The sequence below is a fragment of the Mytilus edulis genome, chromosome 13, assembly GCF_963676685.1.
Source record: "Mytilus edulis chromosome 13, xbMytEdul2.2, whole genome shotgun sequence".
In the NCBI taxonomy this organism is placed as follows: Eukaryota; Metazoa; Mollusca; class Bivalvia; order Mytilida; family Mytilidae; genus Mytilus; species Mytilus edulis.
Window position 1 is genome coordinate 4154550 of NC_092356.1, and position 72089 is coordinate 4226638.

The 72089-nt window shown below is 32.0% G+C and overlaps 4 protein-coding genes and 1 long non-coding RNA gene across 5 annotated transcripts; 4 read left to right on the forward strand and 1 right to left on the reverse strand.

The window, feature by feature from the left end:
* The first annotated feature begins 6619 nt into the window (after nt 1-6619).
* On the forward strand, nt 6620-8992 carry LOC139501966 (toll-like receptor 4). The gene has a single exon (XM_071291276.1). The coding sequence runs from the start codon at nt 6620-6622 to the stop codon at nt 8990-8992; it is 2373 nt and encodes a 790-aa protein (XP_071147377.1).
* Nucleotides 8993-13158: 4166 nt separating this feature from the next.
* On the forward strand, nt 13159-14031 carry LOC139501967 (repetin-like). Its single transcript, XM_071291277.1, has one exon. It carries the CDS (start codon nt 13159-13161, stop codon nt 14029-14031), a length of 873 nt encoding a protein of 290 aa, XP_071147378.1.
* A 2895-nt stretch (nt 14032-16926) lies between these two features.
* Nucleotides 16927-18906, reverse strand: LOC139501969 (uncharacterized). Its single transcript, XM_071291278.1, has one exon. It carries the CDS (start codon nt 18904-18906, stop codon nt 16927-16929), a length of 1980 nt encoding a protein of 659 aa, XP_071147379.1.
* Nucleotides 18907-61636: 42730 nt separating this feature from the next.
* Nucleotides 61637-63373, forward strand: LOC139500933 (uncharacterized). The gene is made up of 2 exons (XR_011658409.1): nt 61637-61726; nt 63264-63373. It is a non-coding gene; the product is annotated as an uncharacterized lncRNA (long non-coding RNA).
* A 5348-nt stretch (nt 63374-68721) lies between these two features.
* On the forward strand, nt 68722-71917 carry LOC139500771 (uncharacterized). Its single transcript, XM_071289610.1, has 3 exons — nt 68722-68811; nt 69125-69234; nt 71039-71917. Exons 1-3 carry the CDS (start codon nt 68745-68747, stop codon nt 71354-71356), a joined length of 495 nt encoding a protein of 164 aa, XP_071145711.1. The 5' UTR covers nt 68722-68744; the 3' UTR covers nt 71357-71917.
* Nucleotides 71918-72089: the final 172 nt, after the last annotated feature.

Genomic DNA, 72089 nt, shown 5'->3' on the forward strand with positions numbered 1-72089 from the left:
CAACTCTTCAACTACAGTTCTGTTATTCCTTAAACATAAGCCTAACGAATCTTAATGTTAGTGTTCCAAAATATTCACACAAATGCAAAACAATGCAGCATCAAGTAAATTTTCAAATAAACACACTTAAAGGTTTCAAAATATACATGATGAACACAAAATAGAACATGTAAACATTCCGTCTCATGTTTGTGGTATATGTGTCATGTCAAACACCATTACACAATTATAGGTAGCAGTACATGTATAAGGTCTACTGGAATTCAATAGCATTTGGTTTTATATGTCCACTGATTATGGATATTACTCTTACAAAAATCAAACACAATGTGTTCAATAAAATGACTATCATCTTCAGATGTCTGTACTTATATTATTTTCAATACAATGAAAATCATAATGTGTATATACTGTTTTTTATGAGTTATACTATCTGACGATTACCAAATATGTTTTAGCAATAAGGTTTATATTTGAATATGCGTGTTATTAAATTGAATCACTTCCTCTGCATACTCTAATACAGGTTAGTAACAATACTCTGTAGTTTCGAGCTGTTTGAAAAGCCATTAGTAGTACCGAAGCAAAATGAAGAATTTTGCAAACTTGGATCATTGATGACTTCCGTAATCATAAAAACACGATTGACATCTTATCGTCAATGTGGTTCATTATGTGTCATACTGTCTTGAATCAAAACGCTGCAAGTCAGTTTCGAAACCGGAAAGGCAGAAGAACCCGATTAGTTCGTAACCATTTTAAAACGTATTGAAACTCATAATTCGAAAAAAAAACCACACCTAGGCCAAACAAATAAATGCAAAAACACTGACCAACCGAGCATATCAAAAACAGAAATCTCAGGTGATGCTTCAGTATTTATGTGATTTTATTTTTTACACCGTCAATTTATCGTTGTTCACTATTTTGACGAAAGAACATATTTTAAACGAATATGAATAACATCACTCTTTTTTATAGCATTCTTATAACATGTTTCTATACCACATTTTACCTTGAATTTATCAAACCTTTAATAAAGTTTATAATTAATGCAATATATTCAGATCGTATTCTGCCTTGTTTTCTTTTTAAATTTGATGATTGTTTGAGTATTTAGATTTAATTAGTTATCAAAAGTACCAGGATTATAATTTTATACGCCAGACGCGCGTTTCGTCTACATAAGACTCATCAGTGACGCTCAGATCAAAATAGTTAAAAACTATAGTTAAGCAAGTCTGTCAACCCAGATTGTTCTACATAACAATAGCGATTAATTTGTTTTTGTTATGCTTTATATGGAATTTGCGGATGAACGTTATAACAAGACTGTCGTTCGTCCTCTAGAGTTTGTGTTTCTCAACCGATCGTCACGTCACTTGTTGTAACCATTACATTTTTGGAGGGGTAAAATCCAAATAGTTTTAAGGTAAAGAGCAAAGGTCACATCGGTAATGTATTTATGAGGGAATAATCCGATTTAAGATAGCATGTTTAAATTGATATGCATCCTTAATGAACTAGAAACATTAACGGCACCATTTTTGTTCTGCGCCGCATGCGTATTTTTTTTAATTTTTCCTCGCATTTTTATATTTTCCATGCATAATGGTTTATAATTTCATCTCTAACTATAAAAAGTAGAGGTTTTAGATCCAATTATACTTGTAAAACCCCGACGTATGTTTTGTGCGCCTGAAGCAATTCCTACACAAGTTGGTCATTGCAATTCGTATGTTTCTGTCCAAATATGACTTTTAGTTTACTTGTTAATATTTGACACTATGATTCGCTCTCTCAATTCTTACCTTTTTATTCGATGAAAAACAGTACATTTATTTCCTTTTATTTCCTTTTTTAGGGTTTGATATTGTGGTCTTCAACCAGAATGAGACCATGCAATGACCCTGAATGTCTGTTTTATATATTGCATTTTGTTATATTATTTAGCAACAACATGAAAAACAAAACAGCAACATAAGATTCAATCAATCTATATCTGAATCAGAAGAGACACCAAGTGCCTTTCAAATTTTGTATTTACCTGTTTGCACTAATTTGCTTCGAGTTTGTTTTGGCATTGCAACAAATAGGGCGAGGACATTCACCAGCTTCTTCATCTTTCTGGTAAGATAAGACATCGTGTTTTCAGATTCTGTCCAGCGATGGTTTAATAAACCGGACATTTAATAAAAAATAGCAGAATTTAAATTAAATTGTCGCTGAATAGATGATCAAATTGGCGAATTAAACAGAAATAAAGTAATGCGTATTACCATTGAGACATCCGAAGTTAAAATTAACAGACATTGTAGAAATATGTCTCATTGGCAATCAAAATATTCATATGCGATCAATACTATATTTTCTATTCTATTTTTTTCTCACCTGTTGTATTCCTTCTGAACGTTAAGTGTACACTATTGTTGTAAAAGAGGGACGAAAGATACCAAAGGGACAGTCAAACTCATAAATCTAAAACAAACTGACAACGCCATGGCTAAAAATGAAAAAGACAAACAAACAACAGCACACACGACACAACATAGAAAACTAAAGAATAAACAACACGAACCCCACCAAAAAAACTAGGGGTGATCTCAGGTGCTCAGGAAGGGTAAGCAGATCCTGCTCCACATGCGGCACCCGTCGTTTTGCTTATGTGATAACAAATCCGGTAAATAGTCTTAATTTGGTAGGTCACATTCAGTAAAGGGAAGGGGATTGTAGTTACGACGTAAGGAACATATCCGATATCACTAACGGTTAAAACGAAGTCATTTGTCGTTATGTTATCAAGTCTCGTATGGACAGGAAGTATTCCATGCTTGTTTTTCGTATTCTTAAATTTTGTGAAATGTAAATAGAACAAGTAGCTCGGGAAATTGTAATTGTTATCTTTACCTTGTTTCTTTTAAGTGTATTACTTTTTTGTACAGCAGTTGTTTTATTGTTTTCTTCATCAATAAGAAACTTGAGTACAACGGATATGTTAAAGGAATCTATTTGTTTTGTAATGTTTTGTATGACTCGTTATTTTTGTGTTCGCATATATACAACTTTAAACTTTTGAAAAAAACATTATAATTTTTATAATCTAACAGTGATATTCAGCATTTTCCATCAAAGATTTTTGCGAAATGATTTTCTATCAATTTTCAGTGTTTTATAGTTGTTAGTGATTACGTGTTATCAAATCATGATATTACAATAACAAAAGAGGACGTAAGATGTGACTGCAGCTCAAAGAACCTAACACATATACCAACATATTGTCCATCAAACACAATAGATTTATATGTGTATAATAATATTATAGAAATTATATCTATGAAAGCTTTCATTAAATATACACAGCTTAAATATATAGATATCAGTGATTGTCATGTGACAGCAATTGTCCAATCAGCGTTTGATAATTTACCACATTTAAAATAACTGAGTCTATTTGATAATCCAGTGAAAACTTTTCAAGGGAATAATTTCGCACCACTAGATGAACTACAAGTACTTCATATATCACATGATTTGCTGTCAACGTATCCAAGAGAGTCATGGTTGGATGTTTTACATTTAAAAAAGGTGTTTACTTATGGTGGACTGTCAAATGGATCATTCGCGGAGATATTTTCTGTGATGAATGATCTAAAATATTTACATAATGATATACAAATTCATGTTCAAGCCATTAAAATATCTAGAGATAAAAGGTAAATTATTGAAGATAGAAAAAGATACTTTTTCACCATTACGATTTCTGTCCAGTCTTGTTATTCCAAATGCACGTTTCCTTAAACTATCAAATACTTTGCCAGCGTTGCACGTGTTTAATAATCGAGAAATGGATGAACTAAATTTAAACAATAATTTTAGAGTACATGGTGAATTCATAATAACTATCGGTATCATGTGTTATCTTAGACCTTCAATGGCATAAACATTATAAATGCTGACGCCATTCAGAAGATGAAATACAAACATTGTCTGGAGAGCTTAAACTTAAGTAACTATGGCTTTGATTTTTAGCAGCTTTTAACAATATGGTATATTAATTTGTTTTAACATTTGAGGAGGTAAAACAAAGACCTGCAAATACTTGATTTAACATACTCTTCATTGTTCGACTGCAATTACACAATGAATGGACTTCAGAACGTGGATATACTTAATATTTCACCATTCAAATGCGGACTTTTAAATCACAACCTTCTGCAATCTGCCGTCAATTTGGAAAAGTTGATAATGGCAAGCTCTTCACTAAGTATCGGTCTCTATAATGATCACCACAGTAAATGTCTCTCTGGACTCAAACGTTTGCAGTATATAGACTTTTCAAGAAGTGCATTTGAAGACCGATTCAAAATTTCAACATTTAAAAGTCAATTAGACAGTTTACAATCTTTAATACTTGAAGGAAATTTATTCACAATTATTCCATTAAACCTAAATGCCTCTAAAGTTTTGTATTTTAAATTTGTCATTATGGACTTTCCGAATTGATTTTTACTCTAAGTTAAATAATTTTGGGATTTTACTTTTAAGCGACTTAGTCGCCTTAACCTGAGAAACAACAAGATGGCTTATTTAACTGCACAGGAAATTAACGCCATTGACGTGTTTTTTGTAAAATCAAATAGAACAATGACAGTCTTATAAGTGAAATCCTCTTGTCTGTTCTTGTGCTTCATTAAATTTTATAGAAAGGTTATTTACTACTAAAGTGAAGCAATGGTAGTTATTCGTGTGTCGAAAACGATGGAAATATTACAACAACAAATGCAATTTCAAATCAAGTGCGAATTATGATAATACGATGTATAACGACAATGTGGGTTATTTTTTCTGCAACATTATTTGGTGTGCTTCTTTTATTTATTCTAGTTGGATATCGTTACAAATTGGACCTACGATAATTTTGTTTAGTTATCTGAATGGCCAATCCACTTTTCCGGAATTCAAAAGAAGAAACACTTGAATTTGATGCATATGTTTCTAATTGCGAGGGCGACTACACATGGGTATATTAACCTTTGCGCATATTTCTTGAAGAGAGACGAAATTATAAACTTCTTTTGCCTTAAACAATTCAATTCCAAAAGGCAAAAAGATAATCTTAGTGATTTCAAAATAGTTTGTTAACAATGATTAGGCACACTATGAAGCTACTGTTGGAATTGAACATTTCCTGGGATAACAAGCAAGAATTATTGTTATAAACCTGGAAACTATAACCAAAACAGAAATACCGCAATGTGTTCTTCAAATGATGTCATTGGACGCCATCGACTACATTCGTAAAACAGACATGTTAAATGAAAATTACATTTTCTGGAAATGTCTAGATCAAGCAATGAAGCGTTAATGAAGGACAGTGTCGTCATTTGATTTCTTTCAATTGGAACACTTCAAACATTTTAAAACTAAAATTTTACATCACGCAATTGCTTTGTCAGTCAGAGCATATGCAGTTATAGTAAAATATTAAACACCTACACGGTCGTAATCTTATCATATATTCATCAAAGGAATATTCGAAACTATATTCTTTTGTAAAGCTTTCGACTGTGTTCTATTGGACAAATATTGTTATAGACCAGACTCATATAGATGTTAGTTATACTTGTAACTCACGGGTCTCTAAAGATTGATTTAAGCTCTTCTACTTTAGTCTGTGATTGTGATGGTTGTTTTCAGTCCGTTTGTCGCATGTCAAAAATAATTCATTCATTTCATCAGAATTATTGTAACATATATCTCTGTCTGTAAAAGATATAAAAAAAAAAATTTTCGAAGGCAAAAGTGGAAATAACATCATGAAAAAAAGAAGTTAAATGACCCCCCCCCCCCCCTAAAAAAAATTGTGATTGTGATGTTTTTTTCAGTCCGTTTGTCGCATGTCAAAAATAATTCATTCATTTCATCAGAATTTTTGTAACATATATCTCTGTCTGTAAAAGATATAAAAAAAATATTTTTCGAAGGCAAAAGTGGAAATAACATCATGAAAAAAAGAAGTAAAAAGACCCCCCCCCTAAAAAAAAGAAAAAAAAAGCACACAACAACATCCTTATAAAAACGGGGTTGATCTTAGGTGCTTCCGTCGTGTTGCACATGTAAGTAAAAACCCAGTGATGATTAAAAAAATTAATTTGAATCTATTTTATCTATTTCATTATATAATTAGATATTAATTAAGCAACTGACGACATCATATGGATGTATTGTTATATGTAGAGGGGATTTACATTCAATTTAAACGCAGTAGTGCGAAACTTCCTGTTTTGATTGTAAACCTTTTGTTAACAATTAAACAATTAAAATATTGGTAAAAAAAGCTCTTTAGCACAATGAACTTAAGGTATAAGTTTTACAGATTTATATTTAAATGTTTACGTATTGCCTGACTGGTTTCATTTGAAATGATAAAAAACCGATCAAAAGATATTTAAAGATACTGTGTTTTATTCATCTCGTGGTGATATATTCAGGAATCAGATTAAATTTTAAAGATCTGCACAATAATTTTACCAAAATGTTGACAATTCTATGTTTATTCTTTCTTGGTGTAAATTGTACTTTTTCGTTTTATTCTGGACATTGTAATATTTCATTAAGTATGAACGGAATGAGATGTGATTGTAGTTCGAGGAATCTAAAATTTATACCAACAGAATGTCCACGAAATACATCAGAGTTATATCTGGCTAACAATGACCTTGACCTTTTAGGTAAGGAAACATTTACTAGATATACACTACTCAGCTTTCTAGATATAAGTGACTGTAATATAACGTCAATCGACCAATCAGCTTTCAATAATTTGACACAATTAAAAAACCTGAAATTTTTAAATAATCCATTGAAAAAATTTCAAAGTAACGTTCTTGCACCATTAACTGACCTAAGAGTTCTTTCCATTTCATATATTTTGCTGTCAACTTATCCAAGAGAGTCCTGGTCTGATGTTTGCAGAATTACTGCATTGGTTTGTGATGATGGCCCATCAAATGGAACATTTTCTGAGATATTTTCTGCCATGAAAAATCTAAACTACTTCGAAGTTGATTATCAGAGTGTTGTTATGCATAACTTTACATTTCAATCATTCAAAAGGACGCCATTAAAGCAATTAAATATCAATGGTCATTTACGAGTGATAGAAATCGATGATTTTGCACCGTTAGAATTACTTTCTAGTCTTATTATTCCAAATCAAAATTTTCTTAAATTATCAAAAACATTACCAGCTTTGCACGTGTTTCAAAATCGACAAATGAATGAATTAGATTTGAGCAATAATTTTAAAAATTATGGTGAATATGTTATTTCGGCTGATCTATTTGCATATATCGGTAACATTTGCGTAAAAAGATTATCTTTGGGTTGGAATGGCATTAGGAGGATAGATGCAAATGCCTTTCAGAAAATGAAATACAAACATTGTCTTGAATCTTTGAACTTAAATCACAATGACTTTGATTATCATCAGGATCTTATGGCATTATATTTCAATTTCTTTATTAATATCAAAAGAATAGACATTTCTGAGATATCTAGTCGATCTATTGAAAACATTCGAGAACAAAACACTAATGGCACAAAAACGCTGGATCACAGAGTGATATTCAATACTCGATCAAATTGGTCTATCAGACTACCTTCTTCACTCGAATTTCTAAATGCATCATTTATATACGGACGAAATAATCTGATAAACAGTATAACATTCAAGGGTATTACAGGATTGAAAATTATTGATTTTACATACACATCATTTGACGACTGCAATTACACAATAAATGGACTTCAGAACGTGTTAATACTTAATGTTTCACATTTCAAATGTGGTGTTTTAAATCCATACCTTCTACAATCTGCCGTCAATTGTGAACAGTTGATAATGCAAAGTTCTTCACTAAGTATTGGCCTAAAAGATGATCACCACAGTAAATTCCTCCATGGACTCAAACGTTTGCAGTATATAGACTTTTCGAGAAATGCATTTGAAGACCAATTCAGAAGTTCAACATTTAAAAGTCAATTAGACAGTGTGCAATCTGTGATACTTGAAGGAAATTTATTCACAAGTGTTCCCTTGAATTTAGAAGACTTCAACCGTCTAAGTTTCCTTAACATCAGAAATAACAAGATAGCCTACTTGACAACAAAAGAAACCGACGCCATTGAAGTGCTTTTCAGAAAATCAAATAGAACAATGACAGTCTTATTAGATGGCAACCCTCTTGTTTGTACTTGTGCTTCATTAGATTTTGTAGAATGGTTATTTACTACTAAAGTGAAACTTGACAGCAATGGTAGTTATTCGTGTGTCGGAAACGATGGAAATATTACAACAACAAATGCTGTCTACAATCACTTGCGAGTTTTTAGAATAAGATGTATAACGACAGTATGGGTTATTTTTTCAGTAACATTGTTGGGTGTGCTTCTTTTCTTCATTCTAGTTGGATATCGTTACAAATTGCACCTACAATACTTTTGTTTATTTATCGGAATGGCCAATAAACTTTTCCTGAAGTCAAAAGAAGAAAAACTTGAATATGATGCATATGTAGCTTATTGCGATGGGGACTATGAATGGGTGTATGGACCTTTGCGCATATTTCTCGAAGAGAGACGAAATTTCAAACTTCTTTTGTTAGATAGAGGAGATGTCCTTGCTGGAGAACATAGACTTTTTGCTTTAAACAATTCTATTCCAAAATGCAAAAAGATAATCTTAGTGATTTCAAAAGAGTTTGTTAACAATGATTGGGCATACTACGAAGCAACTGTAGGAATTGAACATTTCCTTGGATTACAAGCGAGAATAATTGTTATAAACCTGGAAAATGTAACCAAAACAGAAATACCGCAATGTGTTCTTCAAATGATGTCATTGGACGCCAACGATCATATTCGCAAAACAGACATACTAAATGAAAATAACATTTTCTGGAAATGTTTAGATCAAGCAATGAAACGTTAATGAAGGACAGTGTCGTTATTGCTTTTTTAATTGATGCTATTCAACAATTGTTGTTTCATTGTACAAATGCATTGTCAGTCTAAAGCGTATGCAAATAAAGTAAACATTAAAAACCTGCACGGTGGTACTATAGATATTATGACCACTATATTAACGAAAGGAATAAAAGAAACCAATGACATTAAAATACGACTAGATGTGCTTACAGGTATGAGCAACAATTTAACTTAACAAAAATGTATTTAAAAATCTTATTACAGACGATCATATGACTGTGTAAAATATCATTATCGGTAAACGCTTATATATATACATGTATTTTTATAAAAAAAAAACCTATAAAATTGAAATGGCGTTTTAGGTCAAAAATATGAGTTTGTCATTTTATGAGGTGACATCCCACAAGAGTTTATGAACAAATTATCGAGATTATTTAACCTGTTTACTCAAATTAGCACAAAAGTCATAATTTTGAAATAGTTATCAAAGGTACCAGGATTATAATTTAGTATGCCATACGCGCGTTTCGTCTACATAAGACTCATCAGTGACGCACATATCAAAATATTTATAAAGCCAAACCAGTATAAAGTTGAAGAGCACTGAGGATCCAAAATTCCAAAAAGTTGTGCCAAATACGGGTAAGGTAATCTATGCCTGGGATAAGAAAATCCTTAGTTTTTCGAAAAATTCAAAGTTTTGTATACAGGAAATTTATAAAAATGACCACATCCTTGAAAACACTTACTATTTGTTCAATACAAAAGACCATTTCATTGCTCTAATCTTATGTCTTTTTTTTTTGAAATTGGTGTTTATGGTGCAGGAAAATCCAGAAAAGTGCTTCGGCCGAAACCCATTTTTGAAGTTTTACTTTCATTTATACAAATTCTAGATTACAAGTTACCACCGGTTGTTATTAAAAAACAATGTCACATCATTTTGTCAAACAGACATGCTTGATTGTATGCTAATTATGTGTTTTAAACAACCCATATCTGTTTATTTAAAGTTTCAATATTTTTATATTTTAACAGGACGAGGTTATATTGCATACAATACAAGGTCAGGAAATTATGTGAAGTAAAACGATGGTCTTTGTTTTCTTCCCATTTAAATACAATTAGAAGTAAAGGTTAAAATGAATGACACCATTTTAATACACGCATAAAAGGAAATCCATCCGTTATAAGAGCTCCTATTTTCATCTTTTCTGTATTACAAAAACGTATCTGAAATGTCTCATTTTAACAGTATAATTATTTTTGTGCAGTGCGATAGATACAACATCTCGAAAGAACGACTCGAATATCATTTTGTTTATTTAATCTTCTATAGCCAAATGTTGTTATTTCATACTTATAGATACCGACTAAAATTATATCATATGCTATAGAAGAATGAAAAACCTGATCTGACCTGAACACCACAAAAAGTCTTTCTGTTCATATTTAGCATGTATAGGCCCTCCAAATTCTTCTAACTCGCATGTTGAAAATTGTTGGAAACCTTGACAAAAAGTTTCGTCATTCAAAATTTACTCAATTATTGTTGCATTTCAACTGAGTCAACCACTTAAGATTTTAAGTGTCCTCGGTTGCATCTCACCTTTCAGTTATTGCTTTGTAATATGAATTTCGATTTTTCTTGTTCTCGTCAATAAATGTACGAAATAGTCCTAAGAACAAGACAAGTTATCAGCATGGGTTGGTCTTAGTACTAAATACATGACGAACAAGGTAAAAAAGACGTTACATTCTTATTTTAACAAAAAAAAAAGAGTATGAGTGTAAGTGAAATATCTTAATACTGTCTTAGACTAAGTTCATGTTAGTAAGTAAAGATGCCCGTATACTCCCAAGGAAAGGGGTAAAAATACAGAAGATGAAAAAAAGCAACATACAAAATGTATAAGAATATTTTAGGTTACATATAAATTGTATTTGATTTATCTCTCTCTCTCTCTCTCTCTCTCTCTCTCTGTGTGTGTGTGTGTGAATTACTCACATACAACACTAATACTTTCACTCATCTGATTTTCTACAATATGTAGCATGACTTACTTTTTAATAGAATTTTGTTTAAAGAAATAAATTTGCTCATAGTTTATTTAGTATCTCTTTTCTCTTAACTAAACATAGATAAAATGAAGAAAAAAAAAAACACTTATATAAATAATTCTTTGTAATTATGATTAGCAGATTATATAACAAACTTTCATGTTTGCAACCAAGAAACACAGTCTCTTTGTTGAGATCAAAGTTTACAAAAAAAGTTTCACAATATTGGAAAAAGACTGCCACAATTGAAATGTTATTGGGCATTCAAAAACAGGTGTTCAATGGTTTCTTCTCCAAGTTTACAAAATGTACATAACCTTGTTTTTTTTAATTTGATTTTGAACAAAAGGTATTAGTTGCTATACTCCTATGCAAAAAATTATAATTGAAAAGTTCTTAAATAAGCATCTCTACAACACTTTTTTGTTTTCATGAAATATTCTGACCATTCTGTAGTATCAATAAGTAACAGTTCTTCCCATTACAAAAATTTGATTGTTGGAAGTTGAATAACTGCATCTACTCAGTTTACATATACAAATTTAGCTTTCGCTTACACATGTTACGCATCTGGTTCAGGAAAATTGGTACCGTTAATGTTATTACACCTGATCTTTTAAAAGAAAGTATCACCAGTGTTAGACTTATCTAAATCTTGATTTAGACAGTTTTCTTTAAGGCATTTTTCATAGTGTTAGAGATTTTTGATATCAGACCATAATATTTAATAAAATTGTTGGTTTGTACTTGCTCAAATTTATAAAAAGTCATATTTTCACGAATAATAAGGTCACTTACTGACTGCACAGACCCCTGTCCCCATTGTATGTAACATGGGAAATCATCCAAAGAAGAAAAGTTCAAAATATCTAAGAATAAAATGTCATTGACAGAAATCTCAGTAACACGAAGCCTTGGCTCACACCGAACCACACGCTAAAAAATCATATTTTCACGAATAATAAGGTCACTTACTGACTGCACAGACCCCTTTTCCTATTGTATGTAATATGGGAAATCATCCAAAGAAGAAAAGTTCAAAATATCTAAGAATAAAATGTCACTGACAGAAATCTCCGTAACACGAAGCCTTGGCTCACACCGAACCACACGCTAAAAAAAGATCCCAAAAGTTACTAGATAAGTGTAAAACTATTCAAACGGGAAAACCAACGGTCTAATCTATTAAAAAAAAAACAAGAAACGAGAAACACTTATGAACCACATCAACAAACGACAACTATAACATCAGACTCATGACAGGAAAATGTAAACCAACTTATCAAAAAAGCTCGATATGCGACAATGAATGAAAAAAATAAAGAACTGCTCTAGGTGTGATAAATTGGGAAATTAAAATATATTATAACAGGTTGTGGATATCTTAACGCCAAGTTGTAATTTGATTTTGAGTAACTATAGTTCAAGTTATATCCAAATTAATTGTACTTTAAACAGGGAACACACCTCATTGCACGTGTATTCAACGAACGATCCTTTTGATAAACATATCAAACTTTCTGATGTAGAACTGTTCGCTTATTAAAACTCTCATTTGTCTTTTGAATTTTTGAAATACTAAGTCTTTTCTACCTCGGGAATAGTTTACCTTAGCTGTATTTGGCACAACTTTTAGGAATTTTGGATTTAATGCTCTGCAACAATGTTCAACTTCGTATTTTATTTGACATTTTTTTAGATTTTTGGGAATCGAGCGTCACTGATGAGTCTTTGGTAGACGAAATGTGCACCTTGCGTTAATACTAAATGTAATCCTTGAATCTATGATGAGTTTATTGTCAGAAAGATAGTCACTTAAAAATAGTATCTCAAGCATAATTTGATTTTAAACTAACCAGAGAGGCGAAAGACACCAAGAGCAATTTGAGGCTCATAAGTCAAAAACATACTGATAATCTAATGGCATAGAAAAACGACAAATCACCAAAAACAAAGAGCTGTACAACAGTACGAACCCAAATGGCCAGGCTACACACACAACGTACAACAGTACGAACCCCAATGGCCAGGCTACACACACAACGTACAACAGTACGAACCCCAATGGCCAGGCTACACACATAACGTACAACAGTACGAACCCCAATGGCCAGGCTACACACACAACGTACAACAGTACGAACCCAAATGGCCAGGCTACTCACACAACGTACAACAGTACGAACCCAAATGGCCAGGCTACACACAACGTACAACAGTACGAACCCAAATGGCCAGGCTACTCACACAACGTACAACAGTACGAACCCCAATGGCCTGGCTACACACACAACGTACAACAGTACGAACCCCAATGGCCAGGCTACACACACAACGTACAACAGTACGAACCCCAATGGCCTGGCTACACACACAACGTACAACAGTACGAACCCCAATGGCCAGGCTACACACACAACGTACAACAGTACGAACCCCAATGGCCAGGCTATACACACAACGTACAACAGTACGAACCCAAATGGCCAGGCTACTCACACAACGTACAACAGTACGAACCCCAATGGCCTGGCTACACACACAACGTACAACAGTACGAACCCCAATGGCCTGGCTACACACACAACGTACAACAGTACGAACCCCAATGGCCAGGCTACACACACAACGAACAACAGTACGAACCCCAATGGCCAGGCTACACACACAACGTACAACAGTACGAACCCAAATGGCCAGGCTACTCACACAACGTACAACAGTACGAACCCCAATGGCCAGGCTACACACACAACGTACAACAGTACGAACCCCAATGGCCAGGCTACACACACAACGTACAACAGTACGAACCCAAATGGCCAGGCTACTCACACAACGTACAACAGTACGAACCCCAATGGCCAGGCTACACACACAACGTACAACAGTACGAACCCAAATGGCCAGGCTACACACACAACATCAATTAAAGTGGGAGATAGTTATCAAGTAGAAAATTTCACGAATAACCAATAACGTTTAAACAGTAGGACAACAAAACTACACTCAAGTATTTCACAAACGTAACCATGTATATAATATGTGTTAATGTAATGCAATCTGTAACTGTATAGGATAGCTTAGTTTTGGAACATTAAAAAAGATCTTAAAATACCACTAAACAGATAGTCATTATATATTAGAAAAACGAAAATTATGTGTATTTCATTTCTTGGTGAAAACTGTCTCATTGATGTATACTCCTTATTATACAATTACTAAATCTTGTATAAGTATCAAGCAAACTGATTTAATTTTTTTTCTACATATACATGTCATAAATCACAGTAACAGAATTCGGGTCTTGGTTTTAATGGTTTACTTTTTACAAAAACCAAAAACTGAAAACAACATGTTTAATTATTTAATGAGTCCTAAGCGCATTTCTAGATTAACTTTTATAAGTGACGTTCAGAGCCGAATATTTGAAAGCCGATGATGTATAAATACCAAAACAGTTGAAGAAGTATATAACAAAAAATACCTAAATAAAGCCAAATCAATCTAAGGTAAACTTTGCCGGAGAGAGTTGAAACCTTAGTTTCTTTATTATTTCAAAATTAATCAACGGCCAATTTTAGAAAGGTTTGTTATAAAAATGTCAGTACCGTACGTAGCACTGCCTACTGATCTGATGCTACCCTCGGTGACTGATTGTCCACCAGCAGAGGTATCGACCCTGTGCTGTAATTTTTTTTTTAAAACAACACGTTTAATAATTTAGTACGTCCGAGGCGATTTTCTGGGTTTTCTTTCATTGTAAACTGGATAAAGAGTAGTTTCATTAGCACTCATACAACATTTTCTTATCTGTGTCTTTTATAGAAATAAAGTCAATAACCGATCTCTTTAAAATTTGTTCAATTTTGTATTCAAGATATTAATTTCAAATATTAACGAAAACTTTAGAAACAGTTCACTTTCTTCTTATATCATCTCTGTTTTTACTTTTGTATACTCTTGTAACTAAAGATAAGCGCAATGCAAGTGCATACGGGCATCTTTGGTTACTTATACGCATTTCATATGGTCTCTAGTGGTCTTTTTGTTTTAATGACAATCATACTTCCTTCTGTTTAATTGTTAGTGCATATAATTTTTAAAGATGCGGCTCATTGATCGCCAAAAAGTAGGTTCTTCTATAATAATTATGTTTATCATGTGTATTGAACTTAGGCCATGCTAAAATATTTATTTATACTCGATGTACATAAATTGGAGCGAGTACGCAAAACGTTATTTTAATACTTATTTTTCGGAATGAAAAAAATAGTATGCACACAGTCATGTCTTTATTTTTTTTTTCCAAACCTAGTTTTCAAGAGGGAGAAATTATCTTTAACAGCGAACACAATTCTAGTGTCAACATAATCCAAAATTTCGGAAACTCCATATTCTTAACGTCATTGACATATGAAGTAAATTGTACGGTAGAAAAACTCCACATTGATACATCAAAGTTAGATATTTTGTTTTTAATAAGATGCATCGGAAGACATAGCTGAGCTAGGTATATATATATATTTTGTTATTATGTCACGAGCACGTTCCTGTATGTTGTTCTCGAACATGATGTTTTATGAAATGAAGTAATGTTAACAAAGTACTCGATACAATTGACAAGACTATTGAAACGTCGTATAAAAGAAGGTATATTATTACCAGGCTTCCATACAGATAGCAGTAGTTCTTAAGATATCCAGAATATAATGTCTTTCTGGAAATAAGAACATATTTATAGCAAATCAGAATAATTTGCTAGAAAATCTAGTAATCTAAGTTTATGAGGAGGCTCGAGGGTACAAAAATGTCAGAACTTTTTTAAAATGTTTTTTTTTTTCATTGTAAATTTTATTTATAACACTATAATTAATTGTTACTTTATGATATGATACAAAGATCAACCAAAATATCGATTTATTTCGGCCCCATACGACTTTTAAAATGTTTCTTGCATTGCAAAAGCTCCAAATTATCTCTGTTTGGTGCAAGAAATCCTTTTTTTTGCATTAAAATTGAAAGATCTTTTTTAGTCATCTGTGGCCTTTATTTATTATTATCATTTTCAAATATGCTGCACTTAAACTAACCAACTGTAAAATTTAGGCGATATTTGTAATTTAAATCTTTTGTTATTTCAATATTACCTATATTTCTCCTATTAGTTCAACAGAAAAAAGGACATTAAAAAACATGCATGCTTCTTTCGAAAACAGATTGTGAGCTTAAATAAACGATGACCCCATCTTTTTATTTTATTTTTCTATAACGTATATGATACGTTCATTTATAGAAAAACATAGCGAAATCCTATATTTAAAAAACAAATCTATTTAGACCAGCGAGTCCCCTTACGGATCATAACACAGTAATTTGGTTTGAGTAAATGTATTAATAAAACACATCTCCGCCACTGAAAAAGATATTCGCTATTCTACACATTCTTAAGGCGATCCGTGAACTCCTTTCGGTACAAAATTACCCCGTGATTTATAATACTTTGTTTGACACTATGACTTAGCCATGAGTTATTTGATAGTGTTATCCAATATACTGATGTAATATCTACGTTTTACAATGTAGAGAGCAGGCAAATCAATATTTCTTTTGTCGTCAGTTATACACGGTCTACGAATTGTCGTGCGCATATCATTTACAAACAAGAATATAATGTGTTGTAAATAATACAATAGTGTTTATCATTATCATCTTCACATCATTACAAAAGTCTCTTTGCGGCAGAATTGTTAATTCATCCGAGGAAATTTCCAAATAAGGTCTACCAATTGTCATGCGCATATCATTTCCAAACAAGAATATACTTTTTTTTAATATAATGCACTCGAAAAGTATGTGTTCATCTATACAATATTACAAAAGTCTCCTTGCGGCAGAATTTAGCGATTCATCCGGGGAGATTTCCAAAGACTGTAAGAAAGCTTGTCGTGCGGATTTCTTGTCGTCAACTAATTGTAAAGCAATTCCCAATAAGGTGTAGACCTCCGATGTACACTTCACATCTGACATCAAGTATCTGTCTGCTATAACAAGTTTTAAATCCTGAATAGAATCCTGACACTGTCTAAGATTATTTAGGTGATAATGACAAAGAACAGTAAGGAAGTATGCATACGCTGTGGATGGAATGACATATTTTCCCTTCCATCCCTCCATTAAAAGTTCTTCTGGTGTTAACGTTGAATCTATATTAAATAGTATATGATCTACGAATAATATTTTCAGAAGATAAGCTATACTCGTCTTGTTGAATGACAGCAGTTTCAGTGACTGGTAATTGATTTCTGACAGATTCATTCCAAAGAACAGTTTGTCTAAAGTACATTTCGATAGAGAATACCTAATGATGTGTAAAGCCTTTCTGTATTGCTTTGTTTTGTAAAAAAATGAAGCTATCATTAGCCATCCAGAAACAGCGTCATGATAGATATTTGTTAGAAGAGTACTTAAACAGGATTTGTACTGTTTGTATTGGTATTTATTGTTGATAATTGCACTATCAACTGGTAAACGCTGAGCAAGTTTACTACACCTATGTGATATGTAGTATGCATTTAATTGCTTTAGTGAAAAATAATGAAACCATATGTTGTGTAATAATCCTGTGTTGAATATATCTAGATCAAAATTAGTTGCTAAGAAACCATTTGCAATATACAACATACTGGATTGCACTACTTTCTGAACGTCATTTACATATAATGTAAATGGTTCAATTGGAAAATTCCACATCGCTACATCAAAGTTAGATATTTGATCTGAAAATAAAATGCATCGCCAACCATAGCTGTGTAACGTGTTTAATTTGTCTAAAAGTTCATCACGAGCACGGCCCTCTATTTTGTTCTCGAACATGTTGTTATCTGGAATGAAGTAATGTAAACAAACTGAATGCTCGACACAATAGACTAACCTGCTGAAACATCGCATAAAACAGGGTATAAGATTACCAGGCGTCCATACAGATGATGGTAGTTCTTCAGAAATCCAGAAAATAATTGTTTTAAGGAAATATGAACAGAGTAAATCTTTACATTCAGAATAATTTGCTATAACATCTTTCAAAATTATTTTCAAGAGAGCATAGCACATTAATTGGGTGTGAGTAAATGTATAAATTAGAAGTTTTTCAGCCACTGAAAAAGATACTCGCCATTCCAACCCTTCTTTTGGTGATCCGTGAACTCCGATCGGTACAAAAAGTACTCCGTGTTTTATAATACTTTGTTTGACATTATGACTTGGCCATGAGCTACTGGACCTATTTATCCAATTTACAGCAGAAGATATCCACGTTTTACAATGCAAAGATAAGGCAAAATCAAAAAATCCTTTATTGTCAGTTATACACGGGCCATGAATTGTTTCGCCTTTTTCTCCAAGAAATAAAATACTTCCCTTAAATAATGCACTCGAAAAATAATTTTTACCATTATGTTCTTCACAGCATTCCAAGTTATACTGACTTCTGCTATATTCTAGCCTTAATTGAGTAAAACCAGGTTTTACATCGTCTGTATCCATGGACAGATAAGTTATACTTGGATCAAAGTCGGGTTGTTTATCCGCATTCACCTTAATAGATGTGTCTACGTACATTATATCTAAATCACTTCCTCGCATTTCAAGTCCTTCTCCATAGCTCCCACTTGTTATACATGTAAGTAACTTGCTACTTGAAAAATTATCCCTCACCGTGTTCATTAATCTGATTGTGTTAACATGTTCTTCTGTTCCTACGATGGTATGACACAGATAGCGATAAAGAGCTAGTGATATGTTGGGTGTAATAGTGTCTGTAATTAGAAATTTAAAACAAACATGGTAAAACATTGTTCAAGGTATATATCATCAAAAACTGTACATTTAGGATGCCTTCACTAATTTTGCTGACAGTTATGTTCTCCACAGTATATGTGTTTTGAACATTAAAGTTAAATCAAATTGAATATTCAGATAATGTGTTATATTACACTTATTAGTAAAGTAAAGTACAAAATAATTGAAATTGATCAGGGAAAATATTTTAAATACATAAGAGGACTAATAAATTGACATGAATTAATTAGAGACATGAATAAAACGGAATATATAAAAAAAGAAGATGTGGTATGATTTCCAATGAGAAAACTATCCACAAAAGACCAAAATGACACAGACATTGGTCACCGAACGGCCTTCAACAATGAGTAAAGCCCTTACCGCATAGTCAGCTATAAAAGGCCCCCGATAAGACAATGTTAAACAATTCAAACGAGAAAACTAACGGCCTTATTATGTTTGAAAAACGTTTTTGATTCATGCTTTTCTCTTATATTGATTTTACCATTCTTTTTTTCAAAACTCCTATAAAAATATTTATGACCCTTTTATTTTTCATACTTAAATATAAAAAGGAAGATATGATATGATAGCCAATGAGAGAACTGTCCACAAAAGACCAAAATGACACAGACATTAACAACTATATAGGTCACCGTACGACCTTCACCAATGAGCAAAGCCCATACCGCATAGTCAGCTATGAAAGACAATGTAAACAAATCAAACGAGAAAACTAACAGCCTGATTTATATAAAAAAATGAACAAAAACAAATATGTAACACATAAACAATGGACAACTACTAAATTATAGGCTCCTGATTTGGGACAGGCACATACATAAATAATGTGGCGGGGTTAAACATGTTAGCAGGATCCCAACCCTTCCCTAACCTGGGACAGTGGTATACCAGTACAACATAAAAACGAACTATTAAAATAAGTTGAAAACGGCTTAACTCATCAGATGGACAAAATTACAAGTGGACGTGACCGGGTACTTATACATTCCGACACAAAAGACACAATGAATAGACCTGAGAATACTCGCAGTTATCTGACAGCTAGTTCAAAGCCGCTAACAACTATTAAAAAAACATGCATCTAATTTATATTTTAATTTTCAGAAAATGACGTTTATAATCTTCAGATTTGTCGATACGCGGGAACAGCCTATGGTGGCAAAAAGCTGTAATTATACGAGAATATTCATACAGTGGGCTGAAGATTGAGATGGTGTCACACTTTTTGAAAATATCGTGTAATTTACTAATGGGTATTTGACCCAGTTTACATAATAATTGATGCCTACTATTGTTTTTAAATAGAGATTACCAAGTGTATAATTTATACGATGTTTAACTCGTCGATTTCGATTGATACGTTTCCCATGAGACCTATTATTTCGTTGTTTTTTATCAGCAATATTCATGATATCAATAGAAGAAGTAGTAGATATGTTCCCTTGTCCAAGTATATTGTCATTTAGACCCAGGGGATAAGCTGTTTGAAGTCGTTTAATCACAGACAGTTGGATAATTTTACGGGAATCTTCAAATTGTTTATGCGACTGCCCTTGTTGTTTTTGGATCGTTTCGAGCGGATGAAATCTAATAAATTTAATATTGTGGTTGTGTTTACCTAAATGTTGATAGATTATACTTTTGAATTTCTTAGGTTTTCGGAAGCGGTGTAGATGTTTCCATGTTCGTTTAAAAAAAAATCCCGTCCTGTTTTTCCTACATATTGTATACCATACTTTGGCTTTGTTCATGTAACCAGATAAATGAGGCTTTGGGTTTTTCATGTTATGTCACAGGAAAAGGAAAGCGAAAAAGCTCTCCCGTTCACTGTTGACCTTATAGTATTATCAGAAGAGAATCTAGAACAGGTTTGTCATTTTCTGGCATTGCACGGAAATATTTGTCGATATCCACGTGCATTTTATTGAATAATCTGGCTGCATTACCACTTTTAACCCAATTTTAAAAACTGCTAAATTTAAATGGGGAATTTCGATTGATGGCGGTTGAATTAATATTTGAAATACGGTTTTTAATATTTTGAATAAGGTTTTCTTTAAAGTCGTGCAAAATTGACCTACTTTGATTGAATTTTTTTTTATAATATTTTGTTTAAAAGTAATCTCTCCCTGTATGGCTAAGTTGGAAAGATTTTTTTTACAAAACCAAATATCTGGGTTTTTTTTAAATACAATAGTCAAAAAAAGAAACGATACACATTTTTTTTTTAAATCAAAGATGAAGTTTTCATTTCATAAGACAAATATTGAAGGTAGAAATATTTAATGACCATTGCAATACCAATCTGTTTTAAAGGTAAAGACAATGTTTGCCATCTATTCTTTTTCTTTTTCATACAGTTTATTCGTTTATGTGTAAGGCAAAGTTCGGCCCAACGAGAAATCGTTAAAATGCATACATTATCAAATGATTTACCATAGACAGTATATGTTAAGTGAAATTCACAAAACGGTAACAATCTTAAAAGTAATCCGATTGGTTCCAAATTTACAGTGTTGTTTCCATATCAAAAGCAATGATTTGAGGCGATTTTTGTTGTTGATTTTTTTAAATGTTTTGAGATTTCAAAAAAACAGGTTTTTTTTCCCAAAAGTTATAAAAAAAATATTTTAACCCATTTGTAACAACATGAACGTAACTTGAATAGCATATTGAGTGTGTTTCCTTGTTTATAAAACTGTGTCAAACATTGTTTGCCAATCTGTCAAAATATTTACAGATTTAAGCAAAGATCTAAACCTTATTATGTAATGCTATTATACAACCAAACATCGTGAATTATAGTTGATATATCTCAAAATAACATAACCTTACAATAAAAATAAGTCATTTGTAAGCTATGATGATGTAATTTCCTTTAAATTATATTTTCTATGTGAACACAGAATAGTATAAAATAAAATGTTGCTCATACTCATTTGAAAGTTTGAAAGAATAAACAAATTGAAGTTGTTGCTTAACTACAATCTCAAAAGCCTGTTTTTATTTAGTTGCAATATGTGTTTTTCTGTAAAATCTATGTTCGTTCCTATTTTAAAAAGAGGTACTAATAATTCCGAATACGCAATATACTTTAACTTTGTACTTGGAATTACTTTTACTGGTACTTATTCAATGTAAAAGTATAAAGAATCATATATTTTTAGAATCAGAGTCAAGAAAACTTTCAAATGATATTGGAAGTGACATTTCCCGACAGTAAGTACCAAATTGTATTCCTTATTTAAAAAAAAGTGTATAGAAACGAATTATGTAATTGACATACAATAAGCTAACATTTGACAGTGGAATGACGTTTTAATCTGGATTTGAATTTCGTCTTATCAAAAAATTTTGTTTCGGGTGGAAAGACCTGAGTATTTTTTTACTCGATTACTTTGGTTTGTTCATCAACAAACCTTTTGACTAAACGATACATTTTTACAAGTATACAGATAAACCGGAGCAAACATTTATTTTATACAAACTATTTCAGATATCAAGACTTCTGCTTGTACATTGTTGGACGCCGTTTCCGTTTAGTAAAACAAAAGAGGAAACGTAGGCACTCTTAATCAGCATCAATTAACGTGTAATGTTACTATCAATAAGCATGATTTATGATCTTATATACCCTAATTGATCAAACTTGAGATGTTTCAATTTAAAGGGAAGATATGGCAATTGTTAATCGATATTAGTACAACAAAGGTAAGTTGCGTAAGCTGTTTGCATTTTTTATAGTTAAACAAATATCTGTTTTGGGTTTTTAAAAAGCAGATCAAAAACTAAATCTCAATTGATTTATGAATTTCGAACAGCGGTATACTACTGATTGAAATCTGACAATGCCAACGCATACAACAAAAATCGAAGAAAAAGATCACAACCCCTACATACAAATCCAATGAGTAAACAACTAGAAACCCACAAAAACTGGGTTGATCTGTGGCTCATCTCCACCTTTAAAAACCTGTCTGTTACTCATTGTAACTACGAATTCGGTGATAAATCTCAATCGGAGATACTGCAATCGATACAAGTAGTCATGATAGTGGTTACTGTCATTTGGAAAATATTCGTAGTTATTCTTATGTTTGCAGTTATTTTATTTGGATCCCTGTTTAGCGTGCTGTTATATGTGAACCCTAGCTCTTTGTTAGAAGTCGTGCTTTAATCTATACTTTCTTACTATTTACACATTAAGACTTGAATGGAGAGTTGAAAACTCATGGACATGCATACATATCTTTTTTTTTTATATGTATCAACTTCGTTTTATTGTAAACGTGAAACAAAAACCTAACGATAATATGAAATCAAAATTTATTTTATCACATTATATTTAAGATCTCTATGTAAGTAAAAGTTAAATTAATTACCTGACATCTTCTAAATCCAGCTATAGAGTTGTTGTTAAAACATGTATTATCGTTTTATTGGCTTTCGTTTCCAATAAAATAAAACATATCCATAACACCTACGCACTGATTTGTTATTTGCATTTAAAAATCTTATTACATCATGTACATTAAATATGGTAACTATCAAAACTAAGATACCATAAATGTTGTTTACACACGGAGAGAGGTTGTAAATTGATTTAAGGTATTTTCGTTATCTTCATATTAAACTTTTTAAATCGTATTACTATCCAAACGTTCATAACTGTTTGAAGTATGATAAACTTTGAATTTTGAAAGAAAGAAAAAACAACAAAAAGAAGTGGTGCTAACGTTGTTCCTTATAAGTAAAAGTCAAAGAAGACGTTGCCTTAAAACAAATATTAAAATGTTGAAACATTGATGACCATGTTCATTCGTTTGCAAAATATGTATGAAATATAATCTCATTGATAATGTCAAACGAAGTGGGATAAATCGAACTTTGTGAAATATGACATCGTGAAAATTCTTTAAAATAAGATTATCGATTCAAATTTTTCTGAACCAGATCTACATTTCAACAAGGAATGTCCTCAAGTGAGTCCAAAATATTTGAAATTCCAAATTTTATAAAGATAAATGAAGAGCTTATACATTAAACAGAAATTAAACAAATCAATAGAAAACTGCGTAACAAAACTAAGGAGTGCCCTCCGATTTTAATGAAGTGAAACAGTACTTTTGTTGCTAATTTAGATACAAAGTCTCATTTATAATAATGCCGTAAAAGAGGACAAAAGATCCCAGAGGTACAGTCAAGCTCATAAATCGAGAAAAAAAAACTGACACCGCCATGGCTAAAAATGAAAGAGACTAACATATAAATAATAGTACACAAGAAACAACATAGACAAATAAAGACTGAGCAATACGAACCCCACCAAAACCTTGGGGTGATCTCAGAAGCTCCGGAAGGGTAGGCAGATCCTGATCCACATGGGTCACCCGTAGTGTTGCTCATATTATTGCAAACTTAAACAGCTATTTGAAAAAGAAGATATTTTGAATAGGGTATTAATCTTTACATTTTAGTCTTACATGCATGATTTTTATTATGTGTAGTTGTAACTGCGAGTATTCTCAGATTTGTACTCTGTGTCTTTTGTTTGTTTGGATATACAAGTATTCGGCCACGTCTACTCTGTTTTTTTTTAGATGTTATTATATGTGTATTCATCTGATGAATTTTACTGTATTTTGAACTATAATGGTTTACCTTTCAAAAATGTAACTTGGATGGAGAGTTTTCTCATTGGCACTCATATCACATCTTCTTATATCATTATAATGTGTATTGTTGGTTTTTATAGTGATTTTATTAACAATGCATGTAATCATTAAACCATACTACATATATAAAAATGACAAATGCACATTATTTAAAGTGTTATTTACCTTAAAATATATAATCAAATTAGTACATTCCAATCTATTTTTCATCTTTCCTATGTTATGTCTTAGTATTATACGCTGGGTGTTGTACTGATTGATATACGTGATGTTTTGCAATAGTAGTATTTGGCCATAACTGCGAAAATCCTCGGATCTGTACTTAGTGTGGTTTTTTGATTGTTTTCGGAATGTATAAGTATTCATTCGAGTCCACTCTGTGTTTTGTTTGATGTACTTTTATTTATATCCATCTTATATATGAGTTGAGCATTTTTCAACTGATTTGTATAGTTTGTTCTTATGTAGAGTTAAACCACTGGCCCATCTCAGGGGAGGGTTAATTGCTCACAAAAATGTTCAATCCCGCCACATTATTTATATTCCTGTACCTAGTCAGTAGTCGTTAGGTCAATGGTTGTCGTTGGTTCATGTCTGTCATATTTGTTTTTCGTAGAATGTTTTGTTTTAACTAAACTTATTAGTTTTCTCAACTTAATTGTATCGAAATCGATTCATGTCGAAGACTTTTATAGCAGACCATACGGTATATGGTTTTCTCATTGTTGAAGGCCGTACAGTAGCCACAATTACTTACATTCTCTACATTTGAACTTTAATCGATAATAATACCGTTGAAGAGTTATATCACGAAAAGTTAGTTTTTCTCGTTTGAATTATTTTACATTTTCATTTTGGGGTCTTTTATAGCTGACTATGGTAGAATTCAAAAGGTGAAAATTTTACGATCGTCAAACGTCAAATTTAGTACATCCGAGATGAAATCTTTCTAACATACGCCTCAACAGAAGGAAAACACCAACACCATGATATATTTTTATATTACGGATTACAAATGTGTCGAGGTTTGTGATTGGATAACAACACAGAGATGTCGGTATATATTCAGGAAACTGCCGGGTTATATACGCCGTTTTTATCCCCAATTGGAACATCAAAAACGTCATCATAACACCGGTTACTATGTTACGTAGTCAAAAGCTATACAGAACACTAAGGAATGTCAGAGGCTCACAGAAGGAAAATAATGACGTGCTTCAGTCAAAAATACATTTTTAATACAATTATCACGCAATTTACACTTTTAATATTTAAATGTTAATGTTTAATGTTAAAAGTGTTATTATAAATTATCACATACACGATAAAATCATGTTCACACTAAATTTAAAAATCCTTCACGTATGCCGAACATATCAGGTTGAGTTTTTGAATATGTGTTGTAGAAAACAAAGCCACACACATATACAAACACAAAATATGATATCTTAAAACTTTATTGAAACTATTTTTTAACAGAAAAAAAATTGTCAAAATAAAAAAGGTGCTTTTAAATGGATTACTCAAAATATTAAAGAAACAATAAATGTGTAATGCATATACATGCTGCATTGTGAATGTTCAACAAATACCTGAACTGGAAAATAACATTAAGTCAGGGGTAATCCATAATATATGTGTAATTTAGTTTTCATACACTGCATGAACGCATGCGTTTACTAACATTTAATTTTTCAATAAATTTCTTTCTACTGAAGTTTAGAAATATACTTGAAATTTAAGGCAAATTATACTACAAGTTTGTCAGAAAATACTGAATTGATTCGATTTGAAAATTAATTCACATTAAAGTAAATTTACAATACAATATATTGCAAGTTTATCAGAATTCATAAAAAGTTTTTTAGTTGGAATTGAATAACGAATAACTCGAATTTAAAATATTTTCTACTTCTAATTTATGAGAATTTAATTTGTTATGTTTTTTTGCAATTTAAAGTCTAGTTAAATTACATTTGACCCCATCCTTAATGAGAGTTATTTTTATAGTATACATATAGTTAGGAGTGGTTTAAAGCAAATTTACAAAATATAGCATTAATTTTATATTCAAGTTATTCTATTCTTTTTTCGTCTTTGCATTTGTTCACTGAATTATCGGATAACGAGGAAAGTAACTATACATTACTTTTGTGCAGACATTTGAGACAACAGTAAAAATGTAATCTGAGGTTGGATATATCGCTAATAAATCATTTATTAAAAAAGACTATGTTTGGGTCAAATTTCAAGAAGTAGATACTAATTCTTTACTCCCCTTTCCATTATCATATAACTTCTTTTACATTGCAAATTCCTATTTTCCTCGTACATAATTTAACAATTTTGGGGTTATTAAGAAATAAGGCTTTTGGTCTTCTCAATTTAATTGTTTCATAGTTTTTATGTCGGGACTTATTCTAGCCGACTATACGGTATAGGGGTTTTCTCATGGTTGAAGGACGTTCTGTACGGTTGCCTATAACTTAAATCCAATTCATCTGAATTTTGATGGATATATGTATATAGTTTAATCTTAGTTGTCTCATTGGCAAATATGCCACATCTCCTTATTTTCATAAACATCAAATATGGTGTATTATGCTATTAAACTGTTTAATCATTCGTATATTATTCGGCATTATTTATATTCCTTTGCATTATCAGTACTGTCAGGGTTTTAATATTTGCAATAAATTAGCATATGTTGTAACTGTTTAGCATACATCTAGTTTTGCTTAGTATGATCCAAAATTGTATCCCTATGTTCGTAGAGTTTACCTCCCTTTGATTGCAAAAGATGCATCAAGGGGAACTAACTGCGTTGCATTTACAACAACGTTTATTTGGTTATTCCTAAATATTAGATACATGCTAATTGGTTAATTTACCGTTTCTATCTTACTATTTACTACCACAACAACGCCAGCACATAAACGAATTTGTAATATACAATCAAGGTTAAAAAAATAGAAAAGGTAAAATACTGTAAAATGTTAAGGACATGGCTATTTCCTAAACAGATCATATATCTAGTATTTGTTTATGTAAAGAAAGCAATTGAAAGAGTCTGGCCAATCTTTGAATTAAGAAGCCGAAGAAAAATAAAAATATGAAGCAACTGTAAGATATAGTGTCCTGTGAAAATGTGTCCACCTGAACAGTTTTTCATTGAATTTTGGTATTTAATAATGTCCATTGCCATGAAATATTGTCGCTTAAGTGGACATATTTTTACTGCAAAAACCATGAAATAGTGTTAACCACAGGACAACTTTCAATTAATCTGCAATTAAATTGTGTCCTCCAAGGGAAGTAATACAAAGGTCATTAAAAAGTTTTAATATACTTGAATTTTAATAAAATCTGAACAATTGAAAATTCGGAAACTCGCATGACTGATTAATATACAAATGTTAACAACCATATTATGGTTGGAAATGAATATAGAGACATTAATTCCTTGGAAATACCCAGGTAATGCTAATGACAATGAAAGGAGGAAGTTTGTAAAGTATGAAAATCAAATTTGAGGAACTTTACTATACTTATTATGAGAAGAAGACAAAATAAAATATAGAATTTTGATATAAATAATGTCCATTGTAATAAAATGTTGTCCTGTAAGTGGACAGCAGTTAACAATAATAGTTATAATTACAGGTATGAAATATGGTCCAACTACAGGACAATAGTTAGTGTTTAAATATGTCTATGTCCTTGGAAAATAATACTGAAAAGCATTTTGAACATAAATCATTATACATGTGCATGTAATATAAATAAGAAGATAAGGATGGTATACATGTGTACTGATGAAACAACTCTTTTTTCAACGTAACAATGTATTCAAGTTCGCAATTATACATGTAGGTTACAATACGTATAGTTTACAAGGCGATGAATATCATTTAATACTTTATCATATAAAAAATTGTCCATGTGGACACATTATCCCTGGACAGAATTATAGAATTAAATAATGTCCACGTTATACCTGAGGACATATTTTACATAGGAAATCGTGTCCATGGACAGTATTTACTATGAAATAATGTCCAGTGGACACTATTTCATGAAGAACACTATAAAAATTCTACACAATTCAAACACTACGAGATGTAGAAAATCGGTCTTTTTTTTTCCAAATTCCCTTTTTTTTTATTTTCGATATCTTATACTATTTATTTCGTATCTGCTAATTCATTTACTGTAGTTGCATACAGATTCCCTTATACAAGTGTGTGTGACAATTTGTCCATGATATTAAAACAAGTATGACAATGATTATAGGGAAATCATAGTGCAATGGTTATGTTGACATGATGACTATGTTAAAGGGGCACTAGCGGTCAAATTCATGTTCACCGATTTAATTCAAAATCTCACATTTTATTCATAACAATGTTAAACATTTATCCAAACTATTAAACGTTTAAATAAATAATTTACATTAATATATTGTCTTCTATAAATTTTTATTTTCTCACAACTAAAAAAAACAATGTGTATAAGCATTAGGATTATACATAAATCCACCAGAGACCAACAGATATGGGTTCATCGCATGACCGTCACCAATGAGCTAATCTCATACACTGTATTGAAATTAAGCCATCAATTACAAGTAATTAAATATAAAACAAAAACAATTAAGCGAAATTGAAAAAGCACGGTCAGAATATACGTAAATAATAAACTAAACGAAAATAAGAAAACCCAAGGACTTGATATTGAAGTTGGACAGGAACGTCCAAGAACCGGTTTAAAATATCAACAATCCGCTTATATAACTTGGACAGTGTTGGAACAATCGCCGATGTCGGATTTAGGACAATGACTGCTCAATACTTATCTGGCATAAACATACGTCAAGTGCTTGTTTCTAATTGTTCTTACTATAAATATTATCTGAATCAATGTTCGTGATTAATGATTGTAATCATACTTGTAACATAAAATGTGTATACGTTATAATATTTGGAGTGTCCATAAAAAGAAGATATGTTGGATAAAAGTTTCTGCTTTAAAAAGCCTCAATCTAAAAAGTCACATACTTTTGATAAATCGGTTCTAACGCGTGAAAATGCGCTATGTTCAATCTATGTAGAAGTAGAATCAGAATAATTTCACTGATCTGACTTCTGACTTCACCATGCGTGATTGAGTATTTAGTACTATTTACACATTTCCTGGGCATTGCCTATTATACTCTAATAAAATTGAGAATGGAAATAGGGAATGTGTCCAAGAGACAACAACCCGACAATAGAAGAAAAGACAACAACAGAAGGTCACCAACAGGTCGATGATCTTCAATGAAGCGAAATATTCCCGCACCCGGAGCCGTCCTTCAGTTGGCCCCTAAATATTATCTAAACACGAAAGCAGTGCTTGGTTCGTCCTAGTACTATAACCTAGCCTTATCGTACTGAAATGTTAACTGCTTCGACAGTTTACCGTACCCTTTTGTGGTTTTTAAATATTTAGAACTAAATCTCATAGCCTATATATAATCTATTGAACTGAAATCTTAGGCTAGTATGCTCTCTGCAAATGTGGAAAATCGTATATATATTCGATTCCAGACTGTATCAAACCAAACTCTTGAAAATAGTGTTGCAGACGAATCACAAAGCAGTATACTATATTGTTTACTGATCAGAATATGACTTTATTTTACATCGTAATTGAAAAATGTGTAGATCCTGTCTGAACGTTTAAAACGCGTTGATTTAAAAACAAATATATGCATATATATCTCAGTAGCATGGGTTCGAATCCCGGCGAGGGAAGAACAACAAAATTCTGAAAGCAAATTTACAGATCTTACATTGTTGGGTTGATGTTTAGACGTGTTGTATATACAGAATGTACACAGCCATGTATCACCATCACTGCTGATGATCCGATGGATAAATCTGTTGTAGAGTTGTCACTGGTTCAGAAGTACTTATAATATATACATGTATATATAAAATATAGACCGCTTACTTCTCTCATAAAGCGAAGGAGACAAAAAAAAAAACAGGAATAATGATGGACTTTAGCATGCGAAGCACCCGCTTTTTTTTAATCATATGATAAAGTTGAGCTGTGACTATTTTGTTTCATAAATGAAAACTAGACAATCTTGCAGAACTATTTGAAAGTTTTAGTAGTCAGTTTATAACAACCGATGACGAAAACACAATTTCCATCCCATTACATTTTGACGTTATGCATTTCTCCGTATATTCTCTACACTCAGGTTGTCATATATCACAGAATTTCATAATCTGGCTAGAATTAGTTCAAGTTGATATTGTATGAAACTGAACTATCTTATTTTAATACTGAAATCTATCTTTGTTTTTTATTCAACGTCACACGAACATAAAGTTCGAAACCAAGAACTTTTTCTAGAGAACCAATATCATGCATACATGTAAGTACGATTGGCAAAAAAATACACCGACTCAAATCAAAAAGGTCGAATCAAAGGACTATATTCGGAAAGGTAACATCAATACGAATAATCTGACATTGATATTTTGGCATTGAGACCGAACTTAAAGGTAATATACATGTTGTACAAGTCATGATGACAAGCTCAAAATCATCGTATGTCTTAGGTCTTCTTCAAAAGAAAGTTATTTTACAAGAACTTCCACACAGGTAAAATGGCAAACACAATATGCCTACATTCTTTGAAAGGGCAGTTATAAAAGAAAGTATTTTTACTTGAATTATCCTATACAACAGTTGCATGTTGCTTTTGATTTAAGTTTCTATTTAACTCTAGATTTTTTTCTTGTATTACAATTGTACCACATCGGTAGTTTCACGGTAAAGAGTTTGTAATTGTCCTATGTACAGGCTAAGAGGTTGTGAGTTTGTTCAAAGAGCAGAGACAAAGTCTTGTAATAATATCAAGCATTGGGTTCTTTTTCGCACTATAAATGGAGTCATTATTTCAAAATGTCAACTCAGTGTATCGGTCTATATACATTGTAAATCAGAGTATCTTCTAAAACCGTTCGCATTAAAATTAGAGTGAACTGTTTGTTGATGTTACGCAGCTATTTAAAAATCTTAATCAATTTTCTCTATAAATATGTATTAAAATAATAAAGATTTTCTTTGTTTATATGAGAACGAACATTTGATATTCTTTGAGGGAGATTATAACACCTGAGTCTTCTGGTCTTGTTATACATGTCTCTGGAAAAAGACCACTTTAGTTAAATAAAAGAAAAAGCCGGCTTCGCAAAAGGGGAAAATTGATATTCTCCTCCCGAAATCGTCTACTGCCCCTCTCCAACTATAACATGGTCATCCCCTTAAACAGTACGCAGGAAGAGAAGTTGAAAGAGAACAATTTCGCAATTCCTATGAACGGTTAATAGATCGTTTCATCGTGCAGTGGCAAGTATTACAGATATATTTAGGACGAACAAATTCAACAAACCATATCCATTTCAATGAATATGATATAGAATATTTATTTGTCATAAGAAAACTGGATCTGTCGATATGTGAAGGGAACTTTATCACCGAGTTGTCTACGTATACCAAAAGAAGATGTGTTTATGATTGTTAATGAGACAACTCTCCACTAGAGTCCAAAATGACACAGAAATTAACAACTATAGATCACCGTTCGGCCTTCAACAATGAGCAAAGCCCATACAGCATAGTCAGCTATAAAAGGCCCCGAAATGACAATCTAGTACTTTAATGGCCACTAGCGTGTCAAAACTGAGGCCGTGACTGTGGTTCTTTCTTCGGTAAAGTGTGTTTAGCTTAGATCTTTAAAAATAGACACGCGTTACTTGTTTTCTTGTCGAAGGCCAGTGGGTTTCTCTGGCTTTCTCTACAAATTAATCTTGATTGTCATGGAAAGCCAAGCGTAACGATAGTGTCACTAAAACCAGCAAACAACTAATTGTTCATACGATTCTTTTCGTTTACGGGTAAAATGATTTTATTTTAGTTTGAACCATGTATTTGCAAGACATGAGTGCGCACACATTTTTCATCACTTTTTTTTACTGATTTTCGGAGAACTCTAATTGTGCGCCTATTCCTATGAACGGATATACTGTATTTTTTCCCAAAATATTGAATAAATCATTTTAATTTCGGTGATCTTGAATAATATAGTTAAAATACAAGAGTATGTATGCCATTGTATCATTCAGGTTTGTTTTTAATTTTCACCGGCAGACGACTTTGTCAACACCGACTCCAATGAAGCGAAATTTCGATTACAACTGTGAGAATATGATGAAGTGGGGAGGGGCAGGGGAACGGTCCCCCTTGTGGAATATCATATTTGTAAAGTGTTTACACTTTTTTTAAAGTAACAGTCAAAATATTTGCTTACTAGTCCCTTTTTTTAAGTGGTTTATCATTTTCAGACAAAGGGTATTAAACGGATCTATGAAATGTCGTAATATATGGGCAATCGCACCGCAATCCAATCGGTAGAAATCGAGAAATCGTTATTATGTGTCTTTGTATGTACATGTATATTTCATCTTTTAGTATCATAGAAAGGAAGATGCAAATGTGGTTCAATGGAATCTTTTGTGTAACTATTACAACTATGTTTGTTTACCAATCACAGTTTCTATGATATAAACAGATGTGGCATATACAATTTGGTATACATTGGCCTTATGTGTTAAAGCAGAGTTTAAGATTTAGATAAGCAAAACTTTAAGGATATGGAATTTTATGGAGGTTCGGTTAATTTCCCTGTATTTCTTATACTTCATGTAACGTGTCGAAATTTCGTACTTGCAAAAATCCAAATTATCCATTGGATAAAGCACATATGATTTACATAGCAATGCACAATACAAGTGTACAACATATAAAACATAAATTAATGAAAATTAACCACAAGTCTATTTTATTGGTAGGAAAAATATACATGGTCCATAATCTCATGCTTTGTTCTTTTAATGCTAGCCTAACGAATGGCTATCAAGAATACTTTTCAGATTCAAACTCTGAACCTTTCCAAATGCACTGTCTAGGCATGGAAGTAAAATTTATACTTCCATGGTTTAGGTATCTATTAAAATCTGAGATCCGAATTTCCATAAGTTTTTTTTTAAATATAAAGGTCTGTATACAACGGTCGTAACTTGAGTTTATCAATTATAATCCAAAATGGAGTTTAAAACTCCCCTGCGATTTAAATTGCGTATGGGTGTCCAACACATCGTTTAATAATAAATACTAAAATTTGCAAATACATGTACATGTATCTGTAAAATTGAGGTCGTGTGCCATCTGAACAAATTTCTATAATACAGTTATAAGATAATCACGTGTCCGAAAATATGTAAAACAAAAATCAAATATACGTGTAAATCTAAAAGTACACATTTGACACTACATGTATGGTCTTAGTAAAAAAAAATTAAAGGAAATTAGCTGCTTTCCATCTTTAAAACTATTTTTTTTCGATTTTGCCCTTTAAAAGCTATAGATGGTGAATTTCACTCCTTCTTTCATTGCGAAATAAATAAACATGTAAGAAATAATAACTTCTCTGCAAATGCTTTTCAAAATACTGACTTTGTGTGTTGCACTAACAAACAAAAACTACAATACATACTCATCATGATCAATCAATAAAAAAATTCAACACATTTTAGGCTCGTTTTTAAACTGAGGACAGGGCTTGGTTTACCGATGCATGGTTTAAAGTTTTGTGGTTAATTAATATACTGTAATTTGTATTTAGATTTTTCACTATATTATATGTATATACTTGCAACAATAGATATATACATATATATTATATGTATTTGGATATGTTAGGTTTTTTCAGTTTGTCACAAACACGTTTAATTTGTTGAAATATATATGACAAAAAAGATTATTATTATATATTTTATCAACGCCTGACTTTTAATTATTCAGATTTTTTTTACCCTAACCATGGAAGTGAAATAACTAAAGAGGTTATATGACCTCATTTCCCTAACTCGATGTAAATTAAATCTGGCAGATATTTTCACATCCGCAAGAACAAATGTTTCGTAGTAGGGTGCATTTTCTGACAAAGGATCAAAGGACGCCAATAGTACTTTATTATAAAGCTTTCATCACAATAAGATCGTGGCGTTCCTGATCAATTAACTTAATGGGACGTGTTAAACTATTATATATGATAATTTGAACTCTGACTTTATAGTCGATCGTTTATCTACAAATTTAGAAAATCGATATATAATCTAAACAATGTAAAGTTCTTTTTATATATTTACAAATGTAGACGGGTGTTTAAATAGTAAATCACAAATGTATATTCCATACAGTTTTTCTCTTTCTTTTATTTATTTTTGCACCATGCATGAATAGACTAAAAGAAAATATGTCTACTTAGCTAAAAAGCTGCTAAGAAAGGCGATGTAAAAACATTTAAATTATATTCTAAAATACATTTTATAATATCATAACGTATTCTATAGTAAACATGTTTAGACAAGGAATCTACATTTTTTTGTATTGATCCTTTATAAAATTATTAAGAAAATAATGCATAATGGATATTTTACTATTTATCAAAAGATATTTATCAGAGATATTTACTAGAATAATTAAATCCTGAATAAATCCTTGCTGAACCATTATGTATATGCGAACATAAACATTCGTCTGATAACATGTAAGAGATGTATAACGAATCAGATGTGGATACAAAATATTCCATAGACTTGTAAGAGATTTTTTTTCCTCTTGTAATCCTATAAAGATTTTATACTTATATTTGAAATTTCAAATCAAAATTATTTGTCCAATTTTGTTTTATAAAAAAGAAAGCAAAGTTTAACGTAAATACATTTATCTGGTTCCAGGGAGGAACAAATTATATTTGGTGATAGACCCCAAGGGTTAACTGGGATTTAGATATATTGTCCTCTTTGGTACTAATGGTTCCAGTAGTAAAATTCTTGTGCTATTGCGGCTTCCATTTTGGTTGTTTGGGATACATAAATATAGGTAGTCGTGCCCCTTCGGAATTAGGACAGGAACTTGATGTTCAGTGCATGGTTATCATTTGTTGGGGTGGTTATTTTTAAAAGATTAGACCGTTGGTTTTCCCGTTTAAACGGGTTTTCACTACTTATTTTTGGGGCCCTTGTTGAAGACCGTACTTTGACCTATTATGGTTTACTTTTACAAATTGTGACTTGGATGGCGAGTTGTCTCATTGGCAGTCATACTTCATCTTCTTATATCTATGTAATCCGGTGCTTTGTGTAAACGAGTGTTGCTGCTTGCACGTTAAAGAAGGAGTCTGTACGTAACATGCCCTTATTTTCCAATGACAGTCCAACATTCCCGTCCGCCTTCCCTGCAGACCAGAACCTTGCATATCCTAACGTTACTCATGGTCATCATCCTAAACACACACGAATTTGTCACTGAACATTTAGTAATGAACAATTTATCAACGTTATATAAAAAAATCTCTTTATATTCATACAGAAATTCTCTGAAGCTGCTTTTTTCAAGATGATTGGTAATTTTTATTGACTACATATCTGTTAGTTTGGGTGAAAACTTTTCGACAAGGAATCGGCATTATATGGAAATTAACTGGGTTTATGCTCGTAGACTATTTCATTATTCATACGAGTCACATTTCCTTCGGAACATTCGAATTATATTAACAGTCCGATATGTAGATGATGTCCTCTCGCTAAATAGTTCAATGATGGTGAGTCCGTCGAATGTCTCGATCTATCGTATCGAACATGAAAGGATACCACTGTATAGTTAAGTTTGTCTCTCACCTTGACTTATACATCTAGAAATTGACCATGATGGCCGATTTCAAACAAAAACTTGACATACAAGAGATGATGGCGTCTACCTAACTTTTCATTTCTTTGAAAAAGATCTTAGCAGCTCTTGTGTATAGCTTGTATAGCTCCATTTGATACAATATTCCGGAGCTTGTATGTCCTCACACAATTTCTGTGATACTATTGATGTTTGACTAAGGTCCAGGACAAATGTGTCATGCATTATCAGGATGAGACAAATTAAAAGTAAATCTATACAATAGTTAGGTCCTGCAATAGGGGTTATACCGGGATGGTCGCTGGAAAGTTGGAATGCAAATTGAAAATGTTGGTATATGGAAAAGGAACAGAATTTAGGCATTGTAACTGACCAACAACTTTCCTCTCACAGAATTATTGCAAGGGTTCATACTATAATAAATCATCGGCATCTAGTAACGTAACGTTCTCTTTCTGACCGGACGAATTTATACATCACACACAGTCCAGCGTGTCTTCTGTCGTGGAAAGATGACCAAGAAATTATCATGTTTCTAGACCCCTGCCGACAAATAGGATCTACTTGATAATAAGAAGCAAGCTATAAACCCATGGGTTTCACGTAATGTAATTATAGTTATCCTTTCGAAAAGAGGGACAAAAGATACCAAAGGGACAGTCAAACTCATAGATCGAAAATAATATGACAATCTGAGCTGCTACGAAACAATCTCGTGTTGGTTACAATTCAGTAACATTTATGTCACAGATAACCAGCAATATGTTCCTTAGAGTATTGCATATGCATGTTTTGATCGTCCTGTTTGCCTTGAACGTTACATCAAATTTGTTCATAAATGATCAACATGACGGTTGCCATATATAAAGCATGATCTGCATATCCTTTAGGAGCCTGAACAATTTTAGTTCATTTCTTGGAAGCACAATGCTTATTGTTATATACGTATTGTTATTTGAAGTTAATGTGAATTAGTGGTACAAAATCGTTTCTGTCGATAAATATTGTAAACTGTTGATAGACAATGGTAATGTTAGCTTTTCGGGCACAGGCACTTGTCTCATGAAAAAAAATCCTATGTATACCTTTTATATTAAGGTATATAGGATTTTTTTTTGAGACAAGTGCCAGTGTTGTCGGGGCGTTTTATTGCCGACTATTTATACGGTATTGGTTTTTTTTTGGTCATTGTTAAAGGCCGTGCAATTGGTTATAATTGCTTAAATCCTCCTCATGTGAACTTTGGTGGATAGCTGTCTCATTGATAGGCATACCACATATCCTTATCTTTATATTGTGTTCTTCGTTGAGTAAATACACTTTCTTCGAGAATAAGTTTTTGATGGTAATTCTTGGTGGTGTTCCCGAAACTATCTTAGGATAATTACATGTTCTTAGACTATCTTATGACATGTCTTTGTCTAACTTGATATATCGCATTGATCGTCCTAACCTTAGGACACCTATTTATATGCATTAAAATGCATTAGTATATAATTAAAAACACATATCATACTAGATTCTTTATCTCTTACATAGTTCTCATTAATCTTTTATCTTATATCATTGGTTGAAAATTATTGATGTTTATGCCCTTCAAATTAGAAAGACTAGAACACACCGGCATTCAGAGCGTAGTTTAAAGTCTGTAAAGTGTTGTTGGAAGAATTTGGTAAAATATTGAATGACTGGAGAATTTCAGCAAAAGTATCATAAGTCATAGGTTATTGGGGACAGGGAAATGTTTTTTTTTTATCCCTCCTCCTTCATTTTCAAAATTCCTATATAAATAAAGCGTATTTACTTTCAATTCTAAATTTACTTTTCGATCCATGGTGGTCAATTGATATAGTATACAGATCATATCCATTTAATAAACTCTGTGACCGTCGTTTTTTCTCGTTTTTCTCCCAAAATAACTCAATCTGAATAATCATACGAATGGATGACAAATGCGACTATGTACTGTACCTATAGGACACAGAGGCGTGTTGATTAATTTATTGTGGAAAGAAGAGAAGCGACACACAAAATGAGGTCTTCTCGTTTAATAGTATAGATAATATCATGGGACGTTTCAAGTTGACTGGACTTCAACTTCATCAAAAACTACCCGAACCAAAAACTTTAACTTAAACTTCGCACTATCATTTCTATGTTTAGTGGACCGTTATTGGGGTCAAAACTTTAATTTGGCATAAAAATTAGAACGATAATATCACAGGAAACATGAGTACTAAGTGTCATGTTCATTGAACTTCACCTTCATCAAAAACTACCTTGACCAAAAAAAATTAACCTTGACCGGTACAGACGGACGGACGAACGGACGGACGTACAGACCAGAAAATAATATGTCTCTCTTTGATCGTAGGTGGGGCATACAAACGTAGGGAAAAACAATTTCAATATACGGCAGGGAGGTCATGCTTACATTGCTTGTGTATTTTCCTGAATAAGTTAAATAATACTTATTCTGACATCAGACTCGGACTTCTCTTGAACTGAATTTTAATGTGCGTATTGTTATGCGTTTACTTTTCTACATTGATTAGAGGTATAGGGGGAGGGTTGAGATCTCACAAACATGTTTAACCCCGCCGCATTTTTGCGCCTGTCAGGAGCCTCTGGCCTTTGTTAGTCTTGTATTATTTTAATCTTAGTTTCTTGTGTACAATTTGGAAATTAGTATGGCGTTCATTATCACTGGACTAGTATATATTAGTTTAGGGGCCAGCTGAAGGACGCCTCCGGGTACGGGAATTTCTCGCTACATTGAAGACCTGTTGATGACCCTCTGCTGTTGTTTTTTATTTGGTCGGGTTGTTGTCTCTTTGACACATTCCTCATTTCCATTCTCAATTTTATTATGTCTTCATATTTCAGTCTTAACAATTCAAAATTATAAGATTGTGTTTCTTGTTTGCCTATGACATTGACTTTGATATACATGTATATATATATTATTTTTTGTATTTGTTTTGGCTCACATCGAACAGCAAGCTATACAAAAATGACGAAAGGTTTAATTTATTTAAAAAAACGAGAAACGAGAAACACTTATGAACCGTATATCAACAGAACATCAGATTCCGGACTTTGGTCATGTGCAAACAAAAGCAGGGGGTTTAAACGTTTTAATTGGTACAGACCCCTTACCTTATCTGAAACAAATGTGTAATATCACAACACAGAAAGACAGGGTCTCGAGGAAGATTAGCTTTATAGCTAACTGTGTAACCCTCTTTAAATGAAGAATTATTATTATTATTATTAGACACATAGGCAGACATATATAGCTTGCCTTACGTTTTGTGAGATTCTATCGTCATTGTTATCTTTAGATATTTATCTTTGGTCGCATGTATTTTTAGCTTACTTTTTCGTTCAATGCCTCTCTCATTTATACATTTGAGTTTCCTGCGAAAAGTAATGATGTTCGGAAGGTTCGATTTTTACCCTTCCGGAGCAACTGAGATCACCCCTATTTTTTGTTGGGGTTCGTGTTGCTTATTCATTAGATTTCTATGTTGTGTCATGTGAAGTATTGTTTTTCTGTTTGTCTTTTTCATTTTTTGCCATGGCCTCTTTTCTTATGAATCTATAGAATTCTTACATACTCAACTCAAAGGGACACTTGAGACGGAATTGGAGAAGGAAGATTTAAAAAAAAATATATTAAAACAAAAAGATCATATGTAAAACCCATCAAAGTACACATCCTTTTATTCAGTAAAAATAATGTGTTGAAGAGATTGGTAAACAATTGATAAATAAAAATTCGCTTCATGCATAAAACTAATTCACAAAGAGTTAACAAAGATATTCACTTTAAAAATCATTCCAGAGGTCTAGATGAACAAAATTTAATACAGATTTGAATTTAAACAATACACCACAACCCTGTGCAGAACACAATCGAACTATTTAAAAAGCATTTCAAAATCTGTAAGAGTGTCTAAAGGCATTTTTTTATCAGACGCTTTGTTGAAACGACCCCTGTCAAACTTCATATATATATAAGAAACACATAAACCTCGTTTTTGAAAAAGCGGAAAATTAGATATTTTTAACAGAAAATATTAATGTAATATACCAAAAATTATATGAATGATAAAGTATCTGACTTTAAATAAAATCAACGTGCAGACATCTTAAAATATCAGGGTTGAACTGCTCGAGTTTTGTTCCGAACAAACGGATTTTTCTACACGTCCTACGATAAATTAGTACTACGAATGGATATTTTAACTTCGTGTTTTTTGCATATAGGTTCAGGTATTTAGAGAGTAATTGTATCTTTAATATACATGATACGCGCGTAGAATTTTGTTTACATGAAGTGTTTGCCAATTAGAAATTATAAATTAATTAAAAATATATCATCTGCAAAATCTTGTTCCTCGCTTAAAAATTTATGACATCAAAGCTTATCAAACATTTAGTCCATTATTAAGAGGACAAACGAAGGAAACTGTCTTATTAGATATAAACCCGTCTGCCTGAACAAATCTACAGTAAAATCTTTGTACGGGTATGAAAGCTGATGGACCAAATGTGTCAATAAGTTCACTATTCCAAGCTTCGATAGGTTCTCCACAGTGGTATCGTAATGAAGCTGGTAGAGGCGTAAACCAGTTTACTTTGGCTAACAAGTGGATCTGATTATTGCCTTCGACGATCAAGTTGTGGAGGATATACTTTTGTACAATTCCTGGAGTTAAAACAACACTTTCAGCGTCTCGCATTATTCTCCCATCGAAATCGTTCCAGTATGCCATAATATATGATGATCGCCTCTGCCTTGAATCCCACGAACCTAATACCTCATTCCCAAGAAAGAGTGAGCTGCATCTTCTGCTGGACATCGGGATAATCATATCTTCTCTTCCTGGATACAATATCTTGTACATGTTTTTTAATGCAGCATGTTCGCCTGATGAAAGACTGTCAACCATTGATTTTTGTATTCTATATGGTTTGATGTTGGTCCATTGTTGATCACTGATTGGGGCATTTTTCTTTCCCATATACATAATACATGAAACGTCTTCATCGGTTTGTACATCTACCGAAACTGCAGTTGGTTCTTTTAGAAAGAACGCTTTGTCCAATGTTTCTTTGTATTCAGATGGTACTTGTAGGCAATTAACGAATGAATCTCGAAGAAAACGTCGCATGATTTGAAGTTCAATTGATCTGCTATTGTTCGGTAACGATCCAAGATGACCATTGTATCTCTCAAAGCTGAATAGCCAAAAAGAGTAAACAGGCCCATAATCTCGAATGCAATCTGCCATGTGGTAATGAAGATGCATATTTGGAGTAACTTTTGTATCCCCATAGATCCTCTCAAATCCGGAGCAAAACTCCAAAATTAGTTTTTCGTACTTAAGTATATCTACAGTGGTTATTGTTTTTGTTGTGATGCACCGACTGGCAAGAACAAATTTCCGCCACACCTCAAAGTCTTCAAATGGTATTACACCTTTTAATGCAAATATAGAAAAGACATTGGTCCAGTTTTTCCACTGATCAGCTTTGAAACCGCCAAATGATGTACCTATTTTTCTGGGAAGGCTGCCGACATTAGCTGCAACAGAAACAGAGTCAACACGCTTTTCAATAATTTTTAATTTATCACTTTCTAAAATTTTAAGTTCTGACCAAAGTTTAATCATTTTTTTTGCGGTTCCTTGGTATAAATTATGCATCGGATCAATAACAGACATACGAATCGGATCAAAGTAATCAAGTTCGCATAAAGGTGAATATCTAATGCCGAATTGACTCTCCATGTTTTCTTTGTCTGTTTTTGTTGTAGCTTCTTTAATTCTCTCAAGGTTATAAAGATGGTCAGGTAAAGAGCGAGATCTCCAATTGGGTACATCAAAGCCTCCATAATTTTTTTTTCCCGACTTCTCCAGGGAACTTCTTTGTGCATTTGGAGCACCCTAGGGTTGCACCATGCCCTAAAAAACCACATAACTTTCTCGTAGCAGGTATATCACATCCAACACAAAGGCACGCTAATTTAAAACTTGCATCTTTCTTCGGATTGTTGTGTGATCGCAAAAGAAATCCGGTACTCCAAGCAATTTTCATTTCTTCGACAAATGGTTTAATAAATGTTTGGACTGATGGTTCGCCAGACATGTCCGGAATAATGCCAACAAGAAACACATTTTTCAGTTTGAATCGTTCTTCTCGTGGCAAATTCAACACAACAGCATAGATGACGCCAACAGAATATCGAACATGCTCGAATGGTTGAAACCAGTCAAGATTTAGCATCAGACCGTAATTTCTCTCAGTTTTCAAAAAGTGTTGATTTTTGTCTTCCCCAAACTCTTTCCAAATTTTTCCGTCATACACGTCTGTCATAACTCCTGGTTCCTGTCGTCTGTGTCTCCATTCTTCACACTTATCTTCAAAATATTTCTGTTTTACCATTGTAGAGAGTGATTCTTTCACAGATTTGTAACAGTAGGTCTTATACGGATATAGTTTTATGTCTCCGCTCTTTAGTTTCACAGATTTCAGTAATGGTTCACCACATTGATTTCGTCTAGCAATTTGTCGATGGTTTGGAAACATAACTTTCGAACATTTCTTTGAAGACGTTTCCCCTTCAATTATTATTATACAGTCTTCATAGTTGTACAAAGTGAAACATTTCTTACATATCACGTATTTCGAAAAATTGTCTTTTTTCATGCCGAGATTCTTGTACAACATATACACTGAGCAGGGAAATATTGATGAAACACCTGTCAGTGCAACATTTTCAGCAGAAAGATGTTTAAATGCTGTGGATAAAAACGACAAAATGCTACTTAAGGCAGTATCTGTAATTATATAGAATGATTGCCAACAGCAAAGAAAAATGCAAATCGACTGAAATATTGCAACTGTTGACTTGATCATCTCTGTTTTTGCTGTATCAAAGTCCGTCTGCTGTTTTTTCTCTTGGATTTCGTGAATGTTTTCATTTTCAATATCCATATCAATATCGTTTAAAGTTACATTAGACCAAAATTCCTCATCCTCATTGTCAGATTCTGGGTAGGGTTCACTTCCACTGAGGCTTCGTAAGTGATCTTTGAACCTGCGTTTCACTTCTATCATTGATTGCGTATGAGCCAAAGGTTGCTGAACGCCAGAGGTGCTTGGTTCTTCACAATGGTTTCCTTGGTGCATTCCAGATATAGTGTGTTCTGGTGGAACTTCCTGATAACTGTTTTCTTCTCGTTTTGATTTGTTTGACTTGCTACACTCCCATTTGTTGTCCCAGAAATATTCAACTTTATGGTTTTCAAAATGTCTATCGACAAATTCTCCTCCACACCCTGGACACATTTTCCTTCTTTTCTTTTTCTTGAAATACTCATGACTGGTAGATAGTTTGTGCTTTGGTGGCATGTCTTGTCTGTAAAAAGAAGAAAAACATATTTAATTACTAGAACATAGAACCCGATATTTTGGACCTTTCTATTTTTCTAAGCATTGCATTTTATACTTATCATAAAGTAGATACACTTAAGTTTAAACACTGAATGACTAAATGACTGCATATGCAGACCTATTGTGTTGATTAGGGGTTTTGTTAACATATAGCATTTACGCATAATTTTATCTTCAAAAGATATCATTTTCGCAGGAACAGTTATATCTCATTTTCTGATTTATGATAGAAGTCTCATTTCATTTTTTGCCAAAATACTTGTATGCATATCTTATGTAAACTATCTACTTTAATCCGTTGTAAATTTCAGTCAAATTGATTTTCGTTCAAAATTTGCATCAAAGAACATGAAGGAAAAAGACATATTCCTTTAGGTTTAATATCAAATTATCAATCTTGCAATAAGGTATGTACAATAAATTATATATAAAAAACAGTTATAAAACAATGGAATTGATTACGGTCAGATGAAGATGCATAAACATGATAAAGGAGAAGCCCATCAAGGTTAAACTGTCAAACGCTGGCGGTCGGTCACCATAAAAATTGAGAAAGGAAATGGTGAATATGTCAAAGCGACAACCACCCGACCATAGAGCAAACAACAGCCGAAGGCAACCAATGGGTCTTCAATGTAGCGAGAATTCCCGCACCCGTAGGTGTCCTTCAGCTGGCCCCTAAAATATGCATAATAGTACAGTGATAATGGACGTCATACTAAACTCCGAATTATACACAAGAAACTAAAATTTAAAATAATACAAGACTAACAAAGGCCAGAGGCTCCTGACTTGGGACAGGCGCAAAATTGCGGCGGGGTTAAACATGTTTATGAGATCTCAACCCTCCCCCTATACCTGTAGCCAATGTAGAAAAGTAAAAGAATAACAATACGCACATTAAAATTCAGTTCAAGAGAAGTCCGAGTCTGATGTCAAAAGATGTAACAAAAGAAAATAAATAAAATGACAATAATACATAAATAACAACAGACTACTAGCAGTTAACTGACATGCCAGCTCCAGACCTCAATTAAACTGATTGAAAGATTATGTCTTCATCATATGAATATCAGGTACAATCCCTCCCGTTAGGGGTTTAGTATCATACTATCATAAAATATATGAGAAGAACATAACCCGTGTCATGCCAACAACTGTTTTTTTAGAAATAAATGTGTTTAGTTCCGATGCAAAGACCCTATCAGTGAATCAATGTTAAAGCCAAAATATGCAATCTTTAATGACCTGACAACAGTATCGTAACTATATCCCCTTTTAATAAGTCTATTTAAAGGTTTTGTTAGTTTCTGAGGAGAATACTGACATTTTTGTGCTTTATAAAGAATATTTCCATAAAAGTTTGGATGTGAAATACCTGAACGTATAAGATGTCTGCATGTTGAGTTATATTTACGAATTATTTCCTTATACCGGTGATAAAATTTAGTAAATGTTTTGACCAGTTTGTGATATCGAAAACCCTGGTGTAATAATTTTTCAGTAATACATAAATTTCTCTCGCTAAAATCTAATACATTGTTACATACACGAGCGAATCGTACAAGTTGAGATATATAAACACCATAAGATGGTGACAAGGGAACGTCACCATCTAAAAATGGATAATTAACAATAGGAAATGAAAAATCATCTCTTTTATCATAAATTTTTGTATTAAGCTTCCCGTTTATGATATAGATATCAAGATCGAGGAAAGGGCAGTGGTCATTGTTATCATTAGCTTTATTTAAAGTAAGTTCTACAGGATAAATTTCTTTAGTATACATACTGAAGTCGTCATTATTTAGAGCCAATATATCATCCAAATATCTAAAAGTATTGTTAAATTTATGTATCAAATGTTGTTTTGATGGGTCTTTGCTAATTTTAGTCATAAATTGTAACTCATAACAATACAAAAACAGGTCCGCAATAAGTGGTGCACAGTTCGTCCCCATTGGAATTCCAATAACTTGACGATATACGGAATCTCCAAAGCGAACAAAAATGTTATCAAGTAAAAATTCAAGTGCATAAATAGTATCAAAGCATGTCCAATTGACATAGTTCTTTTGTTTATTGCTACTAAAAAATTATCTAAAAGAGTTTGAACATATGTACTCGCATTCCGACTTTTTAAATGCCCAGTTAATTAGGGATGTGATTTTTTTCTTAATAAGAATATGAGGCAAAGTGGTATATAGGGTAGAAAAATCAAAACTTTGAACAGATTCAAAATCACCAATATATGCATGCAATTTATCAAGAACTTCCAACGAGTTTTTGACACTCCAAAAGTAATTAATTCCACTATTTTCAAAGGCCTTATTTGAACAATTTATTATCAGGTTTTTAATTGTACCAAGTGTACTAGTAAGTAAAACAGACAATTTAGTAGTTGAACAATGGCTGGAAGATGAAATAAATCTATATTTGTAAGGTTTTTTGTGCAGCTTCGGAAGCCAGTACATAGTTGGGACTTTCATTGTGTTTGGTTCTGCTTGTAAAGAAGTAGCTAAAAGTTTATGTTTGTTACAGATGTCGTTTTCTGAAAATGAAGTCAGATGGAATGTTGGTGAATTCGTGATTTCCTTTTGCAGAACCTCTATATACAATTTACGTCAAACAATAATGATATTATTAGCAGCTTTATCAGCCGGGACAAAAACAAATTCCTTGGCTAGTTCTGTTAGTTTATTTTTGATACGCGAAATAGGGTTTTTAAATGATAATTTGATACTTCCATGCTGGGACAAACCCTAGATTTCATCCTAAAATTTAGGCGATATCAGATCACACAATCTATTCTTGTGAATTAATTCATTCAATATATTACAATCTATGTTAGATATAAGAAAGTTGAAACATTTATCTGTTACCGTGGTAATTGGACTATTGACGATAGATTAAAAGTAAATTAAAGCAGACACGTGAATCATTCAAATTTGTCGAAGAGCACTTTTTCGGACATCTAGCTAGATCTATAATGAGTGAAATGTGTGCCAGGAAACCATTATGTATGTTTTGAATGTAATTATGATTCAGATGTCTGATTTGAAGAACTTATTTCAAATAAGTAGTTAAAGAAACGAATGATTGAAAGTGACACAAAAATATGATTCATTCTGTGAAATGTTAGATATAAGAAGATTATTTTCTTATCTTAGTTATAAGAATAAATATAAAACAAATTTTAGCAGTGCACTATGTCATGTCTGGGTAATTACTACCCACATCCTTTTTCTTTCTGGTTTTATTTTCTCGGAATTTGTAGAAACGTCTTGAAATAAGGATTCTTTTAAACATTAGTAGTGTGTTTTGAATAAGCTTGAACTGCCGATTGATCAAATATTATTTAATTTGTTATAGAATCAGAAACGGTCCCCTGAAAACCATATTATTAAAAAAATATATAGCATTAAAATAGTGAGTATATGAATCTCCAAAGATCTCCCGTTACTAAACATTTAACCCACGTTTTGCGGTTAAAAATTTCGGAAAAAACAATGAAAAATAATGTTATGCATTTTAGAACGGAGAAATGAAGCCAGTATTATAAATTCCAAATAAAAAAGAAAATATTCTACGCTTTCAATGATATTTTTTTCGACTAGTATCAAATATCGATGCATTGCAAGGTTGTGTTCCTATATATCACAATGTTTGTGTCCTCATTTTTTTTATACTAATTTATACTAGTACAAAATGTATTGCCAGTGTTAGTTTCCTGACGAACGTCTGTTGCTTTCTCTGTGCACTTTAGTGCCTAGAATAATGTGTTATTTCGTAATGTGCTCTTTGTGAGCCGTTTTATGGAAATAGACGTCTTCTTCTCCTTCTATAACACAGAGTGCTGAAAGTGGCGTTAAACAATCAGTTGTCAAAGAATTTCGTTAAAGCGTGTGTCACAGCACAAGAACATATACTTGTATATTGTTACTATTTAGGATATCAGAACAGAGGTCCATTTCTAGGGCTCTCTGATAATATTTATTAGTTTAATTAAAATACCATACAATAACTTTATTGAAAAGCACTTTACGCTCTAATCAACACAAGATTTGTTCATCATTTTACACATCCATTTACTATTTAAGTAACCAATAAAACAATCATGACTGTTTTGTGTTGATCTTTATATCGAAATGTAAAGATTGCAATTTCAAGATATACTACGTAGTATTTTGTTTTATTAAAAAAGTACGCTTAAAACAGTCCTTATACTACCAAAATGGCATGTTTCATACTGGTGACGTCGTCCTGGTCATATAAATCCCGTGATCTATATACATTGCTTTTCGGCCCGGTCCAATATTTCCAATACGGACTGGCAATGAATCCTTAATTACATGTAAACATACATGTATATTGTGCATGTAATTCAAGATTCATTGCCAGTCCGTATTGGAAATATTTGCCCTATATTCACATCATTGCCAGTCCGTATCGGAAATATTTGCCCTATATTCACATCATTGCCAGTCCGTATTGGAAATATTTGCCCTATATTCACATCATTGCCAGTCCGTATTGGAAATATTTGCCCTACATTCACATCATTGCCAGTCCGTATCGGAAATATTTGCCCTATACTCACATCATTGCCAGTCCGTATTGGAAATATTTGCCCTATATTCACATCATTGCCAGTCCGTATTGGAAATATTGGCTCTATATTCACATCATTGCCAGTCCGTATTGGAAATATCGGCCCTACATTCACATTTAATGTATGTAATACAGCATTCAGAACAAGTCTGTGTTGAAAAAGTTGGATTATTGCGTAAACCCCTGAGGGTTTACGCAGTATATATTGGACGAGTGATGTAGTCTTTCGGAACACCGGATGTTAGTCGGAACACTTCTGGTCTTTCTATGACCACCTTTCAAATACATGCCCAATAGCTATGACCACCTTTCAAATGCATGCGCAATATATTATAGCTTACAAATCTGTTGAATATGCATTAGCATCTTAAGTTGCTATAGAGATATTTTACGTATGATCTGAAATTTATTATGATATAATATTTTCTTGCACACGATTACAAGCTGCTAATATTAACCTACATGTGTAGTACTTAAATTAGTCAAACGATGTAACCAGCTGTGTTTAGATATGAAATAAGATTTCATGTAAACAATGCGCTTTATATTCTGAACGAGAATAATTAAAAATAAAATCTTTAGAAAGAGTTTTAGTAGCATTTTATTTTAGATTTTACGTTTAGTGAAGATGTACATGTTGTAAAAAGCAAGCTATTCATTTTTTTATACTGAAATTAAAGGGAAGTCTTTCTTGCATATGATTAAATTACAGTTATTTTTTTTGGTTAAATATTGCAACTTTAATAAAAAAAAAATGGTTATTAAAAATAAAATTAAATAGATATTGAATATGAAAAAATAAAATATTTTGAACGAGAACAATAAAAAATAATATCTTTAAAAAAAGTATTAGCACTTTTTGAAATTTTACGTCTAGGATAGACCAAGGACATGGAAATATAATCATAAATACGTGCCTCAAATAGGTGTAAAAACGAGGATTTAAAAAAAATCGTTTATTGAAAATAACGTTAAAATTAATTATGAAAGTTATGTCCGTATTTATTTTCATTAATATTGCAAATTTAAAGTTATTTTATTTGTTTAAATATTGCAACATTATTTACTTTTTTTAATAACCTCTGAATCCTTTTCGTCATTAAAATGCGACTGATAAGTATAGATATTCAATATGAAGGGGGAAAAAATAACCGTGACTGAAATCTAAATCTAAAATTTATTTTAAAAAAATACACATTTGACCATGCAGATGTAAGAAATGATACTTCAAGCAATGAAACAACGAATTAAATGTGCCACTTTAATTACGACTGATAACCTAAAAATGAATCATGCATGCATTTTTAGCAGACTTAACCAGGTCGGCGATAAGATATCGAATATAAAAAAAGAAGATATCGGGTTTGGTGTCAATGAGACAACTATCTGCAAAAAACCAAAATAACACAGAAATACAAACTATGGGTCACCGTACGGCCTTCAACAACAGGCAAAGCACGTACCGCATAGTCGGCTATAAAAGGCCCCGAAATGACAATGTAAAACAATCAGTCAAAAAAGAAAATTAACAAAGTCCGTATCATCGTATGCGTAACTTAGTTGCTCACCAGAGGAACTTTACGCAAGCGTTTAAACACGCGTTCCATAAGTTTGAAGTACGTCGAAATGCAAAGATATACGCTTGGTGAACGCTTTTACTTCAGGACAATTTTAATGGAACATAAAAAAAATCATTCAGCTCAAGCGTTTATCAAACGTATATACATGTACCTGTAAACTGCACGCACATAATATACACGCTACACGAGCGTTGAAAACGCTACAGATAAGTTTTAGACACGTTAAGGGCACATTGCATACAAAAATACTCGTCGCCTTAAAGCTTTCATTTAGGAAAAGAAGTCCGATACGGGTGAAACTTCATCAAACCTACAGAAGATATTACACCACCTCTAACCATGCAACATGGGACTAGACATAGAAGTACAGGAACTACTCACATTAGTTTGAGCTGTACAAGATCTACAAAAATATCCCGCCTGCCTCAAAGGTGCATATAGGATCGACCATGGTCCAGCACTAATGATACAAATACCAACCAGAGTTACAATGACGTGGTAGTAAGTCTTTAAAGGCCACCCAGCGGCCTCCAAAAATGAAAAAAAAAACTACTATTTAGTAAGCTGTTAAATGCCCCGACCATTAAGATTTAAAAACAAAAATCAAACAAAACTAAACAGCCTTATTGATAACAAAATAATTTACGAAAACAACTTGACCGACATGAATTATGAATAACAACCACTGTACTACATGTTTCTGGCTTTAGAATGGACATTGGCACATAAACAATGTGGTGGCCATAAACCCAACCCTCCCAAATGAACCAAACCTTAAGGACAACACATCGCAAGAAAATCTGTAAAATATCAGTTGCAATTCGCGTCCCTAAAATTATGGGTACGGTGCACAATAATCACTTACATAAAAACAATAGACACAAATCACTGAAATAATCGCACTTACCGAAAGCTATTTCAAAGCTAGTGAACATGTAGACGAACCAGTGGACATAGACGGACTGGTAAACATCTAAACAGACGGGCGAATGTGACAGACTTATTGACAAACATTCACATATAGACAGACCTGCAGTTGGGAATGTAGGAAGACCATGAGAAACGCTAAGGTACGCTTTACGCACACCCAATACACGCTTTAAGCTCGTTGTGCACACGATACAGATATGATTGACAGGTTGAATGCATCAAAATTACTAGCGTTTTGGTAGCGTGCATGATTTTTTTACCTCGGCCAACGTACGTCGGATCTATACGTTGATGTGTGAAGCCGGTATTACATTATTTAAACCACTAAACAGGCAATGTCAGTTTCTAATTCTTATGCACAACAAAAGTAATATAAGACAATACATCTTTATTAAACAATTATCTAATATATATATAATGCCAAACAAGCATTTGGGTTTACGATTGCATTTCTTTTTTTAAAGAAAGCAACTTGTTTATAGATTTTCTGTCAGCTGTATTTCCCTCGACCCTACGGGTCTCGAAGCCTATATAGCAAACCTTGAATCTATACCAGTGCCAATACAGAAACAGCCAGTTAATAACAATATAATACACAATAGCTTGCATTACACAATCTTTCCTTATTAGCATACTTCTTTACTTAATCCGCATTCTTTTATTTGGAAGATACTTGTCTGTTTACTTATTCCGTACTTTATACTGTGTACAATTTATCTGTTATTGATTATTACATTATTTGTGTATCTTGGTAAAGTGTTTCTTATTACATGCAATATCACACAAAAACTAATCGGTATAAAAACATATAACGCTAAATTTGTTCTATAGTAACAAACAAAAAATTGAAATGACTGGAAAGAATAGAAAAATTTCTAAAAAGTAAAAACAAGTCTTCTAATCTGCTTTTTATAAATATTTTATAAAATTATCGAAAAAAATAAAAAGAAAGTTAATGCAATACCGTGACATTTTATGTTAGAACAGTTAAACAATGCCTATACCATGGTAGTTCAACAATTGCTGGTGTACGGGAAAGAAGAACGTTAAAATTCCTATTGCATTTATCCCATACCTCATTCTCTCCAATGCTTTTATATGTGTATTAGTTCTGGTTTTAATTTTTAAACATAAATACATCGATCGGTCAGTGATTATGAATATTATATACAACAACGTTTTGGCGGCATTACAGTTGTATTTTCACAAACCATGTGTTGAAACACAGGATTGTCTACAGTGTATTTGTTTATTTGGTTATAATTTTTTCTTTATATATTTTTTTCTTCTCTTGACGCGCGCAAATAAGTGTATTTTTTTAAATTTAATTTCGTAAGAAATTACAGATTTTTCGGACAAAGGTTACGTAAATGTTTAGATTAGCAGAAGTTGATAGATAACGCTTCACAACAAAATAACCAAATAACAAAAAAAAAATCAAAGTACCGAAGTACTGCACATCGGATGACCGCAAGTTCTTGTGGATGGACAAAATCACTTGTCACAGAAAAAAATCACACGGCTCTATACTTAAAACTGAGCTTAATGTACACATATTTTTTTTTCTGATACACTTTATTGCGTGGATAATGAATAAATGACGGGAAATTCAACCTCACCGTACTAGTATTATATTGTAGTGATACAAATCAGTATATACTTGTTTGTTGTTATGTATTATATTCAAATAACAGTTACATGTATATATACAGTACATATTTTTCATCCATTTGTATATTCATTCTATTCTACTTTTGTAATAATAGTGCAGTGCAAGTGCATGGTGGACACTCTTCTGTTGAAACTCGATTTTTCTAAAAGATTTAATATGAGTAGGCATTCATATTTTCCCGGATAAAAAAAAACAAACTTGTGCTTGTAGGGAGTGTCGCAAAACGTTGTTTGAGATATTCTCCTGCATGCTTTGACACAATTTTTCGATACATGTGCATATAGATATTATCAATGATTGTTTTTACTTATACATATGTATCTAACGACAACACATTTTCATAATTAATGGTTTAAACAAAAATATTTATTATCAGTATTCATTGAAGAGTTGTTTTTATAACAATCGATAAAGAATGCTATTTTGCACTCGTTATTATACGCGTAGTTATCATGTTTATAGATCGGATAAAAACCCAAAACGAATATTACGTAATGGAAATCTAGGCGATAGCAATACACCGAAATGCCCTCACGGTCATCCACTGTAAAACTAGTTTTGCGTCAATTGTTACCAAATTGATTAAAATCCATCAAGAAATGGTCCCTCATTTTTTATATGAAGACAAGAAACCTGTACATTTTATGTAATATATACAGCAAAAAATTGTAGGCCGTGACGAATCATTATGGCCATGTATTGTATAATTCACATCTTCTTTCGTTCTTAAAAAATCAAAATGTTTTCTTCACATTCCCCTTTTCTAAAGAGAACATATTACCCGTGTCTCCTTTTATTACCAGAAAACGATGTGTTATGGAAAAATATAGGTTTTGTTGATTTTCTTCGATTGTATACAATTTAGCATAGCAAATATAAGATTTGGCCACAGTTATTAACAGAATAAATTTCCAAAATACGCTTGGGAAAAAAACTTCAAAAGTCAGTAGCTGGTCATTTTCTTATCAGTCATAACACAATCCCTGCTGTGAAGACAAATAAACAATTTAATGTTCACAAAACGATATATCAATAAGTTGTTAATTGGATAGTGATCTTGCTATTTGACTAATGAAGCCTAGAAACTAGCCGTCGTGCTATAACTTTTATACAATTTTACCCATGATGCTAGCATTTCTATATAATACTGGTTGATGAAAAATTTTAATATAAATATACCAATACATTTATACATAATTTTATATTTGACAATATAAAGTAATGCATCTTTGGATGACCATCAATAGCAGAAACACAAAAAAAAGTGTCGCGTCATAGCAGGCTATATGGGATGTGTGGTTTAAAAGAGTTTTGTATTAAATTTTAAAAAGGGGCAGTACGAATTAATTAAAATTAGCGAAATAACTTGACATCGTCAAACATACTGTTGAGTGAGATGCGATGGATGCCCATTTCATACTATATATTGTATTTAATTTATTATTTTATTTCTAAAAGTACTTCACCAAATGACCGGAATATCTCAATGTATTTAGAACTGGTGTATTTATAGATGATCATATGTATAAGGCCGTGTTCATATCAAACGCCGTGTACAGTAAACATGTTTACATTTGGTTTAATGGAATGTACACTAGTTTCACATTAAATTTGTTCACATCTATACACCTTGTTTAGTTACCTGTACATAAGATTTGTTCACACTTGTAAACTATATGTCATTTGAATGTTCATTACGTAGAACCGAATTCAAATTTTCGAACAACTTTTCTAGCAGTGAGGAAACGACTTTTAAAAAAGGGGGGGGGGGGGGTTTCCACAATTTGATTTTTTTTTAAATCGGGCCATTCAGATGATTATAAAATGAACAAATATTCTGAATCCAAAGTTTCCCCATACATTATAGTGTTAAATGTTGAATTGTCACCTACGAAACAGAACTAATTATAAATTCGCGCGAGAAAAAAATCTGACTCAGAACCCGTCCCGTCCCCCCCCCCCCCCCCCCTTGTTTTTTTGGAAGTAAAGTGGTTGCTCCTTTAAGAAAGTCATTTTAAGTGATTTGCAGTAGTTAAAAGATGTCTCGATTACGCATTAAAACATAGGATCGTCATCAGCGTGCTTACAGACGAAGAAAAAGAATTGCGATGTTAAGGATCACTACATTTCTATCTCTTCTGTTTGTTTCAAATGCTTTTTTTGTCTCCAATGAGTATTTGGCAAAGGGAGTGGGTCTCATGTACTACACAAACAAACAATTAACCTCACCCTTTTTCAGTAATGCATTTATAAGTGAATCGTTGTTTGAGTATACAGACCAGTGGCAAATATTTCTGTCAGTATGTACGTCTAATCGATTCGGGAAGACCTTTTCAAATGAATTATGTGTTCGGCAATGATGATGGATGAGTCTTGATTAGGGGTGAATAAGGCTACGTAAAGTGTTTTTATAACAAATAAATATATCAAGTTTAGACAAATATTTCGGTAAAGAACTTTATTAATAAGTGTTGTAAGTATCAATTTTATAAAAAAAAAATGTTTCTTTTTTTAATATACATGGGAAAATTAAAGTTCTGAATGCCTAGTTTCATTGTGCACACTTAACCTACACAAGCCCTACATCGACTATCGACTACATGTAGACAAAACATGATTTAAACTGCATGTTAACATTGAGTGTTATCAATGGGAACGCAATTATGTTTAGTTTATGTGTGAATTACACTAACACAACACAGAATTTAGGTCAATATGAACACGGCCTTAGATTAGTTCTTTTTTAGCTACCAAAGGGTTATCAAACATACGTTGTGTTCCAAAAACTAACACAGAATAATATAAACGCACCTTAATCAATGATAGATATTAAAGCAATTGGTTAACAAATTTTTAACAATGCAAGACTTTCGAATCTTTAAAAAACATAAACTAGTTATACTAAGGATATTTTGTTTATTCTAATACAGGTCAAGGTACGGCCTTCAACACGGAGCCTTGACTCACACCGAATAATAAGCTATAAAGGACCCCAAAATTGCTAGTGTAAAACCATTTAAACGGGGAAACCAACGGTCTATAATCTATATATAAAAAAAAAGAGAAACGAGAAACACGTTTATTTACATAAACAAACGCCAACTACTGTACATCAGATTCCTTTATGTTTGTAATATATATATTTATCTAGGTTTATCCCAAGACCATTGTAAGACACCTATGGATATATCCCGACTTTGGAGCAAATTTGTTATATTTTATTTTTAAATTAAGACACTCGTTAAACTGACTTAGTACTAAGACGTGCCATAAGAACACCATAAGACACGTCCAAGTCATATGAAATCTTCGTTGACACGGCCCTAGTTTACCATTTTTCACGATATATAGCTATACTATTTAGGGGTTTTCGTGGTTTATTTTTTAATGTTTCAATCTATGACGATCTGTTTCTTAACGTATCCCGTTATCAATGCACATTGTTGCACGGTCATTTGTGGACAAATGTTCTTCTATTACCACACATTAAACGTCTGGGTATGGAAGTACTCTACATGCCAATATAGTGCTCCCTTTGTCTTGACAACTTCTGGGCACGGACGTTCAGAATTAATTTACAGTAACTTACTTTGTCTATGCAACCTATATAAAAACACACACCCTAAATAATACTACTTGAGTATAAATAGTCTGTCCTTCATTTATAGATAGCCAGTTTAATAGTCTAGATCTTTGTATTTCTTTAAAAAGAGTTGTATTGTAGTTATAACTCGTGATGGATTATTCATCTTTACTATCTAGTGACGATGAACTTGATAAAATCGAAAATGTGTCTATTGAAGATGAAAGTCTTCATCTACGATACTATTCATCTGGTGAAGATGAAAACAGCAACAAAAGACAGAGAGTGGAAACATCAACCAGTGATACTATGACAGGAGCATGTGGTGGACCAGAGGATAATATACCCGATGAGTCCATGTCATCGGTAAATGACAGTGTTTTGGAATGCAGTAGCGTATCAGTCAGTCGTTCTAGTACTCCATCCGTTCAAATGAATTCTCGTACCCCAACGAATTTGGCAAGTACACCATGTTCCAGCAGGTCAATCATTCCGACTTTTCTAAGAACACCTTTATCTGGAGATGTACATTCTAGCAGGTCACCTACACCTGTCACAGACGGTATATCAAAAATAGATCAGACTACAGGATCAGCAAACAAGGTAATTAAAAACTTTAATATCGATGAAAATTCCCACAATGCAGTGTTTACTAATTGTAATATGTTGTGATTTAATTTTGTCTATCTGTCTGCTTACAACGGACACGATTTTGCCAAAGATATATAGTTGGGGACAGGATCCCGATAGATGAATAAATAAAAAAGCATCTAATTAATTAAAGTCATATGACACAGTGACTGTTGAAACATAATGTTTAATATCCAATTATTGAACCAATGCATGCATATTCTTCTGTGGACGATTTTATCATTGTTTTGGCAAACAAATCGTATATTATAATCGTCATTTTTTTTGGCAAACAAATAGTATATTATAATCGTCATTTTTTTTACTCTCTGTCTGTTATGAAGTTATAACATGTTAAATCAGATGATAGTTATATTAGTGACAGATCGTTGCGTATATTGCGATCACCGGATGTTTACGAGAAGGGTCGCGCTATGATTGCTGGACGTTATTGTTTACAGAAATAACGAAAATAATAATGTCTTTATTGAAGAGAGTTTGATTAGAGCTTAAAGTCCGTTTGAGTTCTATAAATCTTCAAAAAATAATTCTTACAAATTCATTTTTAAAGATAAAGATTTGTTTTCTTCATGTATGTTAATGTATGATATATACGAAATCTGACTATGAATATCATAATTTTAAACCTACAATCAAGAAAGTTACTCATTAAGTCTCTATGTTACTTCAATTTATTTTAAAATAAAATACTCAATGGAGTACGTATGATTAGTGTAACAGCCTTCCATTCAAAACAAAAACATTAGACATGTGCTCTTAACCTGTTTCATTGTACCATGTGACTTTATTCATTTAAATAACTCTGGTCATGTGTGCATGCTTTTGTATTTCTCATTGAATACAGAAAGCTCAGTGCCCTAGTACCATGGTGTCTAAACGAACTGTTGCAAAATCAATATTTATATACAATATCAATACGTTAATTGGGTTTTCAATGCGTATCTACATATAGCTATACAACTAAAGTTGCATGGTCAATTTTAAATTAAAACGGAGTCAAAAGCCGCTAATCGGAATTATCTATTCATTTTCGGTAGCTATGTGAATATTGTATAATTGAAACTGCGGCAAAAACTGAAAATATTCTACAATTTTACAATATATTTCAATTTAAATATATGATGTTGACTTTAGAACCATATGGATTTTCAAATGATTTTAACTTGAAAAACGTAAGTGATAGACACACGCATTCTCCAGTAATGACCCTAGGACAATGAAACAAATTTGGTGAGTCCCTGTGGGTCACCGGACCCCTTCAATATCAGATTAGAATGTGCTTTTATCATGTAAACGGTCGGGATCCCCACCCCTAAACCATATGAATTTTATGTATGGTACAATTAAACAAATAGAATAAAATAAAAGGCGCGTGCCCTGTGGGTCACTACATGCCATCCCCTCCTGATTGAGAACTTGTAAACAGTCAAGATCCCCACCTTTTAACCTTATATATTTTAATCAAATCAAATGAAATAAAGGGCGAATCCCCTCATTTGAGAAGTTGTTAACGATCTATTATGCGGGAACTTGATCCCGTTTTTGTAATTCGTGTTGTAGTCTTTCTTTCATGGTTTTATCAATTCTTTTTTGCGGGGAACTACTCAAATTGAAGTTACATTTTTGGGAACTAGCTTGGATTCGGCATGACAACGGGACCTTAAAAGATAATCCAGTCTGCTTACTACATTTTATTCTGGGTCAGTCTAATCAAGTATTTACAATAGAGTCTATTACATTACTTTTCCATCATAGGTATACATCAAACAATTCGCGATATAAATCAAACAATAATACAAAACCAGACAATAGTATACGCGCCATAAATGAACAGTCGTGTCATCTGTTATCTCCCCTGAAATCGTTTACTTTTAATATTTAATCAAGAATCAAATTAATAATTGTATTTTCAAAAGTTATCCATACGAATAAGTTAAATACTTTTTTTTATAAGTAAAGAACCTTTTATCGAAATTATTTAACTTAATTTTATCTCAAACTTTGCCTATAATTTATCACGATTTTACTTGCGAATGTGAATAAAATTACTTTACTAGAAAACATCTTTACGTTGTTTGATCGCGATTCCTCTAAATTTAAAAAACAAACTATAAAACAATGTTAACATATGTTCTAACCTTAAAAGATAGGCTGCTAACTACAGTTTATTCTGGTTCACAGTCTAATGAACCAAATAGTTTTGTACGACTTTAAATAGCAGAACTGGACTTAATTTGACACGTGAATATTTTGTTACTCATTACAATAGCTTTTTTCGATCTCTTTCAATAAACAATGGACTATATCGGATAAAGGCAGAATGACTCAATCTTAATTGTTCAAGTCTATTAATTTTAAAAGTATATATACAATTATCTTTATGCCTTCGAAGCTGACACATTTATCAATTAGCTGGGGGACAATTTTGAGACATTGTTATCAAATATGCTTAAACATTTAACACTTTACATTTATATTTGTAGGAAATTGTTCTAACACCAAGTTAAACTTTCTTAATTTGTTTTATTTACGTTTATTTTTCTGTCATTTGATTTTACAATTAAATGATAAATATTCTCATCCCAAATCCTGAACAATATACATTCCTGTTTATTTACTATACTTACTAAAGTAGAATCTTCTGAATGAAACGGCAAACTTGGATCTGTAACAGGTTTCAATTCGGTATTCTTCTTTCTGGATTTCTAATTTCTTAAGTATCCATTAATTTTGGAGCTTTGGTAGCACTTATATCTTTGTCCGAATCCGAATAACGAATGCATGCTGTCATATATTCACGTCATTATATATGTTGTTTTATTATATATATAACATTCATAAGTGAATATATTTTGAGAATCAATAGAAGCCTGTTTATAGAAGATTGGTATCGTGACTATCGTATTGGTATATGAGAACTTTAAGTAACCTCCTTGATGGAATCAAAAGACTATCATTTTCAAAGACTGCACAGATTTTTCCTTTTATTCAGACTTTTGAACACGGATTATTTGTATAAGACAGTTATACATATACATATTCATATTTCTTTATTTCGTATAAATCATCTGGATTTCATTCCAGTCAGGACAAAAAATCATCAAACCAGTTATCATGATTTTCAAATTTTACATAAATAGAAAAATATATTAAAGAGAGGCAGATAATGCCAAAAGAATTTTTCCATGGGAAATGAAAAATTCAAACAATAATCAAAATGCTTGAATTTAGTGAAATATCGCCAGAGTTATTTGCTACAATTATTCAATGTTGTTCAATTATAAAAGACAGTAAAAACCTGCGTATAGATGCTCATTTACATAATTAATCTTAAATTTGTTGATTTTTTCAGATGAATAAATAATAATGTTGTGCTTTTAATCTGTAATAAACACAACTTGAAAAAAGTCAATGACTCTCATACATTTAGAGTTTGTTTTTTTTTTTTTGGGGGGGGGTACATACAGTATATATTTATGTATGACGTATCTTTTTTATTTCCTAAATGATAAACTTCATTAAGTTTTGTAATTCATGTTTTACAAATGATTTAGTTATTTGTATTTCTTCTAGATTGACACTTTAACAAGTGAAGTCATCAAAATGAAAAGACAGCTGGTAAAAGTGCAAGAAAATCAAAGTAGTGTTGAAAAGAAAGTGGATATTTTGATTCAAATGCTACACTCAAAAACAGATGCATCAAAAAAAGGAAGCCAAAAGATTAACGTCCTTGCACAAATTGCAGTAAGTAATTATTCATTGTGCATGAAGGAAGGGATAGCTTATTCTTTATTTTTATGTAGTGCAACATAACAATATGCACTATGTTTGCGAAATGAAAATTCAATACTTTTAGCAAATTGTCATTTATTTTTATTTTTCAACGGATTACAAAGCTAAGCGTTGAACATGATTGTTGTCGGCAAAAGATTCGCATAAATATTGCACGCTTACAATTTGTGTATTTATTGTACAAAAACTGGGACATTTTACTAACTTTGAATACATGTTGTTGTGTTTATTAAAACGTAATATTAATGAAGTCGTGAAATTCTATGTATATATATTTTACTTTTTTGTATAATTTGAGACTTTCTACACATATGCATTTGTTCAGTTCTCAGTTTTTTTTTTATTTTATGCATGCAATTAAATGCATTCAAATGCAAAAGAGCGTATCTTTTCCCTTTCAGCAATCAATACGGTGTGGTTTCCAGCAAGGTATGACTGAAAAGGATTTCATCTGGAAAACAAAGAACAAAGCTGGCAATATCCTTAAGTATGTTTATAATTAAATGATTTTAAAATTCCGTTGGAAATTGAAAAAAAAACGCATGGTTTATCTACATGCAATTAATCAGTTATGTATGTGTCAACATTTATCAGTAAACAATTCGGTTTTCGGAAATGATTATGGTCGATTATCTGTGATTAACGACATTGAAACAGATTTTTTTTTGAATTAAAAAACTAAAGCAAAACATGATCTTAAAGCTACTTCCAATCTTTTATCATAACTCTAATTCGAGTTTAAATCTGAACTTTTAAGTCATTGTAAATGAAAAGTTTGCAAGATAAATTAAGTTTATTTAATTATCATACTTCAAGTCAGATTCAAACAACTTTTCAGCACACATTGATTATTTTACCGACATTTGTTACACTCTTGCTTAAGAAATGATCTCCTTTGTTCAGCTGTAATGTCCAGTAAGATTAATTTTCAAATGATTTTTTTTCAGAGATAATTCTGCAGAGAATAAAGAGATGTCCGATTTCATCATTGAATTCGTAAAAGGTCAATATCCTGACGAAGTGGAGGGGGTTGTAAGAGGTTTGTAGTACACAAAAATAAATAATTAAAAAAATGGCGAAATTGCAGTTCTGCGGTACTGATAACTTTCAATTATATTTTGAAACGCTGTATAGTTTCCATATCATAAACAAGTTTTAGTGTTATCGAATCACTTACTAGCAAATGCATAATATCCATACCTGCCAACTTTTGAAAATGCCCATGGGGGTTTTAGCGCGCCACAACAATTTCAAAGGTTAAAATTCTTTGCGACAACTATTTTGCGCGTGCTGTTTTGTAGTCTAGAAAAAGTGTCATATTTGCATGATTTGTAAGATGGACTTACATCCCTTTTTCTTAAGTTTATTTGCATGATTCTAGTTAATATATCAGCAGAAAATATGAACATGTAGCTGTAAGACCAGGAATTATTTTCATGTGTAAGGATACTAAATAGTTGTTGACTTTTCCAATTAAAAAATTATACACAAAGAAGGACCTTTATCAGGTTGGGAACAACACATAGGGATCGCCCCTCAATGTTTGGACATTAAAAACCACTTTTCAAATGAGCACACATTCATATTATTTGAAGAAACTTTTCCCAAAGAACTATACATCTTATGATCTATCTGGTATTATATGGTCAACACATGTCCAAGAACTTTGATATGTTCTTGGCCTTATATCTTCTTTATTATTCAAAATAATAGGACTCTTCATTTAGAAAAGCTGTTCCAAATATAATGTCAGAATTTCCCATTTTTAAGTTAATAAATCTACATTTTTCTATTTTATTTTTTACAAGAGTGACCCTTTGACTAAGGGTAGTCCCTCATTTAAGGGATTCCTCATGTTGATGTGGGTGGGGGTGGGGGGTCCATGTAAAAAATAATGAACAGTACATTATACTTTAAATGATTGAATACATAAATAAAATTATGTTACAGCAAGTGTACATGTAATGTCAATAAATTAGTGAATAAACTACTATTTATTATATTCATGGTAGTACTGCATCATTGAAGTTTGTCAATCAGCCATGCTTTTATTCTTATTCTGTGTAAGAACCTCCTTGCAGTTGAAAAATCATTTGCCATGTTCACGTTTTTACAATTCTGACCAACAAACAGAGGAATACAACACAAGTTCAATATCTAGCATGTTAAAACAATCTTGAGAGAAAACGTTTTTGATTGGCTGATTAATTTGATCATGAGAAACACACAATTTGATTGGCTGAACACGATTTCCTCCATTGGACACAGTTCAAAATCGGGAACAACAATATTTTTCGTGTAGATTTTCACCAAATCGTGTTTTAGAGGGTTTTTCAGGAACACGATCGTGCAATCGTGACAAAGGGTCAAAATCGTGTAGTACACGCCTAAATCGTTAAAGTTGGCAGGTATGAATATCATGTAACTTTAGTAGATTTATTTTCATTTCGATCATATCACATCAAAACAATCTACAATGGACTACCAATTGACACGGTTCAGTCTCAATTCGAGAAAAGCAATCGTTTGTTTAATTATTATTTTGAATTGCATAAAGTAGAAGTTTTGTTTTGTAGAAGGAATAAAGACAAATTTTGAATCGTTCAAAGCAAAGAAACGAAGAGAAGAGACTGGTAAACAAGAAGAACATAACAAGAAAATGGCTGTGTACAGCAGATTGAAAAGAGTAAGAACTGTTAATATGGTAAACAATTTGGAAAAAAAAAACGATTATTGGATTACTTTAATCGGTATTAGTTCCAAAAAAAAGCAGTGGTATATAGATTTCTGATACATCAATTTTAATTTTCTGCAAACTGCATATACAGTTTATTATAACAGTCAACGGATTTAGAGCGGAGCTTTATTTGTTATTATATACTTATATCAATCACTCTAAATTAACAATGATTAAGAACCCCTTTTAACTTAATTTATTTTCTATTATTAGTTATATGGTTCGATACTGACCCCCTACGGATCCATAGAGGGTTAGTAAAATACATAGGGGGTGAGGCCGTAACGCTACAATAAAATGTCGACTATTTCTTATGGCGTCAGATATAGGATCGCATGCTAGAATTAAGTTGCATCATTTTGCAGGCGCTTTTGGACAGATATATCATGTTATGGAGGGGTATTTGCAGAAAATACCAGTCAAGGGACTGTAAAATTTCCCGAGCCGCTAGGCGAAATAATTCGGTCCCAAGACTGGTATTTTTCACAAATACCCGAACATAACATGATATATCTGTTTAATTACACCGTATAGATTTGGAATGAAACTCTTTGATTTTTTAAACTTGAAAGCTACAATTCATTAACATGTTTATGCATAATTTTGAGGCTAAGAGGAAATTATCATAAAACTGTGGGAATTATACATGTTTTAATACGCGTTAGCTCGCTTTTTTATGTAACGTCATATCCAAGTTTTATTGAGGGAGGATGCTCGAGAGGGTGAAAAGGGAATATCCAAAAATGACAAATACCATGGTATTTCGGACAAATTCACCGTCAGTGATGAAAAACAGGCAAATTCGTTTGAAATGAGGAAAAATATTAGAATATGCGAAAAATACACTGGCTATCAACCAATCAAAATCTGGCTTTCTTATATTAGGTGTAATTATATACACAAAAAAAATAGATTGGTTTTTGCTGGACGTTATTGTTTACAGAAATAACGAAAATAATAATGTCTTTATTGAAGAGAGTTATTAAGGCATATATAGAATCTATTTGTATGTATTCAAAATGATATTAAAGAAATTTTGATTAGAGCTTAAAGTCCGTTTGACTTCTATAAATCTTCAAAAAATAATTCTTACAAATTCATTTTTAAAGATAAATATTTGTTTTCTTCATGTATGTTAATGTATGATATATACGAAATCTGACTATGAATATCATAATTTTAAACCTACAATCAAGAAAGTTACTCATTAAGTCTCTATGTTACTTCAATTTATTTTAAAATAAAATACTCAATGGAGTACGTATGATTAGTGTAACAGCCTTCCATTCAAAACAAAAACATTAGACATGTGCTCTTAACCTGTTTCATTGTACCATGTGACTTTATTCATTTAAATAACTCTGGTCATGTGTGCATGCTTTTGTATTTCTCATTGAATACAGAAAGCTCAGTGCCCTAGTACCATGGTGTCTAAACGAACTGTTGCAAAATCAATATTTATATACAATATCAATACGTTAATTGGGTTTTCAATGCGTATCTACATATAGCTATACAACTAAAGTTGCATGGTCAATTTTAAATTAAAACGGAGTCAAAAGCCGCTAATCGGAATTATCTATTCATTTTCGGTAGCTATGTGAATATTGTATAATTGAAACTGCGGCAAAAACTGAAAATATTCTACAATTTTACAATATATTTCAATTTAAATATATGATGTTGACTTTAGAACCATATGGATTTTCAAATGATTTTAACTTGAAAAACGTAAGTGATAGACACACGCATTCTCCAGTAATGACCCTAGGACAATGAAACAAATTTGGTGAGTCCCTGTGGGTCACCGGACCCCTTCAATATCAGATTAGAATGTGCTTTTATCATGTAAACGGTCGGGATCCCCACCCCTAAACCATATGAATTTTATGTATGGTACAATTAAACAAATAGAATAAAATAAAAGGCGCGTGCCCTGTGGGTCACTACATGCCATCCCCTCCTGATTGAGAACTTGTAAACAGTCAAGATCCCCACCTTTTAACCTTATATATTTTAATCAAATCAAATGAAATAAAGGGCGAATCCCCTCATTTGAGAAGTTGTTAACGATCTATTATGCGGGAACTTGATCCCGTTTTTGTAATTCGTGTTGTAGTCTTTCTTTCATGGTTTTATCAATTCTTTTTTGCGGGGAACTACTCAAATTGAAGTTACATTTTTGGGAACTAGCTTGGATTCGGCATGACAACGGGACCTTAAAAGATAATCCAGTCTGCTTACTACATTTTATTCTGGGTCAGTCTAATCAAGTATTTACAATAGAGTCTATTACATTACTTTTCCATCATAGGTATACATCAAACAATTCGCGATATAAATCAAACAATAATACAAAACCAGACAATAGTATACGCGCCATAAATGAACAGTCGTGTCATCTGTTATCTCCCCTGAAATCGTTTACTTTTAATATTTAATCAAGAATCAAATTAATAATTGTATTTTCAAAAGTTATCCATACGAATAAGTTAAATACTTTTTTTTATAAGTAAAGAACCTTTTATCGAAATTATTTAACTTAATTTTATCTCAAACTTTGCCTATAATTTATCACGATTTTACTTGCGAATGTGAATAAAATTACTTTACTAGAAAACATCTTTACGTTGTTTGATCGCGATTCCTCTAAATTTAAAAAACAAACTATAAAACAATGTTAACATATGTTCTAACCTTAAAAGATAGGCTGCTAACTACAGTTTATTCTGGTTCACAGTCTAATGAACCAAATAGTTTTGTACGACTTTCAATAGCAGAACTGGACTTAATTTGACACGTGAATATTTTGTTACTCATTACAATAGCTTTCTTCGATCTCTTTCAATAAACAATGGACTATATCGGATAAAGGCAGAATGACTCAATCTTAATTGTTCAAGTCTATTAATTTTAAAAGTATATATACAATTATCTTTATGCCTTCGAAGCTGACACATTTATCAATTAGCTGGGGGACAATTTTGAGACATTGTTATCAAATATGCTTAAACATTTAACACTTTACATTTATATTTGTAGGAAATTGTTCTAACACCAAGTTAAACTTTCTTAATTTGTTTTATTTACGTTTATTTTTCTGTCATTTGATTTTACAATTAAATGATAAATATTCTCATCCCAAACCCTGAACAATATACATTCCTGTTTATTTACTATACTTACTAAAGTAGAATCTTCTGAATGAAACGGCAAACTTGGATCTGTAACAGGTTTCAATTCGGTATTCTTCTTTCTGGATTTCTAATTTCTTAAGTATCCATTAATTTTGGAGCTTTGGTAGCACTTATATCTTTGTCCGAATCCGAATAACGAATGCATGCTGTCATATATTCACGTCATTATATATGTTGTTTTATTATATATATAACATTCATAAGTGAATATATTTTGAGAATCAATAGAAGCCTGTTTATAGAAGATTGGTATCGTGACTAGTTATATGAGAACTTTAAGTAACCTCCTTGATGGAATCAAAAGACTATCATTTTCAAAGACTGCACAGATTTTTCCTTTATTCAGACTTTTGAACACGGATTATTTGTATAAGACAGTTATACATATACATATTCATATTTCTTTATTTCGTATAAATCATCTGGATTTCATTCCAGTCAGGACAAAAAATCATCAAACCAGTTATCATGATTTTCAAATTTTACATAAATAGAAAAATATATTAAAGAGAGGCAGATAATGCCAAAAGAATTTTTCCATGGGAAATGAAAAATTCAAACAATAATCAAAATGCTTGAATTTAGTGAAATATCGCCAGAGTTATTTGCTACAATTATTCAATGTTGTTCAATTATAAAAGACAGTAAAAACCTGCGTATAGATGCTCATTTACATAATTAATCTTAAATTTGTTGATTTTTTCAGATGAATAAATAATAATGTTGTGCTTTTAATCTGTAATAAACACAACTTGAAAAAAGTCAATGACTCTCATACATTTAGAGTTTGTTTTTTTTTTTTTGGGGGGGGGGGTACATACAGTATATATTTATGTATGACGTATCTTTTTTATTTCCTAAATGATAAACTTCATTAAGTTTTGTAATTCATGTTTTACAAATGATTTAGTTATTTGTATTTCTTCTAGATTGACACTTTAACAAGTGAAGTCATCAAAATGAAAAGACAGCTGGTAAAAGTGCAAGAAAATCAAAGTAGTGTTGAAAAGAAAGTGGATATTTTGATTCAAATGCTACACTCAAAAACAGATGCATCAAAAAAAGGAAGCCAAAAGATTAACGTCCCTGCACAAATTGCAGTAAGTAATTATTCATTGTGCATGAAGGAAGGGATAGCTTATTCTTTATTTTTATGTAGTGCAACATAACAATATGCACTATGTTTGCGAAATGAAAATTCAATACTTTTAGCAAATTGTCATTTATTTTTATTTTTCAACGGATTACAAAGCTAAGCGTTGAACATGATTGTTGTCGGCAAAAGATTCGCATAAATATTGCACGCTTACAATTTGTGTATTTATTGTACAAAAACTGGGACATTTTTACTAACTTTGAATACATGTTGTTGTGTTTATTAAAACGTAATATTAATGAAGTCGTGAAATTCTATGTATATATATTTTACTTTTTTGTATAATTTGAGACTTTCTACACATATGCATTTGTTCAGTTCTCAGTTTTTTTTTTTATTTTATGCATGCAATTAAATGCATTCAAATGCAAAAGAGCGTATCTTTTCCCTTTCAGCAATCAATACGGTGTGGTTTCCAGCAAGGTATGACTGAAAAGGATTTCATCTGGAAAACAAAGAACAAAGCTGGCAATATCCTTAAGTATGTTTATAATTAAATGATTTTAAAATTCCGTTGGAAATTGAAAAAAAAAACGCATGGTTTATCTACATGCAATTAATCAGTTATGTATGTGTCAACATTTATCAGTAAACAATTCGGTTTTCGGAAATGATTATGGTCGATTATCTGTGATTAACGACATTGAAACAGATTTTTTTTTGAATTAAAAAACTAAAGCAAAACATGATCTTAAAGCTACTTCCAATCTTTTATCATAACTCTAATTCGAGTTTAAATCTGAACTTTTAAGTCATTGTAAATGAAAAGTTTGCAAGATAAATTAAGTTTATTTAATTATCATACTTCAAGTCAGATTCAAACAACTTTTCAGCACACATTGATTATTTTACCGACATTTGTTACACTCTTGCTTAAGAAATGATCTCCTTTGTTCAGCTGTAATGTCCAGTAAGATTAATTTTCAAATGATTTTTTTTCAGAGATAATTCTGCAGAGAATAAAGAGATGTCCGATTTCATCATTGAATTCGTAAAAGGTCAATATCCTGACGAAGTGGAGGGGGTTGTAAGAGGTTTGTAGTACACAAAAATAAATAATTAAAAAATTGGCGAAATTGCAGTTCTGCGGTACTGATAACTTTCAATTATATTTTGAAACGCTGTATAGTTTCCATATCATAAACAAGTTTTAGTGTTATCGAATCACTTACTAGCAAATGCATAATATCATGTAACTTTAGTAGATTTATTTTCATTTCGATCATATCACATCAAAACAATCTACAATGGACTACCAATTGACACGGTTTAGTCTCAATTCGAGAAAAGCAATCGTTTGTTTAATTATTATTTTGAATTGCATTAAGTAGAAGTTTTGTTTTGTAGAAGGAATAAAGACAAATTTTGAATCGTTCAAAGCCAAGAAACGAAGAGAAGAGACTGGTAAACAAGAAGAACATAACAAGAAAATGGCTGTGTACAGCAGATTGAAAAGAGTAAGAACTGTTAATATGGTAAACAATTTGGAAAAAAAACCGATTATTGGATTACTTTAATCTGTATTAGTTCCAAAAAAAAAGCAGTGGTATATAGATTTCTGATACATCAATTTTAATTTTCTGCAAACTGCATATACAGTTTATTATAACAGTCAACGGATTTAGAGCGGAGCTTTATTTGTTATTATATACTTATATCAATCACTCTAAATTAACAATGATTAAGAACCCCTTTTAACTTAATTTATTTTCTATTATTAGTTATATGGTTCGATACTGACCCCCTACGGATCCATAGAGGGTTAGTAAAATACATAGGGGGTGAGGCCGTAACGCTACAATAAAATGTCGACTATTTCTTATGGCGTCAGATATAGGATCGCATGCTAGAATTAAGTTGCATCATTTTGCAGGCGCTTTTGGACAGATATATCATGTTATGGAGGGGTATTTGCAGAAAATACCAGTCAAGGGACTGTAAAATTTCCCGAGCCGCTAGGCGAAATTATTCGGTCCCAAGACTGGTATTTTTCACAAATACCCGAACATAACATGATATATCTGTTTAATTACACCGTATAGATTTGGAATGAAACTCTTTGATTTTTTAAACTTGAAAGCTACAATTCATTAACATGTTTATGCATAATTTTGAGGCTAAGAGGAAATTATCATAAAACTGTGGGAATTATACATGTACTAATACGCGTTAGCTCGCTTTTTTATGTAACGTCATATCCAAGTTTTATTGAGGGAGGATGCTCGAGAGGGTGAAAAGGGAATATCCAAAAATGACAAATACCATGGTATTTCGGACAAATTCACCGTCAGTGATGAAAAACAGGCAAATTCGTTTGAAATGAGGAAAAATATTAGAATATGCGAAAAATACACTGGCTATCAACCAATCAAAATCTGGCTTTCTTATATTAGGTGTAATTATATACACAAAAAAAATAGATTGGTTTTTGCTGGACGTTATTGTTTACAGAAATAACGAAAATAATAATGTCTTTATTGAAGAGAGTTATTAAGGCATATATAGAATCTATTTGTATGTATTCAAAATGATATTAAAGAAATTTTGATTAGAGCTTAAAGTCCGTTTGACTTCTATAAATCTTCAAAAAATAATTCTTACAAATTCATTTTTAAAGATAAATATTTGTTTTCTTCATGTATGTTAATGTATGATATATACGAAATCTGACTATGAATATCATAATTTTAAACCTACAATCAAGAAAGTTACTCATTAAGTCTCTATGTTACTTCAATTTATTTTAAAATAAAATACTCAATGGAGTACGTATGATTAGTGTAACAGCCTTCCATTCAAAACAAAAACATTAGACATGTGCTCTTAACCTGTTTCATTGTACCATGTGACTTTATTCATTTAAATAACTCTGGTCATGTGTGCATGCTTTTGTATTTCTCATTGAATACAGAAAGCTCAGTAATCACATGACCAGAGTTATTTAAATGAATAAAGTCACATGGTACAATGAAACAGGTTAAGAGCACATGTCTAATGTTTTTGTTTTGAATGGAAGGCTGTTACACTAATCATACGTACTCCATTGAGTATTTTATTTTAAAATAAATTGAAGTAACATAGAGACCTAATGAGTAACTTTCTTGATTATAGGTTTAAAATTATGATATTCATAGTCAGAGTTCGTATATATCATACATTAACATACATGAAGAAAAAAAATATTTATCTTTAAAAATGAATTTTTAAGAATTATTTTTTGAAGATTTATAGAAGTCAAACGGACTATAATTCTTTTTTTAGAAATTAAACAACAGAAAAAAGGCATTAAAAGAAAAATCCAGCATGCCAAAAGAACAAAAAGAAACAGTTATGTCAAGTATGGAGATACAGTATATGTCTTCTGAACAAACCGATTCAGAAGACAAAGGGTCGTTTATCGTCAGACCTCTGCCTTGGAGGTCTGACGATTTTGACAAATTAATCAAAAAACTAGACCAGAAACACGAAAATAAACTTAGCAAGAGAAGCAGACGGCAGAATAATATTCGAAAGGTTGGAGCAGTTTCTTCAAGGAAAAAACCAGAAGTCGTGCCAGGACATGAATGGGTGTTTAGATAGTAAAAGTCATTGATTAAAATGTATATTTTTTAGGAATGCAGTAATTGCTACATGTAATTGTTATTAATTTTTACATAATTAAATGTCCAAAGCTACAAAAACAAAGAAAAACGCTGGTAATTTTCAATTATTATGTTAACATATTTCAGTCATCACGAAATCAAATGGATGCGAACAATTATACAAAAAATACACCCTCATGTCAGCATACCGTCTTCGACAACAACAAGCGGGTCGTAGGAGGATGTTTTGATACAAATAGTTAATTTAAAGTGCTTCTTGAAACAACAATACTGTAGTAATAGGCAAAATTATAAATAACATATCATTGGCAAAACAAAATTATAACCTTTTTGATTTGAAACCTAACATCACGGACGTTGTTTTTGTTTATTATATGATGTGCTCCTACGTAAACAAGAAGTTTATTGTATTTGCACACACACAGTATTAAATTGTTTAAGACAAAATGGAAATTCTTCGAAATAGTAAGAAACTTCGGATAAATTAAATTTCAATATTTTTAATGTTTCTTTTGTGCGTGATTATACAATTTATGAAAAAGCCATGTAGTAGTAATAAAGTGAATCTGCTATCCTTATGTAAGCAATTATATAATGCATGTAGACAACAGCTGATTTTACATTAAAAATCCTTGTCTTTGTGAAACTCTTCATTGTGTATTTTGCTCATTGGTGTCCAAGCAAGCATAATCAAATATAATATTTTAAAC

Excerpts from the sequence above, each read along its gene's own strand:
- LOC139501966 (XM_071291276.1), top strand. The coding sequence starts at position 6,620 with ATGAACGGAATGAGATGTGATTGTAGTTCGAGGAATCTAAAATTTATA.
- LOC139501967 (XM_071291277.1), top strand. The coding sequence starts at position 13,159 with ATGGCCAGGCTACACACACAACGTACAACAGTACGAACCCAAATGGCC.
- LOC139501969 (XM_071291278.1), bottom strand. The coding sequence starts at position 18,906 with ATGTTTTACCATGTTTGTTTTAAATTTCTAATTACAGACACTATTACA.
- LOC139500771 (XM_071289610.1), top strand. The coding sequence starts at position 68,745 with ATGTCCGATTTCATCATTGAATTCGTAAAAGGTCAATATCCTGACGAA. Across the intron at positions 68,812-69,124 it reads AGTGGAGGGGGTTGTAAGAG|AAGGAATAAAGACAAATTTT; the intron begins GTTTGTAGTACA and ends TTTGTTTTGTAG. Across the intron at positions 69,235-71,038 it reads TGTACAGCAGATTGAAAAGA|AAATTAAACAACAGAAAAAA; the intron begins GTAAGAACTGTT and ends TTCTTTTTTTAG.